Genomic DNA, 72,089 nt, shown 5'->3' with positions numbered 1-72,089 from the left:
ATCTCCTCATCTCTGAAATTAAATGATCTTAAGTTAATACTCAATTAACAATTAAAATCATAAGAATCAAAATTTAAATAAGAATAGTTTTTCAAAATAAAAGTAATCTCTTATGATTTATAAAGAGTAAGAACAAGCATTATATTATATTCAATTAAACACCATTATAGAAACTAATAAAATTAGATAACCAAAAGAAACCTTTATTGTAGATAATTTATCTATCAATAAACAAATTTACAAGTGGTATGATTCCACTGTAAAAGATCTTTTTACTGCTATTATAAATAATACTATATGCTTATAATATTACTAGATACACACTTTAGTTTGACTTATCAATAAAACTTTTATAACCAATGAATCTTGCTGTGTAGTAGCTTAATCTGACACTTAGCAGCACACAAAATGACAAAATATATTATAAAGTAAATATTTTTTATAATGAAATTTATTGAAGTTATCAGTATGATACAATATTATAATTTCACCATATGAGATCTTAGATAAACTTGAAAAATATGGGACCCATTTTCACAATGTTAGTACTTCTATATAACATAAAATATTTAACCTTTCAAAGACAAACCCAAATTTTTCTTCTTCTCTGTGTCTGCTACTACTAGGCGGTGCAAATAAACCCAAATTTTTCTTCTTCTTCTCTGCTACCTTTGTGTTAATTGTTTCAATTTAAAACCACATTCAGTTGAAATTAAACAATTACTAACCGAAAAAAAGGGGAAGGCGGTAGTCGGAAAAGAACCAGTAGGTGTCGATGGCGGAAGCTTTAAGGTTTCTACAGTGTTGCTGCGGTGACGAAGCTTTACTTCTTTTGTTTCTGTTACCTATATTTTTGCCCTTTTAATTTTTAACTCTTACAATTGTTTTGCCCTTTCAATTTCTTACCCTTTCTTTAATATTTTTCTTTTAATTTTTACCTTTTTTTTTACCAAATGAATTTGGGCCAGAGCCTGGGCAATTGCCCAGGGTAGCCGGGCCTTGAAACCGCCTATGCTTTGCAGCTACCACTTCATTCAGCTCATAAACCAAATGACCACTATAAACTTCACAACATTTATCTCTTTTCTCTTTTGTCTCCAAATCATCAAGTAAGTCTTCACCCGACTTAACACTTGGAATAGGAAATGAGTCAAGAGAAGATTTGGAAATAATGGATTCCCCTTGTTTGTCTATAAAATGTGATTCTGAAACATCATAGTAAAAGCAGATAATGAAACCAAAAACCGTAAAATTATGACCTTAATATGAAGAAATCCAAAGTCATAGCCATCTGACCGGCCTGCTTTAAGCTCATCCTCTCCAGGCGCAAAAACTCTGGGACAAGACTGTGAAGGAGCTGAGAGTGCTTTAGCTGTTACGGATGCTTTTCATGTTAGTAAAGTTGGATAGGCCCCGATTGCTTCAGGAGCATCTAGAATATCAACACCAAGTGATAAGCCCAGACCAACAATTATTTTCGTTGGAGCTACCGTGCATGCCCATAAACATAGGCGGTTTCAAGGCCCGGCTACCTTGGGCAATTGCCCAGGCTCTGGCCCAAATTCATTTGGTAAAAAAAAAAAAAAGGTAAAAATTAAAAGAAAAATATTAAAGAAAGGGCAAGAAATTGAAAGGGCAAAACAATTGTAAGAGTTAAAAATTAAAAGGGCAAAAATATAGGTAACAGAAACAAAAGAAGTAAAGCTTCGTCACCGCAGCAACACTGTAGAAACCTTAAAGCTTCCGCCATCGACACCTACTGGTTCTTTTCCGACTACCGCCTTCCCCTTTTTTTCGGTTAGTAATTGTTTAATTTCAACTGAATGTGGTTTTAAATTGAAACAATTAACACAAAGGTAGCAGAGAAGAAGAAGAAAAATTTGGGTTTATTTGCACCGCCTAGTAGTAGCAGACACAGAGAAGAAGAAAAATTTGGGTTTGTCTTTGAAAGGTTAAATATTTTATGTTATATAGAAGTACTAACATTGTGAAAATGGGTCCCATATTTTTCAAGTTTATCTAATATCTCATATGGTGAAATTATAATATTGTATCATACTGATCACTTCAATAAATTTCATTATAAAAAATATTTACTTTATAATATATTTTGTCATTTTGTGTGCTGCTAAGTGTCAGATTAAGCTACTACACAGCAAGATTCATTGGTTATAAAAGTTTTATTGATAAGTCAAACTAAAGTGTGTATCTAGTAATATTATAAGCATATAGTATTATTTATAATAGCAGTAAAAAGATCTTTTACAGTGGAATCATACCACTTGTAAATTTGTTTATTGATAGATAAATTATCTACAATAAAGGTTTCTTTTGGTTATCTAATTTTATTAGTTTCTATAATGGTGTTTAATTGAATATAATATAATGCTTGTTCTTACTCTTTATAAATCATAAGAGATTACTTTTATTTTGAAAAACTATTCTTATTTAAATTTTGATTCTTATGATTTTAATTGTTAATTGAGTATTAACTTAAGATCATTTAATTTCAGAGATGAGGAGATTTTTGGTTGATAGAGCAAGTATTGAGAATGTGAATGTTGTACAACAAGAAGCCGAATTAGAACCGCCACCTAATGTGGTTAATGAGTTTGACCCAAATGAGATTGTGCGTGATCCAGGTCATAGGAAACAAATTAATGAGTATGCTCCGGATATTCAAGATCAAGTGAGGAGGGCATATATATTGAAGGGTCCAATGCAACCACATTTGCCAAGCTTTCCTCGTACTCCATTTGGAAGTGTTTCTAGAGCATTTAGTAAATCATGGTATAAGAATTACACATGGTTAGAATACAGTGAGATCAAGGATGCAGCTTATTGTTTTTATTGCTTTCTCTTTAAGCAACCCGGGAGGGCCGAACACTTTGGTTTTGAAGTCTTCACTAAAAGCGGATATAGAGATTGGAAGCATGCATCTCAAGGCTTGAAAGATCATGTTGGTAGTCATAATAGTTTGCACAACTCATGTGTCAAGCACTACGATGATTATAATAATCAAAGACAAAGTGTGACAAGTAAGTTTGCTAAAGCAACCAAGGAATCAGAAGAATTGTATAAGATTCGTTTGACTTGTTCTTTAGATTGTTCAAGATATCTCATAGCACAAGGCATGGCTTTCCGTGGCCATGATGAATCCTCTACTTCGCTAAATAAGGGCAATTTTAGAGAGATGGTAGATTGGGTAAAATCTCAGAATGAACAAGTGAGGGATGCTTTTGACCGTGGTGGAAAAAATTGCACAATGACTTGCGGTGACATTCAAAAGGAGCTTGCAACGTGTTGTGCACATGAAGTTACCAAGGTGATTATGGAAGAGCTTGGTGATAGACAATTCTCCGTGCTTATTGACGAGTCACGTGATATATCCGTCAAAGAGCAAATGGCGGTGATGTTGAGGTTAGTAGTTGTATTTTCCAATTTCCAATTTTCATTACCTATTATTCTCTATGCCGCCAAGTAAACTGGTTGAATTTGTTTTAGGTTTTTGAATGACAAAGGGAATGTTGTGGAACGATTTATTGCTCTACATCATGTCACAGATACTTCATCTAAGTCATTAAAGGATGCTCTTTATGGTATTCTTGATAAGTACACATTATCTATTTCAAGGATACGAGGGCAAGGATATGATGGAGCTTCAAATATGAGAGGTGAATTTAATGGTTTGCAAAGAAAAATTCTAGATGAAAATCCTTATGCTTTCTATGTCCATTGTTATGCTCACCGTTTGCAATTGGTTGTTGTGTCTGTTACTAGTAGTTGCTCATCTATTCATGATTTCTTTGAGTACATCACCTTGATTGTGAATACAACAAGTGCATCTTGTAAGAGGAGGGATGCTTTGACAGAGGCACAACACAAAGATATTTTAAATAAACTTGAGAGTGGTGAGATATCTAGAGGAAGGGGCTTACACCAATCATCTAGTCTCACTAGACCCGGGGATACTAGATGGGGTTCACATCATACTACATTGCTTCGTTTGGATCAAATGTGGTCCTCCGTGTTAAAGGTGCTTAGTATGGTTGATGAAGATGGACGTGGACCATCTCAAGCAGCAGGTTTGATAGAAAAAATGGAGAGCTTTAAATTTGCTTTTATTTTGAGGTTAATGTTAAAGTTGTTTGGTATCACAAACGAGCTTTCAAATATATTGCAAAGAAAAGATCTTAATATTGTGAATGTCATGGAATTAGTTGATGTTGTCAAAGCTCGGTTGGGCACAATGAGAGAGAGTGGCTGGAATAATTTTTTTGCCGATGTCCAAGGATTTTGTGTTGCTAAAAGTATTCTGGTACCAAATATGGATGACGAAATACCAGTTCGGGGTCGTTCAAGAGCAGAAGGGAGGACTATCACTAATCTTCATCATTACCGTGCAGAGATTTTTTATGTTGCTATTGATAAAATATGTGTGGAGATGGATCACCGCTTTAGTGAAGGAAGTAACATTATACTTGATTGCTTCTCATGTCTTGACCCCAAGAACTCTTTCTCCAAGTTTGATGTTGATAAGCTTGCTCGTCTGGCTGATATTTATCATGCAGACTTTTCTGATGATGACCGAGGAACAATTAGGGATCAACTTGAAACTTATGTGCTTCGAGTGAGAAGAAATGCTTCTTTTTCCACTTGTGAAGATGTTCAAAGTTTGGCTATGAAGATGGTTCAAACTGAGAAACATTTGGTATTTCCATTGGTTTATAAACTTATTGAGCTAGCTTTGATATTGCCGGTGTCGACAGCATCCGTTGAAAGAGCTTTTTCAGCAATGAAGATTATCAAGTCTAAATTGCGCAATAAGATCAACGATGTGTGGTTCAATGACTTGATGGTATGTTACACCGAGCGGGAGATATTCAAGTCACTTGATGATATTGATATTATTCGAACATTTACCGCAAAGAAGTCTCGGAAAGGACACTTGCCTCGTAATTTTATTTAACCCGCTATTGTAAGATTATGTTTATCTCTTTTATTTTAAACTATATTTTTGTTGACAAAATGACGAGTCTCTTTTATTTTGATTGATTACTATTTACATATTATATACAATGTGAATTTGCTATCTTTAAATTTTTGCCCAGACTTTATAATTTTTCTGGCTCCGCCACTGCATCAAACCACGTGGCACAACAAAGCAGTGAAGATTGGATTATTCAGCAAACACCTGTCACAACCAAAGGAGTCTAAACTGGGCACAGAAAATGACCAAAAAGCCAGGAAAATGGATACGTATCAAGCTTCTAGGTATGGGTACATTAGTAATTTCATTGGCATTCTCTTTTATTATATACCTTGGATGCTTATGATGTTCGGCCTAGAATATGGATATATTAGTTTTTGGGCTTATATAATAAAAATAAAATACGGTGTGTTGTAGGGGTGTGAATAGCAATATTGGGAGTTCTGTAAGTAAAATTGGACTACACTAAAAGCCGTACAAACAGTAACAAAATCTGTTTTTAATTTAAAAGGGGCATGTTGCATGGTGCAAACAGTAACATAAAATCTATTTTTATTATTAAAATAGGAATGCAAACAAATTTATGGTCACTTTAAATAACCTAGGAAGCATTTAGAATATCTAATTAATAAAATAAATAAAAAATTAAATAAAATAAAGAGGTGAGAACAATTAAATTTGTAGCCTAAAGAATTATGGGATTAGAAGAAGAAGAAAGCAAAGTTTTGGACCTCTTCTTGGCATGGTAAAAGTGGTGGCGCACGAAATTAAAATTGAGAGAAAAAAAAGAAGAGAAATTGAACTTCAAAGTGTAGGAGAAATAGGTATGGTGAGTTTGTATTTTCCCATTGATGTTGTGTTATGTGAAGGTAGAGAATAATTTCTAAAAGTTCTCTCAGTTCTTAGATCTTACATTTCATAATACTTATTATAATAATTGTTAGTGTGTTAGTATCATGAATTTATATGGATTGAAGTATGAATTTGATTGAATATCAGGATAAAATTGTATGAACAGAACATTTTTATTTTTGATATATATATATATATATATATTATATATTATATTATTATATATATATATATATATATATATATCTCATTTTTCTAATTTTCTATCATTTTTTTGTTTCCTATACTATAATATACAATAGAATATGAAAAAGAAAAGATTATAAAATTTCATTCAAAATTGTCAACAAAGTGTTTAATGAGTCTATTTATAATTCCTACAAATAACCATGAATTAAGCACAAGTCCCAATAACTAATTTAATAATTAAAAGGCTTAAAAATAACAATAAAAGGTAGTAACCCATAACTTGTCCAAAAAATAGGCATAAAATACAATTAAAAACAAAAATAAATCTTAGTCTAAAAGTTGGCTAAAATTTATGAGTTTTGTAACACCCCATTTTTCGTAAAATACATTGAAAAATATTTTATTTTAAAATAAATAGAGTTTTAGAAGAATAATGAGATTTTTATAATTAAATAAATAAGGAAAAATAATTTTATTAATTAAAATAATGGTTTGAAGGAAAATAAAAAGGATATTTTATTTATTCATTTGATCGGGAGTAAAATAGAGTTTCTGTTTTTAAAATAATAGAAAATAAAAAATAGACTAAATAATAGGTTGAGAGTACCCTAGCTATAAATAGACATATTAGGTCAATTTTTACATTTACAACACATCTCTTCACTCTCCCTTCCTCTCAAATTTCACACTGGGACAGTAAAATGAAGGCTCTAATCCATTCTCCTTCTCTCTAACGCTTGGAAACTATAGCCTAGCAACTAGAGGAAAAGCTTGAGGAATCATAGGGAATCACTAGAGACATCACTATCACTGCTAGACTACACACATGAGCCCGCTTAGAGGTAAGGGATGAGTTTATCACAATTGGGGTTAGAATGAACATATGTAGGGATCCTTAGAGGATTAAATTGGGGTTTGTTTTGGGATGCTTATTGAATTATATTTCTTCCTTTGCGATTATAATTACGATATTGTTGTGTTTGATGGACCAATTGATGTCCTGATGTGAATCAGTTGATAAAATTGAGTGCTCTTGATGTTTTCGTGTATTTGGCCTATGATTTTGATTCCTTGATTTTGATATGATTATGTGAAATTATTTGAAGGGTTTTACTTCTCATGTTGTGAGAAACATTTTTGTATAAATTGTTTGTATTTTGGACAAAATTTACTAGATTAGCATGATAAATTGTTATATTGAGATCATGAAATTATGATTGAAATTGTGAGTAAGCGACAAATTGAACCTATGATAAATTGAGATACATGTGTATTAAAATATTGTATGTATTGAGTTATGAGTTATAAACTGTGCAATCACATAATTGTAAGACCCTTTAAGGGCGACGAATTTTTGCGCGACGAATACTGTGATGGGATCCATTGTGGGAACCCGACAAGTTGAATCACTTTGAGGCGTGACGAGTTAAAATGATTTTGAAAACAATTGAGTAGTTGTGTGTATTGCATAGTTCATAGGTAAAGTCTATGTTTGTGCCATGTATATATTAATATTGTGTGATGATGTGTATATGATTCATGAGATGCAATAACATGTTGCTTTGGGATTATACCATTGTGATTGAGATTGAGTGTATGTGATAAATTGAGTATGTATTAAATTGTAATATACATATGTATTAAGATGTTGTGCACATTGAGTTGTGAGCTATGAACTGTATGACCCTTTAAGGGCGACGAGTTAATGGTTGATGAGTATTGTGATGGTAACCACTGTGGGGACCCAACGAGTTTAATCACAAGCGTGATGAGATAAAGTTATTTTCAGAACAATTAAGGAGTCCTGTGTTTTGTACAGTTCATAGATAGAGTATGTGTGCTAAAATGTTTTTTGGGTTAGACCTGAATCAGGAAGGAGAGGCCCTGATGGACTCTTCGGAGTCTAGGCCTTGGGGGTAAATACACCCGGTTTGAGTGCTCCTTTAAGCCCGTGCCAATCTCACATGATTGGAGCATTCTCACAAAACAACATGACCCTGACTGGTCTCCCTATGATTTTACCCAGTGAAAGTGACCTGACTTACCAGTGTGTGGTCTATCTTGTCATGTACTCTTAGGCGCCTGACGAGGTTTTTCACTGACATGGTACCACATTGCATATAGGATTGAGTCTTAGTGTATTTGTGGCATAAGGCCTGTGTAATGACTATTGTGACTCGTTACATGATGGTGGATAATGAATTATGTGAGTGTGAGACATTGTGTTATACTTGAGGTGTATTGTTTTGAACACGTGATTAATGTAAAGGTGTGAAATATGATTGTGTGATTAAATCCTTCGGACAAGTGATGTTACATAATGAGTGGTAAGATGATGCAAATTGTGCTAAGTTGAGTTTGTTATACTTATATTAGATATATGTGATTTTGTTTATATCTACTTGTTTAGGAATGTGATAACTCACCCCTATGTATTGTTTGTGTTTGGATCTTGTGATGATATCGAATCTTGTGTTCGTGGGAGCAGATGATTAGGTGGATGACTTTAAAGAACCTCATGCTAGAGGACGCTGGGACACAATGCTTTGATAAAATGTGATATTGGGACATGGGTTTCTATATTAATTGCATGAAGTTTTGGACGACCTTGTTTTGAGCCGAGATAATTTTATTATTTATTTGGACAAGTTCTATTTTGATGTTAGAAAAGTGAATGTGAGCCTGTTACCATTTTGAAATGCTTTTATTTAAATGTGTTTTAAAACTTTTAATTAATTTCACATTCCTATTCCTTTTATTATTAGTACATATATGTATGGGGGTAGAGGGTGTCACAAGTTTCACTTTTTCTTTCCTTTTCTCGGTGAGAGAATTTAGTCTCTCCCCAAGCTCTTCTTGAAATTTCTTATTCCTTCCTCAAGTGATTAGTCCATCCATGTTCAGCCCACCCAAGCCAAAATCTTCCTCCTTGGATAGTCCTCTATCATTCCCTTCTTCTTAACAAGAATTCACCCTCAAATTGATGTCAAAGGTACTTACATCACAAACAGTCAAGTCAGTAACATTAAAAGTGTTGCTCACACCATAGTCTAGGGATAAATCAATTTTATATGCATTATAGTTGATGCGCTCTAAAAATTGAAAAGGAACATCTCCCCTTTCTTGAAGTTTAGATTTCCTTTTGGAAGTAAACCTATTCTTCCTTAAGTGAATCCAAACCCAATCACCTGGAATATCTAGCATTTTCTTTCTCCCCTTATTGGAATATCTAGCATATTGTTCAACCTTTTTCTCAATTTGTGCTTTCACCGTCTTATTCAAACTCTTAACAAAATTGGCTTTAAAAAGCCCATTCCTATTCATGATAGCAAAAGTGTTAGGCAAAGGTAATAAATTTAGAGGGGACAATGGACTAGAACCGTAAACTACCTCAAAAGGAGAATAAGAAGGTAGCAACCCATCAAAAGTCTAAAAATAGACCCAAAATACAATTAAAAATGAAAATAAATCTTATTCTAAAAGTTGGCTAAAACTTATGAGCTTCACTTCTTCTTTTCTTTCCTCCATGAGAGAATTTAGTCTCTCACCAAGCTCTTTTTGAAATCCCTTACTCCTTGCTCAAGTGATTGGTCCATCCATGTTGAGTCCACCCAAGCCAAACTCTTCCTCCTTGGATAGTCTTCTATCAATATATATATATATATATATATATATATATATATATATATATATATATATATATATATGATTCCTATAAATTTATTTTTATAAGAAAATTATTATTTTTCTAACTAGGTTGATCTCCTAATTATTTTTAAGAGAAGAATATGAAGAAATAATATGATGAGATGAAACTTTTAATATAATTATAAGAATACATGAAGTTTGTGGACGTATTGATTACGCTGTTACTGTTAAGATTATATGTGCCTTAGAGAATGAGATAAGCGTACCTTATTATCATGTTTCTCGTACCATATCCGTAACATATATTATATCTATTAAGGGTGAGAATGAACCTTGTGTTTATGGCTCGGCGGTAAATCCCCGAGTATGAACCTTAGAGCCCAAATGAACCTTGTGTTTGTGAGATTCATCATCTTTTTTCAATTGGTAACAGAGCTACATCTTGAAAGTTGCTCAAGATTAAAGTTTTTCTAAAATGGACTTTAAACAAATCACTCTCAAAGAGGGCGCATCTCTCAACCGACCTCCCTGTTTGAGGGAGAACATTTTTTGTTTTGGCAAAAGAATGGAAATATTTATTCAATCAATTGATCCTGGTGCATGGATTGCTATTGTTAAAGAACCTTTTATACCAACTAAAGAAGTGAATGGTGAGTTGGTGCCTGAAGAATGGGATGAGTTGAAAGATGATGAGAAAAAAAGAGTGTAAGATGATCAAAAGTTAAAAACATTTTGACTTCTGGTTTATCTTTTGATGAATTTTTTTGTACTACAAGGTGCATAAGTGCAAAGGAAATATGGAAAATGCTTGAAGTCACTCATGAAAAACACTATGGATGTAAGAAGGGCAAGAAAGCACACTCTAGTATCTAAATATGAAGTTTTTCGAATAAAGAATAGAGAAACCATTTAAAAACTTCAAACAAGAATCACCTTCTTGGTCTTGGAAAAACGTTTGAAGATGATGAGCTAAACATCAAAATCCTCAACTGTCTTACAAGAACTTGGGAACCAAAAATCACAACGATTAAGGAATCCAAGGACTTAGCATCAATGTCAATGGAAGCTCTCTTCGTAAAATTGTTTGCATATGAACATGAGTTAATTCAACAATCTCATGCAGAAGAAACAGAAAAGAAAAGAAAAGGAATTGCCCTCAAAGTTAGTTCTTCAAAGGAAGATCGCTAAGAAAGCTCTAGTGATGACGAAGATGCAGAGAGTTTAAGCTTCTTGGTGAAGAAGTTTGGAAAATTTCTCAAAAGATCCAAAGACAGAAAATTCTCTATACCTTCAAAGAAGATAGAAAGTAATAACAACACCTTTACATGCTTCGAATGTGGGAAGCAAGGTCACATCAAATTCGAATGTCCTATCTACCTTAGAAAACAACTTGTTGAAAAGAAAGGAAAGAAGGGCAGAAAACATAAAAAAGCCTACATAGCTTGGAAGATAATGCATCCACATCCTTCGAATCTTCTAGTGAAGAAGAAGTTGCAAATGTGTTCTTGATGGAAAATTCAATGGATGACTCATCAACAATTAAAGAAACTGAGGTAAATTCTGAATTTGAAGAAGTTTTGGAAGCATTTAATGAAATGCATGAAGAAGCGCAAAGGCTTGTTGTTTCGAACAATAAATTGAGAAGCGATCTAAAATTGAATATCACTAAATTGGCTTCAACACAAAGTGAGCTGGATAAATTGAGACAAGAAAATGAAAAACTTATTTCAAGCTATAAAGCCACTAGTTGTGTTTGTGCTTCTACTTTTCTTAATATGGATGATTACAAATCTTTGCAAATTGAATTCTAAAAGTTCAAAAAGGATCACTATGAAGAACGTATGAAGTTGCAAACTGAGCTTTCCTATCTTAAAGATCTATTTAGAAAAATGAACAAAGGAAAAATGATCTTAGTGATATGCAATTTTATAGTACATTCATCCACCGCAAATAAACGGGACCAGACCTCAACATTTACTTTCCCTCACCAGATGAAAAATTAAATGAACCATGATGTCAAAAAATGAAGGAGGAATATACATCTTCAATTGACACAAGATAATAATAGCCTCGTTTTCCAGCTCATCTAACTTGAGAAGATCAATGACTTTGCTACATATGGCATTGAAGAAAAAACACAGGCGAGTTATGGCATGCCTGACTTTCTTAGGCAAAATGTCTTGTATCGCCACAACTAACAGTTGTTGCATCAAGATATGGAAATCGTGAGACTTTAAGCCAACTAACTTTAGTTCCTTTAACTGCACAAGGCTCTTAATATTTGAAGAGTATTCCTGTGACACTTTGACACGACACAGACACTAACAAAAACTTATCTTTTCCTTTATGGACAAAGTATGACAAGATGGAGGAAAGTATATTTTCTTACCATCAGACCTTGGATGTAATTGGTCTCATATACCCATCTCAACTAGATCTTGGCGAGTATTCAAATCATCCTTTGTCTTGCCTTGAATGTTAAGAAGCGTGTCGATGACACTATCACAAACATTTTTCTCAACATGCATAACATCAGTACAATGTATGACATCTAGATTAGACCAGTATGGAAGATCAAACAATATCAACCTCCTCTTCCAGATGGAAGTTTTACTTTTTTCCCTCTTTTGGGTCTTTCCAAATACAGTATTGATGTTGTCAACCCACTCAACAGCTTGTTCACTAGTTAATAGTATTGACGCACTATCACGCTCTTGACTTCCATTAAAATCTTTTTTCAATCATCGATAAGGGTGATAAGCATTTAGAAAACGTCGATGCCGAGTGTATGTTATTTTTCTTCCATGTTTCACTTGTACGTAGCTTGTGTCTTTTTCATAGATAGGGCATGCACGATGGCCCTTAACACTGTATCTGCTCAAATTCCCGTATGCTGTAAAGTCATTAATGGTACAAAATAGCATTGGACGCAACTTGAATGTCTCATTTTGATACCCATCAAACACAACAACCCCCTCATCCCACAACTCTGTCATGTCTTCAATCAAGGGATTGAGATAAACATCAATGGCATTTCCTGGTTGTCTTGGGCTCGATATCATCATAGACAACATCATGTATTTTTGCTTCAGGCACAACCAATGAGCCAAGTTGTAAATTACTAGCAAAACAGGCCATGAACAGTGCTGAGTGCTTAAACTGCCATACAGATTCATTCCATCATTGGCAAGTCCAAGCCTAAGATTTCTTGCCTTTTTGCTGAATTCCGAATACAAACTATTAATCTTCTTCCACTGAGAGGAATTAGCTGGATGGCGGAGCATTCCATCGCAATTTCTCCCATCTGCATGCCATGTAAGGTTTTTTTGCATCATTTGCATTAGCTAACAGACGCTTCAACCTTGGAATGATCGGAAGATACCATAACACCTTCGCTAGGGGGTCTTTCTTGGGGCTTTCATCACTGCTACACTCGTCATCATCCTTCACTTACAATGATACCCCACACCTGGGATAGTTGTGCATTTCTTCAAACTCATTTCTGTACAGTATGCAATCATTAGGGCATGCATGAATCTTCTCGTACTTCATACCCATTGGGCACAGTATCTTCTTCCCCTGATAGTAACTTTTTAGCAACATGTTTTCCTTTGGAAGCGTATCTTGCACCACCTGAAGAAGTAAAGTGAAGCTTTTGTCACTCCACCCATATATGACCTTGACATTAACCAGACTTAACACCACTGACAACAACGACAAAGACTTCTTGCACCCCGAATACAAAAGGCTTCTTCGAATAACTTTGCAATGTTTCATACATAGGGGCATGTGCTTGCTGAAAATATTCTTGTCCAAGATCACAAATCATTTCCTCTAAGCATTTGTACATCAACCGGTTCAGGTTGGGACTCCCTCTGCATGTCTGTCAATTCACTATATCATATCCATGTCGTATAATTCTTCTTAATACCATCACACAGTAGATGTTCTCGTATGTCACCGAGTAGTTGTCGTCTCCCGTTCAAACAGTTTATACAAGGACAAAAATATTTTCCATCCTCATCTAGTTGACTTCTTTTGAAGGCGAATTCCAAGAACTATTCCACGTGTTCCTCATACGCAGGGCTCATGCGACTTGCATTCATCCAACTTTGATCCATTTAATTAATAACTCTATGATACTCACAAAGTTTTTCGATGCATGAAAATCTCACTTTTTCATTAAAGGTGTGGCCCAATCCCATTCAGGAAGAAGTTTTTTTTATTTTTTATAGTACATTTATACGTTAAGGTTAAGTCTCTTTTCTTAAATTTGATGAAATTTTGGTAGCATTTTGCATTGATCTACAAATGCACAACATGAAAGCGGTGACATTAATTCCACAACAATCAAGTATGCACTTAGCGAACAAAGAGAAATGCATTGTACCGAAATTTCATCAAATTTAAGAATATAAACTTAACCTTTATGCGTGAATGTACTATAAAATATGACTCTTCCCAAACTATCCAAACGGACAATTCAAGATTCAATACAACAATTAATGCAAACTATCCATAATAATCATTGTATTAATTCTCAAATGGGAATCTAAGATTCACTCATGATGAACATTAATTATATACAAAGTAATATTCATTAATGACATAAAACAAGGTAAAAAAGGACTCATAAGAAAAAATAGCCTAACAAAAGTATGAAAGACATTCGTACTTGTGATAATGCTCACTAACAGTCTCCAACAATGAATATCGTGACTTTACTTTAGGCATTGTATTATGTTATGTCTAATGGGAACAATCATATTAACATACTATATTTGATTTGATTCTATCTTGGTATTCAAGTCTCTGAATTGTTGGGCATAAGCATCTAAATCTAATGATAAAATATTTTACCAAGTTCATTTGGGAAACAACATTCTATTCTGAATCCTGACAAATACATGTTGGAGCAAGTTTATTGGTGGCATGACAAATACAGGCCTAGGAAGCATGCATAAGTTATGTTATGATTTAGGTAGTGTGCATGAAAAATATTCCAAATTAGACCAACAGCTATATACAACATGTCTTTCAAAATCACAAGTCATAAGAACCTTCACAAAGGTCTACAATAGTGAAAGCACAGGTCAAACATGGAGTAGCAACCCAATAGGCAAATAGTAGTAGAAACTTGACTCTCTTGTCTCCAAACAAAGATTGCTTACAATGATTAATTCAAGGATTGTGATATTATAGGAGTTTAGATGAGACACAATTATTGATGATAATTGATCAGCCAGAGTAGACAGTTAGAAGAGAAACTTTATTGAAGTTGCTATAATGATTTTAAATAAAGACAATTAGCTTGCTTCATACACATTCTAGTTTTAGGCTTTTATATAGGAGGTTGGGTTAGCATTAGATTTCTTTTCATCATTTTTCATAATTAAATAACTATAAAATAAAACATGAAAAACCGGGGTCAGAATGTCTTGCTCATTTTACTAACCATTATTACTTAAACACAACAAGAGAAGCAACTCTAGAAACTCAATTTTTACCAAGTTTAAGGTATGGAACAACAAAAATAAAGAGATAGAATGTAGTAAATAGAAAACTAACTCATAGGTGTATAGGCAAAGCCTGCAAGGCCCAACAATAATTCCAAACTATTTTTGAGCATTACCTTCTTCTCTGTATGTGTGAAGAACTAATTTCATCATTCAAACTAACTTCAATGTAAGACAATGTTTCATAAAAAAAAATACAACAATGACAACATCCCAACGAGTTATCACTTAAGTAAAAGAAGAACAAACCTTGGAGGACAGTCATGAGTGATGGTGGTTGATAGAACACAGTGATGATGGTGTCATAGAACAAGCGTCACAAACACTTATTGACGCCAGTGAACAATGAGGACGAAACCAAGAGACAATGGTGAAAGTGATGACGTGAAAGTGGTGCAAGTCGCAGGTGACGACAGTGAGAGTGGTGACAGTCGCGAGCCACAATTGTGAGAGTCGTTAGATGCTTTGGTGAAAGGGGGGGGTTGGAGAATGCGTGCGACGCAAAAAGAGTTTAGGGTTTTTAATTAAGTTAAAACACAACACCGTTTTTTTATAAAAAAAAACGATATTAACGAGTTCATGTTATTTATGAATATGCCACCATGTTTTTGTTAACATCGATTTTTTTAAAACCAATGTTAAGCTAGCGAAATTAAAAACAATATTTCTAGTAGTGATGGCACATGGCTTGACTCACATCGGCCAACTTGAGGATAATAAGCTGATGACAAATCCAACAATAGCATAAGTTGAAGAAGACCTAGCAATAATCGGCTTACAATAAATACATAAGAAATTTATGACAACCCTCAGAAGGGGACCCAATGCAAACACTTGTAATAAGCCACGTGGCTAATAGCGCTACAACAACATCACTATAAATAGACATCTTGTAACCACATGAAAGGAGGATGATGACACTCATGCATTTGAACACACTCGATTCCTAAGATCTTGCTCAAATTCTCTCTTCTTCCCTTATTTCACTCCACCCTCACTACTGCAAAAAGACCATATAATGACGGTTCTAAACCACTTTCAAAGACGATTTTGAACCTTCTTTGAAGCCAATGTCATTGAAAACCAAGAGTTTCGACAACGGCTCCATAAATAACCATCTTAGAAAAGAGTACCTTTCTAAGACGGTTTTTATCTAAAAACCATCTTAGAAAGGTACTCTTCTAAGATGATGTTAACTAAAAACCGTCTTAGGAGGTTGTCCTTCTAAGACGGTTTTTATCTAAGAACCTTCTTAGAAGGGTATCATTCTAAGACGATTCTTAGACAAACCATCTTAGAAGGTTGTCCTTCTAAGACGGTTCTTAGCTAAAAATAATCTTAGAATATATACTTTATAAAACGGTTTTTTAAATAATCATCTTAGAATGTTTTATTTTTTAAAAAAAATACTTTACAAAAACAGAAAAAAGGCAAACAAACTAATTAGTATCTTACCTAGAAAATAATTTGTATTTACATATAATGATACAAAGTCCCAAATAATAATAATAACAATAATCAAACAAAATAATTTGTATTTACATATGATGATACAAAGTCCCAAATAATAATAATAACAATAATTAAATTATTTAAAGAAACATAACAATATAAAACTATTTAAAGAAACATGGACAACCTAGAAAAAAAACTCATGCACCTGACTCGCCTAAAGGAAATGGAGGCAAAGTTCATGTCTCCATATGTGATAATCCTAACCTTCGGATACAAATAATCACCATTTAGAAACATTAAAATAAAATTAAAAGAAATATAACAAATTGGAGGAGAATCATATTTAGAATATTTTCTTTTAGCTTTTAAATATTATTATTATGTTCAGCAAAAAAAAAATTATTGTTATGGTATAATATTTTTAACACGACATAAGAGAATTGTTTTTTGAAATATAGAGATTCAAGAAATTCAATAGATATTGTATTATTTAGTTTTTGAAAATGATAATTTGATATACTTTTTATGAGTGTATCAACAAAAATTAGTTTATCTGTCAAATAGAATATTTAAATGTTTAACTATTTTGTATGTTAAGAGCAACAATAATATTTTTATTGTCCGTGTAAGATCAAATGAGGATATAACAACAACAAAAAAAAGATTAAAAATTGCCTCATTCCCCCAAAATGACTATTGTTCCATTCTCGATAAACCAATCCTCTATTTCATTAGGGGGAAGAAATAAAATTCCTCTTATTGTTGAAGTGCAACATAGCATGAAACTAATAGGAAAACTATGCGAGATTTGTTGTTCCAAATATATTACCAAAATGTGGGGCCTACAGAATATTTAAAACTTAAAAGTAGCTTTTTGAACACTGTCCTCTGGATAGTGACTTTGAAGAGTATCATTAAATGAGAAATAGAGTTTAGTTTAGGCTAACACATGTATAATAATTGACACTAACAAATTGAGCAATAGCAGAATTTAAAAAGCTTAAGTTTGAGAGTACATACAAAATTTATGGTACGGCTGGTCTAGTGGACTACAAGTTTAGTCATGTTTCCAATGATGTATGATGTTAAGCCCAAGTTGAAGAGCATGCAAGCTATATTAAACAACATCTCTCTTGTGTAAATCCCCATAGCCAGTGGTAGTAACAGTGACAATGGACCAATATATTGCAGTGACATATTTGTCCCAAAGACTTTCTTCTTTGAAATTTGGGTACACTGCACCAATCCATGTTCTTTTGGAATCTAGATACCTATCAGCAATGAGATAGTTAAAGCATCCCACACAATGCACCGAAAACAAGTTCACCTGAAATTTTTATGAAAAGTGGCAATTTAGTTCTACAAAGTACCTTGAGATTGTTATAGGAAGATAAACAAAGCAAAAATAAGATATGAGCTCTAGTGGCTTACAATAATGAGCTTTGTGCACCTAGTCCAAAAATAATTGAAGTGAATGACCTTTTCAAGTCTGAAAGCAAAGAAAAGGAGCTAGTGAGCACTGTCATATTATTGTAATTAGAAGCCTATGATGAAAACTATAACCATAAAGTTGAATATGACATGATGGTAGACCTTGCAAACAGAGAACTTGATATAACCTCATGTTTTTGTTTTCTTGACTTCTGCTCATGCTGGTTTCTTGCCAAAAAACTTTCTACCACTACCTGATACATATCAATCAATTGGAAAATAGAAAGATGTCAGAATCATGTACACTTGTTATTGAATACTAAATTTTCATCTAATGCATGCTACTAGAAACATAAAATCCCATTAAGGGGTCTATGGCATGTGAAACATATTAGTCTGTTACATATCAGATTTTAGGCCTATGCATACTTCTTCGATTAGAATAGGAAAAGGGAATAAATTTGTGAAATTGAATACATTACCTGCACAGGGTCAATGCCTCATAGTTGTTACAGTTGATTTTTATTTTGGTTTTGAATCGTAATTACAAGTTATGAAAATAATTAAAGGAAAATAGTAAGTAATAGTTCAGTGCATTGACACTATGAAAAACAACATAAGTCACTTTAATTGAACACTGGTGCTTGATGATTACTTCCATAAATTGGGCCAGGATGGTCATACAAAGTAGGAGCACCAAGTGTTGCATATCTAGTGGCTGCTGAAATATAAGCATGTATGTGCCATATCCTCCTTGTGCTGGCGACATTCTGCCAATTAGCTTAAAGTCATCATCCTAAAAAAAGGAATATACAATCACTAAAGTCTAAAAGGATAAGGACAAATATAAATATTTAGATACTCTTTAATCATTTAGCAATGCACATGTGTAGGGAAATGAAATCCACTAGTAAGATTTAATTGATTTGATAAAATAATGCTAGTAGCAGGTACAATTTAACTTTTCCAAGTGAAACCAAAAGCCCATATGACTACACAAATAAATTTAAAGAAAATTAACATATAACTCTCATACAAATTAGAGCACACAGGCTAATATAGATGGCCAACCTGCACTAGCAAAAGTGATGAAAAGAGTTCCAAGGCATATATGAATAGGCAAAAAGATATCAACAACTATCAACAACAAGTGAAGACAAGACAACAACAATGATACATAGGCAATGGTGTAAGGACAAAATTCTGTGTGGAATCAAACATTTAACATTCACCTCCTAAAACAAACTAAAATTTGTACACATATATCAATAGAGGTTAAATGAAGACCCTTATCCTAAAACAAATTGTCAAGGAAAACATGTGGCAAAAGAAAAAAAATGGTGAATAAAACAACTAAACAAAACAAATTTCTTTTTGAGCTATGACAAGTCTATGTATAAGGGATATTTTCATTTCCAACTTTTTTGGCTCAACAGAATAAAAAAATTCTTGTTTAAAAGAATATATGGAAATAAATACATTTGAGCCAAGGAAGCATTTGTAATGGAAAACAACATCTGAAGAGTGACAGAGATAGATAACTATGATATACTTAATTACCTGGAATTCACCAATACCAGGATATCTCCAACCATGCTTTACAGAACAAGATGGGTATCTTAGTTCTCCACACGAAACCATTCCAACTTCAATCATAGAGATTAACCCATCCTCAAAATATTCATCAAACTCTACCCGGAAACTTCTCATGAAATCAAAGTAAACCTACAAAGTACAATATGCTTAATTTTATAGTGTGTTTATTCTTTTACTTACCATCCCTTTCCTTGTAACCTGCTCTGCTTCTATACATGCAGGAATAGTGAACTAGATACTAATATAGTAATAAATAACCACAGACACTAGTTCAAGCCATCAGCGTCACTAGTTACCACGACAATTGGAAGAAACTTAACAATAGAAAGAAAATCAATATTTTGATTGAATACTTTGATTAAAAACCTGCTTATCATCAGCATTATCCATTGAACCACTTTCTTCAACACACCAACATCCACGTCATGCTGCACAACCAAATCAACGTTTCATTAATAATAAGGTTGTGTGAAAGAAATTACAATTACAATTATTGTTAATGGAAGTTAGGTTGAATTGAAATTAGGGCTTACGGGAAGGGAGAGTCTCACGTTGGCCGCTGTAACATCCCTTTTTTTCGTAAACTAATTTAAAAAGGATTGTTATTTGTAAATAAATAGAGTTTTAAAAAAATGATGAGGTTTTTATAATTAAATAAATAAGGAGAAATAACTTTATGTATTAAAATAATGATTTGAGAGAAAATAAAAAGTATATTTGATTTATTCATTTGATAGGGAATAAAATAAAGTTTTTTTTATAAAATAATAAAAATAAATAAATAGAGTAAAAAATAAGTTGTAAGTATCCTAGCTATAAATAGAGACGTGTTAGGTCAGTTTTCATAACGATGCCTCTCCTTTCTCTCAATTTTGCTTTCCCTTCTCTTCCTCCCAAAATTCTCTCTTTTCCCACATACCATCAAACCTATCCCAGAAAAATGAAAATCTCGGACTCATTTACCATTGGATCATCCTGAAATTTGAGCACCAGGTTTGGAACTCATTTCCAAACATTCTCACCGTTGGGATTACGAAAAAGATGTCGGAGCTGATAGAGATACCCTTTGCATTGTAACTTTTTCTTTCCCGCAGAAACCCAAAATTGTCTCAGTAAAACTATGATTCGGAACTCGTTAACCGTTGGATTGTCGTGAAATTTTGATATATGGTTTACTATTCAATTCTGCAAACCTTTACCGTTGGGATTTGGGAGATAATATTCTTGGAGAGAGAAAATAGAATCGCACAAAGATAGTATAAATGGAGGCTTCAATCTCTTCTCCTTCTCTCTAACGTTTGAGAACCCTATCAGAGCAATCATAGTAAAAACTTGAGGAATCTCAAGAAATTGCTAGAGATCCTTAAAATGAACATATGTAGGGATCCTTAGAGGATTAAATTGGAGTTTATTTTGGGATGCTTCTTGAATTATAATTTTTCCTTTACGATTATAAATACAATACCATTATGTTTTATGTACCAATTGATGTTTTGATGAGAATTGATTGATAAACTTGAGTGCTCTTGATGTTTTTATATTTTGACCTATGATTTTGATATAATTGTGTGAAATTATTTGAGGGGTTTTACTCCCCACGTTATGATAAACCTTTTGTATAAATTGTTATATTGAGATTTATGAAATGGTGATTCAAATTGTAAATATGCGATAAATTGAACCTATGATGAATGATAAAATACATGTGTATTGAGATGTGTGTATTGAGTTGTGAGCTATGAACAGTACAATCATACAATTGTAAGATCCTTTAAGGGCGATGAACATTGTGATGGGATCCACTATGGGAACCTAACGAGTTAAAATTATTTTGAAAACAATTGAGTAGTTGTGTGTATTGCATAGTTCATAGGTAAAGTGTATATGATTCATGGGGTGTGGTAACATGATACTTTGTAATTATACCATTGTGATTGAGACTGAATATATGCGATAAATTGAGTATGTGTTGACTCGTAATATATATGTACATTGAGATGTTGTGTGCATTGAGTTGTGAGCTATGAATTGTACAATCACACGACTATAAGACTCTTTAAGGGTGACGAGTTAATGCTAAGACTTTTTAAGGGCGACGAGTTAATGCGCAATGAGTATTATAATGGGAACCACTATGGGAACCCGACGAGTTTAATCACAAGTGTAACGAGATAAAACTATTTTGAGAACAATTGAGGAGTCATATGTTTTGTACAGTTCATAAATAGAGTCTGTGAGCTAAAATATTTTCTGGGTTGGACCTGAATCAAGAGGGAGAGACCCTGACAGACTCTTCGGAGTGTAGGCCTTGGGGGTAAATACACCCAGTTTGAGTGCTCCTTTAAGCCTGTGCTGATCCCACATGATTGGAGCATTCTCGCAAAACAGCGTGACCCTGACTGGTCTCCCTATGATTTTACCTAGTGAGAGTGACCTGACTTACTAGTGTGTGGTTTGTCTTGTCATGTACTCCTAGGTGCCCGACGAGATTTTTCACTGACATGGTACCACATTGCATATAGTATTGAGTCTTAGTGTATATGTTGCATAACGCTTGTGTATCGATCGATATTGATTGACTTGGTGATATTATGTTTTGATCCTTGAGTACGTGAATGTTGTGAAAATGAATGAGATGTGTTGTGTTGTGTTGTGATGTGATGTTGGGCGACCAAATGGTGAAATGACGTGAGCTATGTTTAAGTAAGTTTTATTTTGTTTATATGATATTTATACCTACATGCTATATTGTTTCTCTCCATTAGTTAGGAATGTGATAACTCACTCCCTGTGTGTTGTTTGTGTTTGGATCCTGTAATGATCTTGAACTTTGTGTTTGGGGGAGCAGATGACTAGGTGAATTGCTTTAAGGAACCTTGTGTTGAAGGACGTCGGGACATAATGCTCTGATAGGATGTGACATTGGGATATAGGTTTCTATATTAATTGTATGAAGTCTTAGACAACCTTGTTCGAGCTGAGATGACTTTATTATTTATTTGGACAAGTTTGAATATGATGTAAAAAGAAGTGAATGTGAGCCTTTTACCCTGTAGAAAGGATTTTTTTTCAATGTGTTTTAAAAACTTTTAATTAATTATGATTTTCTTTCCCTTTTATTAGTACATATATGTATGGGGTAGAAGGTGTCACATTGGCATCATGAATCCAGAGTTCCATGGGCCCAGCATGATGCAATCCTACCTCCCAAAGGCATTGGATAGAAGACACAAAGAAAATTGTGCCAGCGATGCAAGAGAAGACCCTAGGATTCTCATGAGCATTAGGGTAGATTTCAGGCCCATGGGCTAAGTATGAGCCCACTTATCTTTGTACATATTAGATTAAGGTTTCATTATTTTTGGGCCTTGTATTTAGGGCTCCATAATGTAGGTATGGTACCCTAGAAATGTAGGATTTTTCAGCCATTGTATTTTAGGACACCTAGACTAGTTTTTGTATTAAGGGTATTTTTGTAATTTCACATGCATTACGTGAATATTTGATGTGTGTGTTGGGAAATAAATTTAATTGAATTGGGAGAAGCCCAATCCAATTAAATTTTAGAGGAGGAGGTGAGCATTTGCTTGCTACACCCCATTGTCACATCATATAGTCGCATTTTGTGTATGTCCTTCATGCTTTACATGCCTCATGACACCTAAACACACTTAGTGGAGAATCTTGGACTTAATCTTGGATTAGTGAGCTTAACCATAGCTAAAATTCACTAATCATAATTAGTGAAATTTTGGCTCCACAAATTCAATTTCAAATTCAAGTGAAATTTGAATAGAAATTCAAATTTTCCTTCAATTTTGTGTCAAACTTAGGCTATAAATAGAGGTCATGTGTGTGCATTTTTTTCAACGTTGATCATTTGAGAATTACACTTCAAAGTTCAGACTTCATTTGAGGTACAAAATTTCATGCTCCTTCTTCCTCCCCTCATCTTCTCCTCCTTCAAGCTCTTATCCATGACTTCCTATGGTGGTGAGCTTTTTCTTGACTCATCTTCTCCTTGAAGTGGTGTCTCCAATCATCTTTCTTCCTTCTCCATTCCACTACCATTCACCTTCAAGAAGCAAAGGACTCCATTGATGAAGAAGATCCAAGGCCTAGAAGCTCCACATGGAGCTACATCATGTGGTATCAAGAGCATCTTCATTTAGCTGATGTTCTTTTGCTTCCTCTATCTTTTTGTTTGGTCAATTCACTTTAATTCTTTGTTCTTCATCTTATTTTCCATGTATATCCTCCATTGTCTTGTGGTTTGGTGCTGTTTAGAGTAGATTCAAAAAACTAAACCCATTAAATCTTAGATCTACACTTGTTCTTGCATTTCAATGGTTCAAATTTTGTAGATCTACTCTTGAATCATGTTTTTGTGTTGAGTTTAGGTTCTATCTTTTTTCAGTCATAATCTTCTTGTGCTGAACCTTTAGATTTAATTTTTCTTCCAAAATATTGATTAGAAAAAAAAACACAAAAATCTAAGTGTAAATCACTTAATCCATGTTGTCTCAGAGTCATGTTCAGTCATAATAATTGTCACATTTTGTTCTAAGTTTGTGTTGAATTTTGATTTTTTTGATTGAATTCTAGATACATTTGTTCATGTATTCTTGTTATTATTAGCCTATCTTTTGAATTTTGAGTTTAATTCATGCATGTTATTTAGTTCATAACATGTTATAAATCAATTCCTAGAAGTAGTCTTGTTGTTGAACTTTGTTTTGTTTTCTAAGTTTCCTATATGATGCTTATGAAGAAATTGAGTTGTGGTGCTGAGTTGTGGCTGGATTTGTAAATCAAAATAAGTCTTAAGCTCTCTTTAATTGTGTTATTCAAGAAATTTGAACATAAACAAACACAAATTGTAATTATCCAAGCCTTAAGCAACAAAAACACTACTTTTGATTTCTAGGTTGAAATCACTGGTGATGACAGCTTGAACATATGAACTTGTAAAAATTACTAAGAATTGGTCATTGCGAATTTTGAGCTGAAATTTTTACTGAATTTTCTAGACATCTAGAAAAAAATTAGAAAAAAATAACCAAGTGATTTGGATAAAAGGAAAAAATACTTAAAATCACACAAGTTGGAAGGAAAATCAGTGTCCAGAAAAAAAAGTAAAAAGAAAGTGTGCTTGTTGTTTTGGCTCGAAATTTGTTCTATAATTGGTGCCTATTTTATAACAATATTAGTTCTGAAATTTCAATTGAAAATTAGTGTGAAAAAAAGTGCCAAAACTAGAGATTTCTTGAGTTTTATTGTTTTATTTTTTTTACTCTACTCTAGAGCCATTCTAGGTTTCTCTTTGAGTCCTAGCTTGCTTTTGTGTGTTTTTCATTGCTTTAATTGTTGAATAATCCTTGGAAATTTGACTTGTTAAAACTCTATTGTTTTAGCTTTAATTCCATTTTTTGGTCTTTGTTTATTGCTTGTCTCTTTGTTTCCTTGTTTGTGAGTTGTCATATAGGGAATTGGAAAGGAGGATTGGTGTCATCCCTTGAAGAATTTGAGTCTAGAAGCAAGGGGCCAACCACCTTAAGAGCTATTGGACTAAGAAGCACTCCAAATTGAGTGAATTACCAAAGAGAGAACAACCATAAAAATTGAGGACCGTTTTTGTAATTTTGTAATTCGCAATTTACTAACCTTCATTGCTTTCAAGTTTTGTAACAAAAAGGACTTTCATTGGAAGTGTGTTGGGAGCCTCCAATAGGTTACCAAACTTCCATTTATGTGTAATAGATTTAGGCAACTTTCCCTTAGGATAGTGAGTGTTTTGTTGAGAACCTTAAATGTGGTCATCCATACACTCCTAGGATCCGCCTAGTTTACATTTCTTGCACATTAATTTCTTGCTTACTTTCATAGCTTATTTTCTTTACTAGTCACGCCTAGTTTATCTTGTTATTGCATAATACTTTCTTCTTGCTTATCACACTTATCTTGAGTTCTTTTGAAACCCTAGCTTTTTCCTTTTTGCAAACCCCCAACAAGAAAGAACCACAACTTAGGAACCAACATGAGTCATTATTCATCTAGTGTTAATGGTGAGGGTACTAGTCATAAGGACCCTCTATTTAGAATCTTAGATGAGTTGAGTTCCCTCAAGTTATGGAAAGAAAAACTAGAAAGAAAAGAAAAAGGAAAGGAGAGGGTAGAAATAAATCAAGATGAGAGGGAAAAAATAAGGGAAGAAGAAAGAAGGAAAATACTAAAAGAGTTGAGAAAAGAAAAACATGCTACCTATAATAGTCATGACTCTTGTAAGAGCCTAAGTGAAGAAATTCGTGAATATTATGAAGGAAGACATAGGTCACATATTAGACCTCACTCCCATAGGAGAGAAAAGGAAAGAAAGCCTCAAGAGGCTAACATTAACCTCCCATACTTCCATAGGAAGGATAATATAGAGGCTTACTTAGATAGGGAAATAAGGGTAGAGCAATAACTTAAAAGAAAGTCTACTTAAAAATATTATGGCTCTCACTCTTATCCAAAGAAAGACCAAGGTCTAGGCATCTTAGGGGCAACACCTTCTAAGCCCAAAGATGATAAGAGGAAGACAATAGAAAAGCAACCTCGTAAGGCTAGTATGCAAGAGAAGACTAGCTCTATAAAGTGCTTTGAATGTCTTGGAAGAGGACACATTACTTCTCAATGCTCCACCAAGAAAACCATGATTATGACGGGCCAAGACATTTATAGTAGCCAAGATGAGACTACTACTTCACCTTCCTCTAGTGAAAGTGCAGAAGCAAAAAGGCAAGAATCTAGTGAATAAATTTACCCCCAAGAAGAAGGACAACCATTAATGGTTAAGGAGGAGTGTAAGGAGGTAAGTGTCTCCTCCAAGAGGTTAGCTAAAAAGGAAATTGATTTTGCAATAAAGACAAACATTAAAGAAACTTCCCCTCTTAGACAACCTCCACATTTTCTCCTTTGTAAAAAGACACTTGTTAGCATTGCCACACCTCTTAGGATTAAGGTTATTCCTCAAGTAAATGAGTTGTTGGATGAGGGTTTGGTTTGAAAGAGCTTAAATCTTTGTGCTTTGTTGGTGCCCAAAATAGGTGGTATGATGAATATGTTGAGTGGTGCAACCCTCTTTTGTAAAATCACTCATGTACCCAACATCTTCATGATTTGTTTACATAGGGACTCATTAGGTAGGCTTGTTCTTATTTTTAGTTTCAATACAAACTTAGGTGCTCATATGGGACACCTTAGGTTTGTCGTACTTTTTGGTAGGAATAATCAACATGAAAATACATAAAAGGTATGCTTTATTGCATTATTTTCCTTAATTTTTTAAATAGTGATCAAGGGGTTCTCACAAACCCTAAGAGAATAAAGATCATTTCTGAGTGGCCCACTCCACCAAGTATAAGGAAAATTTGGGGCTTCCATGACTTAACAAACTTTTACAAAAGGTTTGTCCCGTATTTTTCTATACTTGTAGCACCACTCATTGAGTTAATGAGGAACCATGATCCCTTATGGGAAAATGCCCATGAAATGGGTTTTCAGACCTTACCTTACTCCAACATACCAAACACCACTAATATATATGTTTTTATTCTTTTTACAGGTGTTGAGGGAAGAAGCCTAGAGTTTCAAGAACCTCTGGATTTGAGGTCAAATCCTTTTCAAAGGGGAAAGGAATGATGCAATCCTACCTCCCAAGGGCATTGGATAGAAGACACAAAGAAGATTGGGCTAGAGATGCAAGAGAAGGCCTTAGGGTTCTCATAAGCCTTAGGATAGATTTTGGGCTCATGGGCTAAGTATGAGCCCACTTATCTTTGTACACATTACATTAATGTTTCATTATTTTTGGATCTTGTATTTAGGGCTCCATAATGTAGGTAGGATACCCTAGAAATGTAGGATTTTTCATCTATTGTATTTTAGGGCACCTAAACTAGTTTTTGTATTAGGGGTAGTTTGTAATTTTATATGCATTACGTGAATATTTGATGTGTGTGTTGGGAAATAAATTTAATTGAATTGGGAGAAGCCCAATCCAATTAAATTTTAGAGGGGGAGGTGAGCATTTGCTTGCTACACCCCATTACCACATCATATAGTCACACTTTGTGCATGTCTTTCATGCTTTACATGCCTCATGACACGAACACTTAGTGGAGAATCTTGGAATTAATCTTGGATTAGTGGGCTTAACCATAGCTAAAATTCACTATTCATAATTAGTGAAATTTTGACTCCACAAATTCAATTTTAAATTCAAGTGAAATTTGAATAGAAATTCAAATTTTCCTCCAATTTTGTGTGAAACTTAGGCTATAAATAGAAGCCATGTGTGTGCATTTTTCAAATTTGATCATTTGAGAATTACACTTCAAAGTTCAGACCTTATTTGCAGTAAAAAAGTTCGTGCTCCTTCTCCCTCCTCTCATCTTCTCCTTCTTAAAGCTCTTATTCATGGGTTTCTATGGTTGTGACCTTCTTCTTGACTCATCTTCTTCTTGACTCATCTTCTCCTTGAAGTGGCGTCTCCAATCATCTTTCTTCCTTCTCCATTCCGCCGCCATTCATCTTCAAGAAGCAAAGGACTACATTGATGAAGAAGATCCAAGGCCTAGAAGCTCCACATGGAGCTACATCATAGCGAGAACGAACGAAGCCAAAACGGGAAGCCCGTCAGCCGAAGCCTGTTTCTGGACGAAACCGATTGGGGCCTCGGCTTGGAAAATGGGAAGATCCATGTAATCCCAGTGTTTCACATCTTCGAGAAGCTTGAAGGGAATAACCTTGTGATTGATTTCGAGGTCGAATTGGTACTCCACGGAATGCCCTACCGTGGCGTCTCTCGGATCGAACCCCGTAAGCTTAACATCATTTTCCGCCGTAAACCCAAATCCCTTCACAATTGTATCCTTCAAATCCTACAATAAAACATAGACGCCAAACATCAGATACAAAACCTAGGATAATGATTTTTAAAAAGGGGAATGAATAAATTAATGGAACATACGAAAATTGCTTTGGGGTAAGGGATGTCGGAAGTAAGGAAGGAATGTAGGAGGAGGAGGAACGCGATTCCGAAGTCGAGAAGGGGTTTCATGGTGTGACGTGAAAAGAAGAAGGTGGAATTGGTTTCACGATGATGGACTTGGATAATGGAATAATTGTGTTCGTTTCTGTTTTGGGTTGATAATGATATAGTGGTTTGATTTTGGGATGGAAGGTTCTAGGGTGATGACGTCAGGCACCGGTCTTGGAAGTTGCTCTTTCTCAGGGAACTTGCCGGTTTGGAAATCATCGAAGGAATAGAGAGTGGCGTTTGTTAGGGGTTGTTGGATGTTTGGTGGAGAATGGAAGAAATGGCGTTGTTTAGATCTCCATGGCGATGGAGGCGCGAAGAGAGAGAGCGAGGAGGAGAATTTAGGGTTTTAATTTCCAAAACTAAGGGAGAGAGAGATTAAAAAGATGAAAATAAGGACGGAGATAGCCGATTAGCATTCCCTAAGACATTATTCTTACATTCTACGCCGGTTCTACAAGAACCGATGTCGTAATGCATTTTCAAAGACGGTTTTGAATGTTTTATTAAAACCGTCTTTAAAATTTTTCAATTATTTATAAAAATGCCACTGCTTTACTTATAACATCGATTTTTATACAACCGTCATAAAACTTACGTCGTAGAATATCGTTTTTGTGGTAGTACCTGCACTAAACAATCACAACTTTGTGTCCTACACCACAACAAAAATAATATCTAATTATAACTTGCTAATGTACCTAATTCAACTAAAGAATAAGTGAGTGTAACAAATCCCTATATATATATATATTAAAAATTAATTTAAATCTAATTAGTTATATATATATATATATATATATATATATATATATATTAAAAATTAATTTAAATCTAATTAGTTAACACACGTGATTGTAATAACAATATAAAAGTTGTATGTATACATATGAAGATAAAAAAAAAACGTAAAAAGAGGACAATAAACATGTAAAAAGAAAAAACATAAAAGTAATAAAAAAATAATATAAATTTAGAATCTATCAAAAAAGAAGACCGATCATAAAAAAAATGAAGGGCTTTATTTAATACATTTTTTTCTTACATTCTATTATGTTAAAATAGAGGTTCTGTAAGTAAAGAGCTCAGATAAATGTTATAATCTGTCAAATGGTTTTTAATTTGTAAAAATGCTCAACCAATGTTTTGAAACTAAACTTTTGGAAAGTTGATCATGGTGGATTTTAAATTTATGAACATATGTTTGAGTTTTAGAAATTGACTTTTGGTCACACTATGTTTTGACCTAAATTAAATTTATTTCATATGCAAGTGGAGTCAAATAGATTTTCAACTAATAATCATTCACTTATAAACAATACTAAGAAATGATTACCGATTTTCTCGCTTTATAAATGGCTAAACCAAAACATCCTCACCTCCCCAATTGACTCGCGCTCAATTTAAACAACTAACAAATGGTCACAAAAGATTATTCAAATTTAATTTTTTTTCTCTCCTTTTTTGTTTTCTCCATTTGTTTCTAACTCACAAGCCACCAATACCCATTCATGCATTTGTGATTTGACCCAATCTTAAAACCTTTCTTTCTCCATCTAATCTCATCCACATGCACCCCTACAACTTCTCTCACACCACCAAATCTCTCTTTAAATAACCCTCCCATGCAAACTTAGTTCTCATTCTTACCTTGTTGCAGTTTTTCTCTATTATAATATAGAGAATAACTGCAATTACTCTAAGAATCCTAGCCTCTTGTGCAAGAACAAACAACCTAGAAAACACAAAAAAAAAACAAAAAAAAAACCCTAAAAATGGCACGTCAACTTGTGCTTGCACTGATTTCTGTTGCCATAATTGGCATGGCCATGGCTAATGAGGCCCCATCTGCATCCCCAAAATCATCTCCATCACCAAAGGCTTCATCTTCACCAAAATCAGCCGAGTCTCCTCTATCGTCTCCTCCTGCCCCTACCCCATCAGATGAGAGTGATATCTCAGCCGCACCTGCCCCGGCAAGCGACCCCATCGAGCTCTATGCTCCGGAACCTGAACCTTTCGAGGACCCCTTCACCACCCCGGAGGAGACTGACCCGGCCGATGTGACCAGCGGTGCATCCGCTCTTCAATTCTCCGGCGCCGTCACCGCTGCCGCCATTGCTGGCATCTTTGCCTTCTAAACTAGTCTTGTATAGTTGGTGTTGTACTTCAACTTTGTGGGATAAACATTGTAACATGTGTGTTGGGCACGGTTCAATTAATATGTTCATTCATTAGGTTATATTGAATGATTTGGATAGTGCAGATGGTTTGGTTCCCAAGAATAAAAAAGCTCATATACACATTGAATGTGACACGAACAGCCATTTTAGAGATAATTTCAAAATTTTCAATCAGTGTTTTCATTTTCTTTTCCTTTAAAGTTAAAGCTTTGTGTTTATTACAGAACTAACCGTTTTACTTTTTGTTTTTTTTTTTTTTTTTTTTTTTTTTGGAAGGCCCGTTTTACTTTTTGTGTGTGATAAAACCTGCGTTCAAGTTTTATTATCCTTGAATGATATTACTACGTGATTTAATTTTCACTAAACAATAATTTAGCTACAAAGAATCATCCTTTAAGTTTTATTTGTGAAATCGCTATGGACAGTCTCTTCTCAGCATATTCTGTAATAATTTTCGATCGTATTGAATTCAAAATTTTTTTAAGGACCATAGACACGAATCCAGAACCTCTCCAACTTACCTTCTCAGCATATTCTCCCCAATTAAGCGGTTACGTCATACAATTAAGTGGAAAAACAAGACTGAAAAAAAAAAAGATTTATGCAGCACTGTAATTTTTGGCTTGTATTAGTCTCCTACTTTTTAGTACTACGTTAAACTTTCACTAATAATTTTATATACTTTATCAATACTACTTAACTTTTAGAAAATTGTTAGAATATCAATTTAATTTATTTTTAGGTGTAATTGTAAAAATAACAAAAAGTTAAAGAAAAAAAATGAAACACTGAACATTTTAACTGTCCTACTTTAGATTATAATATAATTAGCATTTTAGTCCATATACTGTGTATGATAAATTTTATTTTATATAATTAAAATTCCTAAAAGATAAATATTTTTAATATATAAGATGGGATTACAGAAATTTTGATATTTTATCTTGTTAATTTAAATAAAATTAAAGTGTTTTACTAAAAGAATTTAAAAGTTCAATTAGATAAATATTCAAATAATTTATAGAGTGACTTGCGAGAGTTAAAATTATTTTAAAATGATTTTAAATTCGTGTCATACACATGTTTGGTTAAATTATATCATTTATATATTTTTATTCAGTATTTATATAAAAAATATTTGTATATTAAATAAATTATGTTAAAATTGAAAAATATAATTAATTATCATCTTGATTGAGCACAGGTTGTCTTCAAAAATATTAAGCCTATTAAAATTTATTTTGATTCGTTCTTTCTCTAAGTTATAATTGTAATGTAATACCTATATAAAATGTATAATTTAAAAATATAATAAATATACATTTATAATTATTTAAATTTGAGTATTCATTTTTGTTATTGCCAATACTATGCTTATAAATTTTGTGTTTATAATTAAATAATTTTGAAATGTTTCTATTATAAAAATTAAATTAAATTTCAATAGAATATTTTAATAATTTTGAATATACGAGTTTTCAATTTTTGTTCATCCTTTGCCGTAAAACTATCTTGAGGTTTTGAATTTGTTAACCTCATTGTCACGTAAATTAAACATTCTCTTTTAATTCAATGAAATTTGTCTATTATTATTGTTAGTAATTTATGATTATAAATAAGTGTAACAATAATTATTAATGTAGTTGATGTAATTTGATATAAAAAAATAAGTCTATATATTCAATATATAAATTAATTTTATTCTTAAATATTACTTTAAAATTAGCCAAATATGTATAAACTCATTATTTTAAATTATAATTGTTCATAAAATATATTTTAATAATAAAATTCAAAAAATATACTAATATATATATATATATATATATATATATATATATATATGCATATAATAATTTAATTCTTAATTCATACGCTTATTATTAATATAAATAAAATATTATGAATTATTTTAAAAGGTTTATGTAAAATTAGTATACAATAATATATAGTTTAAATTATATTTGTTAGGTTAATTAAAAAATATGCATTTGTTTTAACCATATACATCTGTATAGTACCTGAACTTTTTTATTTTTGTTACTAGTATTCCTTAATTTTTGTTTTGTCCTTACTTTTAAAAAACTAAATGTAAGAATAAAAAAAAAATTGAGATACTAAAAAGAATATAAAGTTTAAGAATTAAAAACAACATTTCTAAAAATTTTAGGTACTAAATAAATAGTAAACATATTTTAAATTTAACAATATATTTATAAAATTGTAATTTTTTTATTATTTTTCAAAAAATTTATTTTAAGATTAATAATTTTAAAATTTTAATAGAATTTAAAATAATTATTAATATAATATTCAATGTTATTATTAAAATGTTTATATATTTATATATCTATAAAATAATTAAGATTTTATTAAAATAAAGTAATAAACATTAAATATATATTCATTTGTAAACTAATAATTAAAAATTTAAAACTAATAGTTTATTATTATTATTATTATTTGAATAAAATTAAATTAAAAAAGAAAATATACTCGTATATATACAGAATAAATTCTTTTTTAATTTGTATCTTAATTTTTAAATTTAAAAATGTATAATAAATAGAATATTAAAATTCAATCTTAAAATTATCAAAACTATATATAAATATCACTAAGGTTAAAAATTTAATTCTTCATTAAGGTCAACAATTGAATTATTTCATTAAATATTATTAGAATCATTAAATTCAGTTGCATCTCACAACTATTATAAAGTTGAGCTATCAGTCTAACAGGTAGAAAAATTTATAGATACATAAATGATGTTTAATATGTTATATATTATTATATATAATAAAAATTATTATTATTCATAAAATATATTTCAGAGTAACTAATTTAGAAATTGTGCATAAGTGGTAATATAATATGTAATGTTAATGCTTAATATAATAATTATATAAATTAATATTTAATCATTAAAATCATATAATAAATAACATGTTATTACTTAATATCAAAATTTATCAAAATTGTATATTAAATAGCATTAAATACCGTTGAGTCAAAAGACAAGTCAAGATCATTAATAATTTTGATTTGATACAAATAAATGCCAAGTTTAAAAGTTGTGTTTGAAATATTAACATATGTAAGTGTTGTGTCTAACCCTGATGGAACAAGCAATGATAGACAAATGTGACTCCGGTGAAGCATTAAAGATTGAGTTAATGTTATGATTTTTTTATCCTCTATGTAGAGAATATTCAAATATCCTTCCTAGAATTTATCAAAGTGAAGAAAGTAAGACAATAATCGAATTTAAAACTCTCACCTTGCCTAAAAAGGTGTGCCATTACTGTAACATTATAATTTCTATAATGCTTGATTAAGTGTTTTAATTAAATGTTTAGAGGAATTGAATTGAATTTAAGTGTTTGTAATTAATTAATTAATTAATTTTTGAGATATAGTTGTTATATTTATGCTTATGTTATGTTGAGTTTTATTGTGTTTGAACTTAAGTGAATGGGCATTAAGTCATGAGAAGGGGGTGGGTGGGTTTAGTGAAGTGTGAGGTGTAAAGAGAAAAAAATGAGAGAGGGATAAACTTGTCACAAACCTTTTGTAGATCTAAACCAAAATACAAACCCTCTCATTTAATCCTTTTTTCCCTCTCCAAGACAACCCACCATTAGAGAGTATGAGACCTTGAATTTTCTTGACTCAAGGGACCTTGTAGCAGTGCTCTTTTGAGTTTTGAGGCTAGTTTAGTGGTAACTCTCTTCCTTCCCCTCTCATATTCTATTTTCGTTTTTCCCTAGAGCACCCATGGGGTTTCATCAAAAAGGATTTTTTGGGTTTAGATCTAACTTTGGGTTGGTTTTGGATATGGATAATGCCCTTATAGTGTGAAGTGCTAGTGGAGTTGAAGAGACTCTCCACCTAGCACCACTAGAAAATATGGATTCAACGTCCCTCGTTTAACATCGGTTTTAGGAAAATCAATTTTTAAAAAAAGTACAATGGCATTTTAGTAAATAAAGTGTTATTGTTAATATCGGTTATAAAATAAACGATGTTGTGCATGTCCCTTAGCATCAGTTGTTTAAGAACTAATGTTGTCAATGCTAACTTAACACGATTTTGTATAAAATTGATGTTGTTATTTATCCTTTAACATTGTTTTTTTTAAATCAATGTTGTCAATATTTTGTTTCTAATATCCAATTTGATGCAATCCTATCTCCCAAGGGCATTGGATAGAAGACTCTAAGAAGATTGGGCCGAAGATGCAAGAGAAGGCCCTAGGGTTCTCATGAACCTTAGGGTAGATTTCGGGCCCATGAACTAAGTATGAGCCCACTTATCTTTGTACATATTAGGTTAAGATTTCATTATTTTTGAGCCTTGTATTTAGGGTTCCATAATGTAGGTAGGGTACCCTAGAAATGTTGGATTTTTCAACCCTTGTATTTTAGGGCACTTAGACTAGTTTTTGTATTAGGGGTAGTTTTGTAATTTCACATGTATTAAGTGAATATTTGATGTGTGTGTTGGAAAATAAATTTAATTGAATTGGGAGAAGCCCAATCCAATTAAATTTTAGAGGGGGAGGTGAGCATTTGCTTGCTACATCCCATTACCACATCATATAGTCATACTTTATGTATGTCCTTCATGTTTTACATGCTTCATGACAACATGTCTGATGTGCCATTATTTTCTCCTATTTCTTAACCCTTTTTACACCATTTTAATTATTGATTAGTCTTAATTGTCAAATTAATTAGGCAGTTTTATTATTTGGGCCCATTAAGCTAATTTGATGTTTTTAATCTAATTTCAGGAATTAATGAAACATTGAGCTTGAATCCAGAATTGGGCTTTGACTTGAAGAGGACAGACTATTTTATTCTACAAAATTTTATCTTATCTAGACTTTATCTTATCTAGATATTATTTAGATTTGATCTCATCTAGATATTATTTCATCTATATCTTATCTTATCTTATATAGATTTGATTTTATTTTATTTATGGGCTTGGATTTAAAATAGATTTGTAAGCTTTGGGACTAGAAAACTATATAACAGCACCAAGGTTCTAGTTTAGGTCCTTTTCTTCCCTCTCTCTTGTCTCCTCTTCCCTTTTTTCTTTTTTAGTTTTAGGCTTCTCTTCTTCTTTTAGACACTTTTTTCGTGCATGCTATTAATTCATGCATGCTTAGTGTCTGATTAATTGTCTCTGTGCTTAATTTACGTTCATGCTTAATGATCGTTCATGATTAATTGGTGTATGTGTTGCTTAATCACATAATGAATGCCTTATGTTAAATTTCGCTTAGTAATTTAATTTAGGGTTGGATTAAGTGGTTGAACTGATAAAGGATAAACTCTCGTAACCTAGGATAAGAGACTTGCTTGTGAATCAAGGGGAAACAACGTGTTTTAATTATGATATTTTCTAATTCACATCTATTCGCTGTTTAATTTACAAAAGCAAACAACCCCCCCCCCCCAATTCGTTACTATTTTCCTACTATCTGTTATGAACATTTGGTTTATCATTGCTCGTTGGGAAACGACCTAGGATCACTTCCTAGTTACTGCATTTTGATGTTTATTTGATTCGGGTACAGCCTCGATGAATGTCCTTCATGTTTTACATGCCTCATGACACCTAAGCACACTTAGTGGAGAATTTTGGACTTGATCTTGGATTAGTGAGCAGAACCATAGCTAAAATTCACTAATTATAATTAGTGAAACTTTGGCTCCACAAATTCAATTTCAAATTCAAGTGAAATTTGAATAGAAATTCAAATTTCCCTCCAATTTTGTGTGACACTTAGGCTATAAATAGAATCCATGTGTGTGCATTTTTTCAACTTTGATCATTTGAAAATTACACTTCAAAGTTTAGACCTCATCTGAGGCACAAAATTTTGTGCTCCTTCCCTCTCTCTCCTTCCACTCATCTTCTCCTTCCTTCAAGCTCTTATCCATGGCTTCCTATGGTGGTGATCAAGCGTCTTCTTAACTCATCTTCTCCTTGAAGTGGTGTCTCCAATCATCTTTCTTCCTTCTTCATTTTGCTGCCATTAAACTTTAAAAAGCAAAAAACTCCATTAACGAAGAAGATCCAAGGCCTACAAGCTCCACATAGAGCTATATCACAATTTTTCTAATACACAATTTTATCTCAATTTCTATTGCCCAAAGCTCTTGTACCCTCGAACCCTCCCTCACACTCGTGTTCCCTTAGCCACAACCCTCAAGGAACCACTCCTCCTTCCTTTGCCGAGTGCCATTGTCTCCACCGAAACCTATGCCTTCTCCCTCATCGCCATTGGTCACTGCCTTTCCTACGATAAGCTCATCCATTCACTACAAGAAATAAAGTTATTCACAACGAATTTTTCGCAACAAAAAATAAGTTTTTGGCAATGATAGACATTTCACAACAACATTTGATTGTTGTGAATTCAATTTTTTTTGCCAACAACACCAGTATCGTAGGGAAAATTATACTTATCGTAACAAAAAATCTTGTCATAGTCAATACATATAGTTTATACAAACAAAATTTAAAGTCACTAAAAAATGTACTATTTTAGTTGGGAAAAGTTATTTTGTAGCAACGACATTCAAGGTCGCTGGAAAATATAATATTTTATACTAGCAACATCATTGGCAATAGCTACATTTATATCAACGACTTTGAAATTAGTTGGGAAAAGCTAATTTTGTAGTGACAATTAAGGTCACTGGAAAATATAATACTTTATACCAACAATATCACAGTCATTGGCAAAAGTTACATTTATAGCAGCGACTTTGAAATTAGTTGAGAAATGCTAATTTTGTAGCAACGACATTTAAGGTTGCTAGAAAATATAATATTTCATACCAGCAACATTGAGGTAGTTGACAAAAGTTACATGTATAATAGTGACATTTAAAGTCACTCCAAAATGTACTTTTTTATATACTGACGACTTTGAAATTCATTGGGAAAAATTAATTTCATAACAGTGACATCTAATGTTGCTGAAAAATATATTATTTTATACCAACAACACTGCATTTGTTGACAAATGTTACATTTATGGCATCGTCACCTAAAGTTGTTGAAAAATGTACATTTTTTTAATCTTACCAACATTAAATTTGGTGAAAAAAAATACATTTTATGACATGTTTATTGTCGTTGAGAAAAGAATGATTAGTTGTCATTGTAGAACCGACCTAGAATGCGAGGTTCAGGAATGCGACCAAACTTTCTCTTACTCCTTATTTTTATCTTTTTTTAACCTCTCTCCTTGAATTTTAGAAAACCCTAATTCTCCTCCTCACTCTCTCTCTCTCTGTTCAAAATCGAAGAGGTTGAGACTTGCATTGAGAGAAGCCTTTTTTCCCCTTAGGTTTTTTAAATCATCAGTGGCGGAGTGATCAGTGGCCTCGACAAGGGCGTCACCACCTGCAGCATAGGCGTCGTGCTCAAAGCTTGTGGCCTTCACGTCACTTCCATCAAAATCGGTTCTCTCTTTCTCTCAATTTCTTCTCTCTTCTTCCTTTTTCCCTACACCGACTTGTAGTAACTTTCAACTTTCATGCAGATCTGTACTTGAACATCGACACTGGCACCATGTCTCCCTTCAAGCACGGTGAGGTTTTCGTTCTCGACAACGGCGGAGAGGTTCATTTCCTTCTTCCTGTATTTTTTTAGTTATACCTCTTCATGCTTTAATTTTAACGTTACCCAGGTGGCGCCTTTACCCCTTGCTTTTTATTTATCCTTCAACAATGCCCGTTCCTTGTTACTTCTTGCCAGAAGAGGATTTGGATTGGAGCGAGTGTTTTTCACTATCGATCTGGTTTCCTTGGATTTGGATTGAACTCTAATAATGTGGTGTGCGGTGAGAGATTCCGGTGGCCATTACTGCCCTAAGAAGACCGATGATTTATGCGGCGATGTTTGTGGCCAGGTAATTATTATCATTCCATACAAGAAAAAAAGTTCCATCTTTTTAATGTGTTCGTGATTTTTGTGAGAGGATTTGCTTTCTTTGATTAATCGCCGTGGCTTGGATTTGCCCCCTTTGATTAATCTCGTCTTTGGTTTGGGGGGTTATTAAAATGATAAAATGAAGATGCTGTCTGGTCGTGGTCATTCTGTACCCTAGTCGACCCTTTTTTTTCTGTGCGTTTTAATGTGTGCGTGATTTTTGTGATCTAAATTTGGCTATCTAAGAAAGCATGGATTTTTAAGCCTATTTTTAGCAAATATGCTGGACTATTTCTTGGGGATTTAATTTATGGTTCAAGATGCAGCTTTTTAGTCTATTATTGATTAGAATTGCCCCCTTGGTGTTACGTTCAATGATTATTGAAAAAAAAACATCAATAGATAAGGAAAATTTGGCATATGGATTATGGTTTGATTTATTTACAAGATGGAATGAAGTTGCATTGTCAAGTTATAATAAAACATATTGATTTTTGAATGATTTTTGAGGTAAACAATTTATTAAGGATTTGTTTAATGCAGTTCTTAGGATTTGTTCAAGTATAGATTTTATATCTGCTGAAGTTATCAAAAGAAAAATGTTTTTTTGAGTATGATATTTTTATTTGCATACGTGTAGTTACAGTAAATGAAATGTTATATTTTATAAAAAAAATTAGAGGATGGGGTTGGAAATAGGAGGTTGGAGGCATGGATGACCCCAATTTTAAACTAAAAAAAATATTTGATGACATGGATGACCCCAATTTTACTTTAAATATAATATTTAAACATGATGATTAAGATTATCTCACTCTCACATAATACATTCCTCATATATACAGACAGCCAAAAGATTTAGTGCCAATTGCTACCGGCCACGAGTATGAGGAGATTCAGGCTGATCTTGAGGTTTCTTTTTTTTTTTTCTGCCTTTTCAATTAAATAATTATAATAATAATATCAATCCTATCCATTTTAATAAGCATTATTAATATATCATATATGATTCGTGACAGCCGTGGCTTGTGGCATGAAGGAGATGTGTGAAGATGATAAAGGATACAACTTTTGGCAAAGATTCTGCTCTTCTAGGTTGGGTTCATTATGGTGAGTATTTAATGTGCAGTAAAATAACATGTGGCTGATCTGTGACCAAATTAGATTATGACATTAAGGCTTGGGTTCATTATGGTGAGTATGTAATTGTTGAAAATGAAGTGACTACATTGCTAAGAAATTTGAATTACACAATACAATAGAGAAGTGCTGAGTTATTTTTTTTTTTTTTATTTCTCAGCCACTGCTTATATATTTATATATAAAATAGAAAGAGAGACTGCCTTTGGATAAGGATTAGATACTCAGTTTCCCTCACACTCAACATGACAACACATAAAACTTAATACACACTCAACCTCACACACACACACACACTCAAAATAGCCTTTTACCTACATAGTTGTCTACACAATACAGCTCTCTACAATATATATGTTTAACACTTCCCCTCAAGCTGGAGCATTTAATTTGCTCCAAGCTTGGAACATGACCTGAAGCATCTCAAGTTGCACCACCAAACTGGAAAGGATTGCCTATTGATGGTGTTGATGCTCCCAAATACAAAATTTGATTGAACTGGGGTAGGTTGCTGACTTGTGTGGAGGTAGAGGCTGCTGCTGTCGGAGTAAATGAAAATTGAGGAGTTGATGCACTGGAGAACTGGTAGAAGTAACAAACATAGTGGATGATGATGATGTACTAAATGTGGAACCAAATGTAGACTTAGTGGGCTGCCAACTAAAGTAGAACTTGGACCATATTGGAGTTAACAGAGTAGACCACCGAAGAGGAAGCAGGGGTGCCAAGTTCAAAAGATGTGGCAGGACTTGAAGAAGGAAACAACAAATCCCCAGAAACAAAAGTTGCACTTGCTGTAGGGCTGGACTTCAAAGTGATTAGTACTGATTAGGAGACAACACACTCCTTCTCACGAGATGAAAGGTGGAGTCAACACTTCAAGCTTGGGATGAACAATACAAGTAGAAAAATAGACAAAGAAACATGCCGGAAACACATTGGCAGCAGATTGAAAATGACTGAAAAACATTCAAAGACAATTGGAATATGTTGAACCATTAAGAAGAAGCCACAACACAATGCTTAACCACTTAACAGAAGCAAACACACTTAACCACCTAAAAGGTAGAAGCAAACCAAAGCTTAACCATCAAGAGCAGAAGCTAAACATGGTGTTTAACCACTCAAGACAGAAGGAAAACACAATTTTTGAATGCTTAACCACTATAAAGGCAGAAGCAACACAACAATGTTTAACCATCCATGGTAGAAGCTTGACATCAATGCTTAACCACCATGGACAGAAACTTAATGACCCTTTTTTTTTCAATAGTAGAGGTTCTTGACCAGATTGAACCCCAGGGACAACAATTGCTTCAAGGATAGAGACAAGGAAGAAGTTGCTGGACAACAGGATCAACAAATGACCTAAAGTAGGGTTCGTGACCAGTTTGAACCCCTAGGACAACAATTACTTCAAGGACAAAGACAAGCAAGAAGTTGCTGGACAACAGGATCAACAAATGACCTAAAGTAGGATTCTTGACCAGATCGAACCCTGGGGATAGCTATATTAATCAACAGACCACACAACAGATAAATAGAAGGACATGAGATAATGGAGCTACACAACAAAGGGTTAAGAGAGACAAACTAAAAGAAGCCTTAAACAGGACCAGAACATGCCACAATTCTGAAGACAAAGAGGAAGGGCCAAAAGAGGAGGTTTGAGCAGACAACAATGGTGACTGACAATGGTAGACGACGAGAAGCAGCAAAAACAGCAGAAGAGGATCACACCTGCCCAGTAGAGACAGTGGCTGACAACAGAGAAGGAAAACACAGGACCGGAAGTAGCCATTTTTGGTCAAAAGATGAAGCCCTAAAGGAGAAGGAGAAGGGATCACAAGGGCTGGAACTATTAAGCTGTCAATACCGAAAACAAGGAATGAAATGTGCCCAGAAGGAGACTACAAAGTTGTTAAAACTGGGTACACAGGGAAGGAAGAAGCCATTTCTGACCAAAGAGACAAAACCCTAATAGAGAAAAAGGAGGGAACACGAGGCTGACACGTTCCAGGTGGTCAAAATTAAAAAACAAGGGCTGGACCGTACCCAGGACTGGCCGACGAAGTGACTGGAGGTGGTCCGACGATGTTCCGACGGCTGGAAGGCGGCGCGTGGCCTTCACTCACCCGAAATGATGCATTGCTGTGGTGGCGCGTGGCGGCACGTGGTGGTGGTGCTGCTCACGCGACTTGTAGGGGTGGGTCACGCTCCTCGAGGTGCACACAACCCTGGTTTCACCGGAAAATTTGACGGCGGTTGGAGGCGGCGGCGGCGGCGGACAGTGGCCGATGGACGACAGCCGACGGCCAAAGCAGGTCAAAACGGGATTGTTCCCGCGCTAATACCATGTTGAAAATGAAGTGACTACATTACTGAGAAATTTGAGTTACACAATAGAATAGAGAAGTGCTGAGCTATCTTTTTTTATTTCTCAGCCACTGCTTGTATATTTATATATAAAATAGAAAGAGAGAGAGGAGATAAGTTGCCTTTGGATAAGGATTAGATACTCAGCTTCCCTCACACTCAACATGACAACACATAAAACTTAATACACACTTAACCTCACACACACACACACACACACACACACTCAAAAAAGCCTTTTACCTATACAGCTGTCTACAGAATACAACTCTCTACAATATATATGTATAACAATAATGTGCAGTAAAATAAGCTCTAGCCTTCTATTAGGCTGTGGCTTCTATAATTGATTCATGTTATTATCTATTTTGTATCTCTGTTTTAGACCCTTTGCAAAGGAAATCCAAAGTTTAATTTCCATAAATACATAATTCGTACCCTTGAAGATGATTTCAAGAAAGTTGTTGTTATAAGGTATATGCTTCTGAAGAATAATTCTCTAGTAATTATTTATGCTTATATACTTATCACACGCCTTCATTCATCAATTGCAAACTTTCTTTGTTGTTTAGCCTATTGTGTAAGTTTTTTATTCTTTGTAGTTACGATTACAATTTCATGGTCGCAGCTGGTATCTTTAGATCTTTGTGGTCAACTTTATGTTGATGAATGTCCATGGTAAGCTACTAGACTTTGAAGTTATGACCTTTTTTTTACTACTCATGTTATCTATAATTTCTACTTAAAGTTATTGTTAAATTATTTATTTTTTTATGAATTGAATACTATAGTTATAACTTGATTATATACTTTATTAGACCAGAGAAATTGCAAGTATATATTTTCATTTAATGCGATTTAGTGGATATCAGTGTTATCAAATAGCGGCCATGGCGGCGCCATGGCGAAAAAGTGTGGCGGAAATTTGAAAAAACGCCACCGAATAGCGGTGGCATGGCGGGTTGGATATGGCGTCGCCATGGCGGAATAGCGGAAAAGGCGAAATAACGGTTTTTTTTTTGGTTTTTTGCGCGGTAGGTGTTGGGCTGACCCGACCCAACCCTACCCGAAATTGAAGTACGAAAGCGCAGCGGGAGGATGCACAACACAAAACACAGCAGCATGACCCGCATGCACCACCCTGCAACCAGCAGCGACCAGCGGCGACGACCCTGTACCCAGCAGCGACTAGCATCGACGACCCCGCACCTGCAGGACCCCGCGAAGGCGACACACATCAGCACACGACCACCACCCTGCGAAAGCGATGCACATCGGCACACGACCACCACCCTGCGAAGGCGACGCAGTACGCACACAACCCCGCATGAACAACAAACGTCGCTTGCATTGAAGCATATGTGCCAATGGCATATATGAAATAATTAATAGTCAATTAATATGTTGAATGCATGGGTATTGACATGAATTTACCATATTTCCATTTGGTTATTATCAATGCATTCAATATATGAATCTCATATATGCTATATGCATGTGGTTCAACTGTGGTTAATTTTTTTTTAAAAAAATAAAATACATTCTAAGACGGTTTTTTGAATAAACTGTCTTAGAATCCTCAAATATATATATATATATATATATATATATATATATATATATATATATATATATATATATATATATATTTTAAATACATTCTAAGACGGTTCTCACGATTCTTTGAAAATCGTCTTAGAATGTAGACATTTTAAGATGATTTTTTGATTAAATAGTCTTAGAATCCTCAAATATATTTTAATTTTATTTTTTTTTTTAAAATATACATTCTAAGACGGTTCTTTTAAAACCATCTTAGAATGTCTAACCTTTTAAAATGATTTTTCATATAACCGTCTTAGAAAGTTTATCCTTCTAAGACAGTTTTTAGTTAAGAATCGTCTTAAAAGGTTACCTTTTTCTAAGATAGTTTTTAATGGAACCGTTGCAGAAAGTAAAGACTTTCTATGACGTTGGCCATAACGATGGTTAACAATCGTTGTAGAAAGTGTCTTTTAACCGACGTAGAATAGTCTTTTTCTAGTAGTGACTCCACTACAATTGGAGTTAGTAAGTTAGAAAAAGAAGTGATTTCCATTTATAACTTCAAAGAAACATCTCTCTACCTACCAACATCAGCTTCATTAGGTTCATTAATAACATAATGTACATCTTTGCATTGAATACTCATGTAGTGCTCTACTGAATTATTCTCTGCTGATTTATAAGGATCTACAAAATTTTCAGCCAACATTGTTGTGTACCTAACAATGCATAAAAGATAAGGTCAACAAAGTCAAGTGGCTGCTAGTTTCCACGAAAGATAAGTGGGAAAAAAATAAAAGGAAATCTACCTCTCGGTTTGCCCTAATAGAAACTCAAGCTGTTTGTCAAGTACCTTTTTCTTCTTCTTGTCGAGTTCCATTTGATGTTTGTAAAGAACTTGGCACAATAATAGATGATGAAATGAAGGTCATCAAATGAAAATTACAAAAACTATACTAGTAAACAAATGAATTTAGCAAAAATATATTACCAGTTTTTCTATTTTTGTCCAGAATTTCTTAACATCCTTAAAAATATTAAGTGCAACCTTTCTTAATGGCTGCTCCTCTTCCTGTACAAGATACAACTTTCATCACACAACATTACAGTGGGGAATAAAACAAGCATACAATCACTAAATTATGCTTTCAGTAACTTATAATAATACAATCAAAACATTGGTAACTGTGGCAGGTTATCAGTGCTTTCATTTGTAGAAGAGAGATCAACACCTTCTTCTTCTTTTCACCTCTTGTAGCCTAATCTAACATGCCTTTGCTGGCTCTTTGCATATACAAGGATAAGGATACATACAATGACACTCCACCATACCTTCACATAGCAAGGACCCTTTTAGCATGATGATACGTTAGTTTATTGATTTCGAAACTATAAAAATATGCAGGCAACAACTTTTCATTTAATAGGGAACAATTTCAATTTCGCTAATAAATTAGTTTTAATTTCTTAAGCCTAGCATGAGTGTGTAGGAGGCGTATCAAGAGCTTGGGAGCTAAAATGAGCTAATCTTAATCATACAAACATGGATTATCGAGGCCTATTACATAGGGTTGAGTCATTGCCATCACCTTAGGTTTCTAAAGAACAATTATGACATAAAGCTAAAATTTTATTTTCCCAAAAGCTCTGCTCATAATAAGTTGGCTAGTTTGTTTATTACCATAGTCCCGAAAAAAACCATGTCTCCTTGCTTTAACACAATAAAACATTCCTTGACGGACTTTGGCATCCTTTCCAGTGGTACTATTGATAGAGTGAATATCTGACATGACGCATCAAAACAAAAGTCTATGATATATTATATACTCAATAGATAAGAGATAAAGTTGTTATTTGTGTATGTTGAAGAATCTACGAAGCTAATATAGAAAGATTAAACATCACTAAAGGCTGAACAATCATAAACAATGAGTCTTAGGAAGTCAAAGTAAACACCAAACCACCTTCAAAGTCTTAGAAAGTTGATAAAATCAATGACCAATAAGAACCACCTCAAATGTTACAACATAAAGGTTAAGAAGAATAACATACAATAGTATTTGTAGTCTTGTAACTCGTAGCTCTTACTTCAAAATCCTTTTTCAATCCTCCACAATGATGCTAAGAAGAATAACATACAATAGTATTTATAGTACACGACTACAAGACTACAATTTTTTCTAAAAATTGATTTGTTTACTGATAACATCAATTTTTCTAAAAATTGATTTGTTCAAAAACCGATGTTGTTTTTTGTTACAATAACATCGATCTTTAAACAACCGATGTTAACGTTGATAAATTAACGTCAGTAATTTCAACATCGGTTAATAACCAATGTTAAAAGTTATTAATAACCGATGTAAAAAATCTATTTCTAGTAGTGAATTCTTCATAGCACTGAAACATGATGGATTTTCCATCTCCTATGAAGTCTTGTTAGGGTCTTGCATTTTCAGTTTAGGGTTCCTCCCTCTTTTCTATTCTCAACACGATTTACATATCCTAATATAGTTTTGTGCCTATAACATTCACATTCTCTTTCTTGCAGATCGAAATCGTTGACGCAACACTCTTTCTTGCGGATATGGAAGTGTTCACATGACTCTCTCTTGCGGATTTGATAGTTTTCATGTAACTTTGTCTTCTCCATTTAGGTTTCATGCCAATTCCTCACTCTGTTTTGTTTTCATCATGTTGTGTTGGAAAGATCATATTTGTTCTCAACTCCTACTTTTCACCATATTCAATATGATTTACAAACATGTCTTTTATCTTTCTCATCGTTTTCTCGACAATTCTGTTTTGGAACTATTTTCTTCGGCTAGATTGAATCACTTAAGAATTGATATCATTTTGGTGTGTGGGTGTGAATTTGGCATTTCAATACTCTGGTTCTTTATTATTATTTTTTTGTGTGTCTTTGCATTGTAGTCCATTTTACATTGAATATGTCTAATTCTGTTATTTTGTTTTGGTTTAGTAGTGAAAGAGAAAAAAATGGGTGATATTTAAGGGAGAGGAGCATCTTACCTATATTCCAGGTATATATATTACATTGGCCATCATTCAACTATTAAATGTGTATGTCTATTATTACATTTTGATTCAAGGATGGATCCGATTATTTTATACGTTGAATTTATTCAGAAAAATATTAATTTTTTTTATCTTTTTTTTCATTCTTAAATTAATAGATAATTATTGTTTGATTATTTTATTTGAATGGATATATTGGCTGAATGGGCAATGTAAAAAGGCTCTAACTCCAGAGGTAAATTGCAATACATCTATGTATTTCCTCTTGCTAGTATCATAAAGTTATCCAAAGACAAAGGATGTTTATTTTTATTTTCAGTTCATGGCTAGGCTAAATAACATGATGTTGCTTACAATGGTTTTCCTTTAAAGATTTGTTTATCCTGAAGGTTTGATTTGCAATGAATAAGTTTTGCTTATCTATGGTCAAAACTCTAACTCTTCTTTCAACAAGAACCAAAACCTTTCTCACTAGGCATGGATTGTTATATGAATCTAAAGAGGCCATAGTGTTTTTACCGCGAATCATGTCTATAAACAAATTGTTGACCTCTAAATCCTTCTGACATGATTTACATTTTGAATGTTGATTATGGCCTCTGCAAATTTAATCATTTGGCAAGAAATTGGATGCAAATAGATAAGATTGCTTAGGATTCATTGCAAGATCATCCAGAACTTCATTTACAAATTTTGGAACCATGGGTGCAAGTAATTTTTTGATATTTTTATTTACTGATTTTCTATGTGTTTCCCATTCATAACCCTTAAGCAATTAACTCAAGGTTTTTACATTCCAATTGCATGCCCTCTTTAGACACAACCTTTTGCATCCTTTCACCCAACAACTTAAGCTTTTAGGTTAGTTGATTTGTGCACCTCACCTTACTTGACTTGCTCACCACTATGGCTCCTAGTGAGTAATCGTGTTATCTCTAGGGTGTGGTACTCCAAGATTAGAAACATTGGAAGCATAGGTTGAGTTTGAAGCCCACGCTATTTCTTTTGAATTAGAGTTGCAGGAAGAGGAGGTATAGTAACCAACTAACAATATTTGCTCGCTATCACTAATTAGTGATTATTGTTCAATTAACTATTTTCATTTCTAATGTTAGATTAAGCTATTAGAAGTCGGAATAATGAATCAAGAAGCTGAGGAATTTTTTAAGAAGACTATTGAAATTGATTGTCTTATAGATGTGCTCAGAGAAGCTAATCCTCGTGAAGTAAGACTCATCTTAAGTTTTTAACCACATTTTGTAGCAGATGTAACTCGTATAAATGTGATTCGAACTCACCTTTTATGTATCAATTGATTGGTTTTGGATAACATTTTTCAATGGCATCAATGTTGTTTTCCTTTTGTGAACAACTTGAGAAACTTGTTGAAAACATCCTCGCTTTTAATCCAAGCTTTTGGGTGCGACTTACAGCGAGAACTAATACTTGCAAGTATGAGGATGATAAGGTACACAAAATTGGAGGGAAATTTGAATTTCTATGCAAATTTCACTTGAATTTGAATTTGTGGAGCCAAAGTTTCACCAATTATGATTAGTGTATTTTAACTATGGTTCAGCCTACTAATCCAAGATCAAGTCCAAGATTCTCTTAGGGGTCATGAGACATGTAAAGCTTGAAGGACATACACAAAGTGTGACTATATGATGTGACAATCGGGTGTAGCAAGCATATACTCACCTCCCCCTCTAAAATTTAATTGGATTGGGCTTCCCCCAATTCAATTAAATTTATTTCCCAATACATACATCAAATATTCACTTAATGCATGTGAAATTACAAAGCAACCCATAATACAAAAATTAGTCTAGGTATCCTAAAATATAAAGGCTGAAAAATCCTATATTTCTAGGGTACCCTACCTACATTATGAAACCCTAAATACAAGGCCCAAAAAAAAATGAAACCTTAATATAATATGTACAAAGATAAGTGGGCTCATACTTAGTCCATGGGCCCAAAATCTACCCTAAGGCCGATGAGAACCCTAGAGCCTTCTCTTGCATCTCTGGTCTAATCTTCTTGGAGTCATCTATCCAATGCCTTTGGAGGGTAGGATTGCATCATTCCCTCCCCCTTGAAGAGGATTTGACCTCAAATCAAGATGTTCTTGAAACTCTGGGCTTTTTCCCTCAACACCTGTAAAAAGAATAAAAACATATGTATTAATGGTGTTTGGTATGTTGGAGTAAGGTAAGATCTGAAAACCCATTTCCTGGGCATCTTCCCATGAGGGAACATGGTTCCTCACCAAATCAATGAGTGGTGCTACAAGTATAGAAAAATATGGAATAAATCTTTTGTAAAAGTTTGTTAAGTCATGGAAGCCCCAAATTTTCCTTATACTTGGTGGAGTGGGCCACTTAGGAATGACCTTTATTCTCTTAGGGTTTGTGGGAGCCCCTTGATTACTATTTAAAAAATTAAGGAAAGTAATGCAATAAAACATACCTTTTTCTATATTTTCATGTTGATTATTCCTACCAAAAAGTACAACAAACCTAAGGTTTCCCATATGAGCACCTAAGTTTGTATTGAAACTAAAAATAAGAACAAACCTACCAATTGAGTCCCTATGTATGTGAATCATGAAGATGTTGGATGCATAGGTGATTTTACAAACGAGGGTTGCACCACTCAACACATTTATCATACCACCTATTATAGGGATTCGATGCCTCATAATACCTATTTTGGACACCAACAAAGCACAAGGAGTTAAGCTCTTACGAACCAAACCCTCATCCAACAACTCCTTTACTTGAGGAATAACCACAAGCTTAAGAGGTATGGCAGTGCTAAGGGATGTTTCCCTTGATAGGAGAAGGAGAAAGATTGTTTAAGAAGGAGTGTTTTTTTTATATCACCTTTTGTTGCAAAATGATTTTCCTTCTTAACAATCTTCTTGGAGGAATCTTTTGCCTTTTTTTCCTTCCCCTTGGCCTTTGAAGACAAGGCCTTACTATCCTTCTTTTTCTTTTGTTTTTCTAGTTTTTCTTCCTCATCCCTTTTATCTTTCATAGTTAGTTGATCTTTGGCCACCTGTGAATGTGTTTGAGGATGCAACACAAATTTAGTGCCAAGATGGGTGAGGGTAATCTCATTAGTTAGGCCATTGTAAATGATCTTCCTATCAAATTGCCATGGCCTTCCTAAAAGAATATGCCCTACCTCCATGGGAACTATATCACAATTAACTTCATCCTTATATATGTCCCAATGGAGAAAGGTACATTTACTTGTTGGTTAATTATCATTTCCCCTTGCTCATTGAGGCATTGAAGTTTATAAGGTTTTGGGTGGGGAATGATAGTGAGGTTCAACTTAGAAACTAATCTTGTGCTACAAGAATTGCAACAAGATCCATTATCCACAATGAGAGAACAAATTTTATCTAAAATTTTGCATCTTGTATGAAAGATGTTATCTCTTTGGGATTGAGATAGATCACAAGATTGACCTCTAAGGAGCCTTCTAACCATTAGGAGGTCACCTTCTTCATGGGGGTAGACTTCCTCACTAGACTCTTCACCCCTTACTTTATCTTCACTTCCACTAGAGGAAGGGGAAGAAATAGTCTCCTCTTGACTACTATAAATGTCTTGACCCCTTGTAATCATGATTTTCTTTGTGGGGGCATTGGGAGGCAATGTGACCTCTCCCAAGACATTTGAAGCATTTAATGTTGCTACTCCTTTCTTAGGGACTAGTCTTAGGGGTAGATTTCTCTATGCTCTTACCCTTATCTTCCTTGGGTTTTGAAGGTGCAGCCCCCAAAATTCCTTGGGCTTGGTCCTTCCTTAGATAAGAGTGAAAACCATAAGATTTTGAAGAAGACTTTCTTTTAAGTTGTTGCTCCACTCTTATATAAAGTTGGACTAGCTCATCTAGGTCCCTATATGGAAAGATTTCAACCTTGTCCCTCACTTCCATATTAAGCTCACTAAGGAACCTAGCTATGCTTGTTCTTTCCTCCTCCCTAAGTCCAGCTCTTAAAAGGAGTAGTTTCATTTGTTGTCTATATTCTTCAACACTCATACTCCCTTGTCTAAGCCTTTGGAGCTTGTCCATAAGATTCCTTTCATAGTAGGAGGGAATGTGTCTCTTCCTAGGGCATTCTTAAGATCATTCCAATACTCTATTGGAGGATCTCCATGCATTCTTCGTTCCTTAACAAAGGAAGTCCACCAATAGAAGGCATACCCTTGAAAGCTAAAGGTAGCCAATGAAACTTTTCTCTCTTCGCTAATATGATGGCAAACAAAGAGTTGTTCAACCTTCATTTCCCAATCTAAGTAGGCCTTAACATTATCTTTTCCATGGAAATATGGGAGGCTAATGTTAACCTCTTGAGGCATTCTATCATTTTCTCTTCTTTGGGAATGATATTTAGTATGTGAACTATGGCTCCCTCTATAATAGTCGCTAAGTTCTTCACTTAAACTCTTGCAAGAGTCATGATTACTATAGGAGACATATTTTTCTCTTTTCATTTTTTTTCATTATTTTTCTTCTTTCTTCCTCTCTTATTTTTTCTCTCTCATCTTGATTTATTTCTACCCTCTCTTTTCCTTTTTCTTTTCTTTCTAGTTTTTCTTTTCATAACTTGAGGGAACTCAACTCATCTAAGATTCTAGATAGAGGATCCTTATGACTAGTACCCTCACCATTAACACTAGATGAATGATGACTCATAAAAGGTAGAAGATAGGGTTCCTAAGTTGTGGTTCTTTCTTGTTGGGGGTTCATAAAAGGTAAAAGATAGGGTTTAAAAGAACTCAAGATAAGTGTGATAAGCAAGAAGAAAGTATTATGTAATTACAAGATATACTAGGCGTGACTAGTAAAGAAAATAAGCTATGAAAGTAAGCAAGAAATTAAAGTGCAAGAGATGTAAACTAGACGGATCCTAGGAGTGTTTGGATGACCACATTTAAGGTTCCCAACAAAACACTCACTATCCTAAGGGAAAATTGCCTAAAATTATTACACACAAATGGAAGTTTGGTAACCTATTGGAGGCTCCCAACACACTTCCAATGAAAGACCTTTTTGTTAAAAAACTTGAAAGCAATGAAGGTAAGTAAATTGCCAATTACAAAATGGTCCTCAATTTTGGTGGTTCTTCTCTCTTTGGTGATTCACACAATTTGGAGTGCTTCTTAGTCCAATAGCTCTTAAGGTGGTTGGCCCCTTACTTCTTGACTCAAATTCTTCAAGGGATGACACCAATCCTCATTTCCCATTCCCTATATGGCAACTCACAAACAAGGAAACAAAGAGACAAAAAATAACCAAAGACCAAAAAAATGAAATGAAAGCTAAACCAATAGAGTTTTAACAAGACAAATTTTAAGGATTATTCAACAATTAAAGCAATGAAAAGCACACAAAAGCAAGCTAGGACTCAAAGAGAAACCTAGAATGGCTCTAGAGTAGAGTAAAAAAAACTAAAAAAATAAGACTCAAGAAACCTCTAGTTTTGATACTTGTTTCACACTAATTTTCAATTGAAATTTCAGAACTAAGATTGGTATAAAATAGGCACCAATTATAGAACAAATTTTGAGTCAAAACAACAACCACATTTCCCTTTCACTTTTTTTTTCTTGGATACTGATTTTCCTACCAACTTGTATGATTTTTCGTATTTTTTAATTTTATCCAAATCACTTGGTTATTTTTTTCAAATTTTGTTCCAGATGTCTAGAAATTTTAGTATGAATTTTAGCTCAAAATTTGCAGTGACCAATTCGCGGTAAGTTTTACAAGTTAGTTATGTTCAAGTTGCAAGCACCAACAATTTCAACCTAGGAATCAAGAGTAGTGTTTATGTTGCTTAAGGCTTGGATAGTTACAATTTTTGTTTGCTTATGCTCAATTATCTTGAGTAACACAATTCAAGAGAGCTTAAGACTTATTTTGATTCACAAATCCAGCCACAACTCAGCACCACAACTCAATTTCTTCATAGGTATCATCTAGGAAACATAGAAATAAAACAAAGTTCAACAATAAGACTACTTCTAAGAATTGATTTAGAACATGTTATGAAGTAAATGACACGCATGAATTAGACTCAAAATTCAAAAGATAGACTAAGAATGACAAGAATACACGAACAAATGTATCTAGAATTCAATCAACAAAATCAAAAGTCAACACAAACTTAGAATATAATGTGACAATTATTATGACTAAACATGACTCTAAGACAACATGGATTAAGTGATTTACACTTAGATTTTTGTGTTTTTTTTCTAATCAATATTTTGGAAGAAAATTTAGATCTAAAGGTTCAGCACAAGAAGATTATGACTAAAAAATGATAGAACCTAAAATCAACACAAAAACATGATTCAAGAGTAGATTTATAAAATTTGAACCATAGAAATGCAAGAACAAGTGTAGATGTAAGATTTAATCGGTTTGTTTTTTTGTTTTTGAATCTACTCTAAAAAGCACCAAACCACAAGACAATGGAGGATATACATGGAGAATAATATGAAGAAAAAGGAATTAAAGTGAATTGACCAAACAAAAACATAGAGGAAGCAAAAGAACATCACCTAGATGAAGATGCTCTTGATACCACATGACGTAACTCCATGTGGAGCTTGTAGGCCTTGGATCTTCTTCATCAATGGAGTCCTTTGCTTCTTGAAGATCAATGACAGCGGAATGGAGAAGAAGAAAGATGATTGGAGATGCCACTTCAAGGAGAAGATGAGTCAAGAACACGTTGACCACCATAGGAAGCCATGGATAAGAGCTTGAAGGTAGAAGAAGATGACTGGAGAGAGAAGGAGAGAAGGAACACAAATTTTTGTGCCTCAAATGAGGTCTAAACTTTGAAGTATAATTCTCAAATTATCAAAGTTGGAAAAATGCACACACATGACCTCTATTTATAGCCTAACCTTGTGTTTGGATCAGGAATTTCAAAATTTCAAGGAATTTGAAATGCCTAGAATTTGAATTGTTTTGATTTTAATTTCCTTTATTTTTCAAATGTTTTATTTGGATAAATCAATTCAAATTTCTTCCATTTTAAATTATTTATTTGGATAGGGCAATTCAATTTCCTCCATATGTAAAATTTCAATTTTAATATTAAACTTTATAGAAAATAAACACAATCTAATTTTGAAATATTAATTATAAAATATTTTTAATTTTTAATAATTTATAAATAAAAAATATTGATAATTTTAACTAGGGTTGTTTTGCCTGATCACAACCAGTGATGTTTTTAAACCGACATCAACCAAGGCTATTTTTCGGTCGAAATCAAATAATTTTTTTTTGTCAAAGTATGTCAGGAATATTTGTCAGCTAACGTCAGTCGAGACTATTTTTTTGGCTAACATTGGTTGATCTATTTTTAAGCTGATGTTGGCTAGATTTTGCTACCAACGTTGGCTAGGGTTTGTTTGGATGACACCGGCTAGGGTCTTTTCGAACAACATTGACCAAGGCTATTTTTAGCCAACGTCGGCCTAAAAAATCCTAGCACTGACAAAAAAGCTACCAAATATCGGTTAAAAAATAGCTTGGTCGATGCCAACCAATAGAACCTACCCGATGTCGACTGAAAAATAGCACTGACCAATGTTAGACAAAAAACCCTACCCAACATCGGCTATAAAATAGCCTTGGCGATGTTGGCTAAAAATTAGCTCTCATTGATGTCGACCGAAAAAACTCTAGTGGATCTCGACTGTAAGAACCTAGTTGATGTCAACTAAAAATAGTCATGCCTGATGACGGTCAAAAATACCTAGCTAGTGTTAGCAGAAAAAACCCTAGCCAACATCAACCAAAAAAATCTAGTTAATGTGGTTAAGAAATAGCTCTGGCTGATGTTAGCCAGAAAACCCTAGTCGATGTTAGCAAAAAAATCCTAACCGATGCCGGCTAAGAAAATCTAGTTGACATCAGTCAAAACACCCTAGCTAACATCAGCTAAAAAATAACCTTAGTCGATATTGGCTAAAAAATAACTTTGGCTGATGTTGCTGAAAAAACCTAACTGACATCGACTGAAAAACCCTAACAGATGTATACTCAAAAGTTAGTCATGATCGATGTCAATAGAAAAAATCTAGCCAACGTCGACCAAAAAAATCATTGGTCAACATCAACTAAAAAAACTTGGATGACAACGACCAAAAAAATCCTTGGCCGACGTTAGTAAAAATTTCCCATGACTGACATCAGTGAGAAAATAACCCTAACCAACATCATCTAAAAAAAATTTTAGCTGATATTGACAAAAAAATAGCTTTGGTTGACATCATACAAAAAAATTCTGACCGAAAAAACCTTGGCCAACATCAGTGAAAAACAACTTATGTCGATATCGGCTGTAAAAACTTTGCTCACCCGTAGTTGTAAGTGTTGAGCGAGAAAGAGTCGCGAGCAAGAACGTGAGTTGGAGTGAGCATCTCCGAAAAAAAAAATCAAATTCTATATTTTTTGAGAGAATTTGAAATCCCTCTGTTTTAGTCAATTAAAATGATTCATAAAAATACCAAAAATTAAATCTCCTTTCAAATACTCTATCCAACCAAGTTATTTTATCATGAATCATTTTAAATTCCTTGAAAAAATGAGTTCCCCTGTTAAATTGCTCCATCCAAACATGCTATAAGTGTCACACAAAATTGGAGGGAAATATGAATTTCTATTCAAGTTTCACTTGAATTTGAAATTGAATTTGTGGAGCCAATTTTGGAGCCAAAATTTCACTAGTTATGATTAGTGAATTTTAGTTATGGTTCAGCCCACTAATCCAAGATCAAGTCCAAGATTCTCCACTAAGTGTGCTTAGGTGTCATGAGGCATGTAAAGCATGAAAGACATGCATAAAGTGTGACTATATGATGTGGCAATGAGGTGTAGCAAGCAAATGCTCACCTCCCCCTCTAAAAATTAATTGGATTGGGCTTCTCCCAATTCAATTAAATTTATTTCCCAACACACACCATAAATATTCACTTAATGCATGTGAAATTACAAAACTATCCCTAATACCAAAACTAGTCTAGGTGCCCTAAAATACAATAGCTGAAAAATCTTACATTTCTAGGGTACCCTACCTACATTATGGAGCCCTAAATACAAGGCCCAAAAATAATGAAATATTAATCTAATATGTAAAAAGATAAGTGGGGTCATACTTAGCCCATTGACCCAAAATCTACCCTAAGACTCATAAGAACCCTAGGGCCTTCTCTTGCATCTCTGGGCCAATCTTCTTGGCGTCTTCTATCCAATTCCCTTGAAGGGTAGGATTGCATCACATGACCTCCTAGGGATCCTCAGGCACTAACATTAATGGAAAAGGTGAGTTTTGTTTGTCATTGATTTTAGCAAGACTGGTATATTTAATTCGAAGGATTTTTTATTATAATTTTATACTATTTGTGTCATGTCTGCCATCTGTTAACATTAAGCTTAATTTGCATACTATTGTTTTTTCAGTCGTGACTAAGTGCATTCATGCTAAAACTCAACATTTGATATATGCATTGCCTCTTGAGAGTATTTCATTCACCTTCAAGTTTTGTTAAAAATGAATTAGATTAGAGTTGAGAGACCAAATGATTAATGGAAATAATAAACAAGGTGATGTGCAAATAATATTGCCTACATATTATTCTCTTCCACTCCTATGTAATGCAAGCTTGACTGAAATAAGCACCATATAGACATTTGTGAAGTCAAAGGTAAACAAGTGTCTGAAATACTTCAAGAAGAAACACTACTAAAAAAACATGTTTTAACATCGTCAAATTTAAGTCGGTTTTTAAAAACCGATGTAAAAAAATAAGCGGTGACATTTTTTAAATTAAATCCAACTTTTTTAAAAGCAGTTATATAGAAACCGTCGTTGATAAAAGGTGTTTATGGTTACAATGACGTTTTTTTACTGGTGGCTGTCTATGATTTCAAATTAAATAATAAATTAATTTTTTTTCGGGCCTACAATTCCACCTTTTCGTGCTTCTCACCTCCGTCCATTGAACTTCTCTTTTTAGGGAAAAACCAAAAGCCCCAAACTCATTTGGTGGTTGGAGACGCGGCTGCAGGAGAGGATCCGCGTCCAGTATTTGGTAGTTGTGATATGAATTTGAGAAGCCTAGTGTTTGCAGAGTCTGAAAAGCTGAGATTGGATCACATATATTATCTGATTCTAGGGTTAAATTTTAATTCACTCTACTGTCTGACTCTCTCGCTCACGCCTAGCACGTTTTTTTTTTCTCTTGCTCACTCTACTCCGTTCCTTTCCCAATCGCCACTCAACCATCACCATTGCGACTCACGAGGAGACTCAGCCTCCACGACCGACGTTCCCTCGACATCCTTCAACAAAGTTTTCGGCATTTGTTTGAGGTGCATTTCTGTTTATGCGTTCAGACTTCATAACTTCCTTTTCTGCTTTTATGTTTTTTTTTTGTTTCACGAAAGAACATAGCAGATTTATTCTTGCTTTTATTTCATGCACTGTTGTTACTTCTCTTCTTTATTGTTTATTTTATTATTTACTGATTCCTTTTAATCGTTGCCCATGGCTTACTCTGGAGAATATGAATAAGATAACGCGTTAGAGATGTTAATGTTAGATCTGAAGTACCTAATCTTCTCAAAGGCATTCTTTTCCTTACCACATCGCTCACCCAATTTTTTCCAATAAATTTTAAGTTATTTCAGATTTGAAAATTTCAGGGGATGTGGTATTTTGAAAATTCCTCCACTCTTTCATTTCCATGCAAAAACAAAGAGACAACCTTCAAATTCCCATGCTCTCTTTTATTTATTTATTAATTAATTCAATTGGGTGCACATAAATTTCATTTTCATTCTTTTTTTGCTTACATTTCAATATATTACCATATATAATACTTCTTATTTTGTGTAACTATCATTTTAATAATTTTTAAATCACATATTGATTCAAAATAAAAAATACATTTTCTTATGTGAAAATAATATTAAATTTATACGATTGAAAAATTAGATTTGTGAAATTTTTAATTTTTGAAGGATGTAAGAAATATTTTTTTAAAGTCCAAATAAATATTGTTACATTTAAAACCACCATATTGTTACAACGCATGATATTGATAATTTGTTATTCTCTGTTTTTTTTTTTTTTTTTGAAATGGTATGTTGTTAGTGAAAATATACTTCAATGCTAAGTTCACAATCTAATTGCACCAGTCAAACATTTTTTCACCGCCTAATTCATCTATAGCTACACCGCTTAAGAAAGTTGCATGGCAGCACCGCATTTTACATAGTGGTTAAGCTTTAATATTTTATTAATTACTTTGTTCAACTTACTAGTTCTCCTTTTATTAATATTTTGTTTTGCTTAAGAACAAGTGATGTAATGTAATAGAGCTTTGAGTCAATTATGATGTTTGTCTATTTGATATTTTGATATGAATTTGTTTAGTTTCTTTTTATTATATTTTTATTTGTTAAAGTAAAAAAAAACTAGGGGACTACATGTTTTCATGTTGTTATAGTCCTTTACACAAATCGATAAGCTTAACAATTGAGGTTCTTTGCTTGTTTAATGCATGAGTAGTATGTATTGTGTGTTTTTTGCTTTGTTATAATCCCATATGCAGTTTTTCTTTTTAGAGAACAACAAATCAGGGCTCGAATCCTTTTCTTTTTAACCTTCTAATGTCAAATTCTTATGATACTATTGCCTCATTTGCAGCTTTTTGTTATGTGCTACTTGGTCATTTCATTGCTTGCTTCCTTGACATACTCTAAAGAAAAATCTTTAGATATATAATGCATAAAGAGCATTATTGACAATCAACGTTTGTGATGAGCTATCAAAATGTTGCTCAAAGCCTTCAGAGTATTTACACTGACTCAATGTGTAAATAATTCCTCTGCAGATCGGCAAGTCCAATCAAATGTTGCTTGTCTTGCGCTTTCCATTCACAATCTGCAAGTATGACCATCTAAGGATTTTTTTTTTTTTTACATTTGTGCAATTAACAGTTAAATAAAAATCAACTACTATATGCTCATCACGTTAGGCAAAAAAACTAACAACTAAAGCTCCAATAATTTGGCAAAAGTGATTCAGTGGGTATCATGATTAAGCAAAATCACATGTTTCAAATTGGAGAGTACAAAATGCATGCTGCATGCAAAGTATGCTGGGGACTTGTAGTGTGGTTAGGGTTGCCAAGGTGAGGATGGAGAGGGATGAAAATATAAATTGAGAAACTTTAATTCTTGACTTGATTCTCTTCCATGTTAAATTGAAAGAAAATAAAAATTATATTATCCTATTCACACCTGTGTGCACAGTGAATTCTGAAGTGTTGTTCTTTTTCTATTTTTTTTCATAGGCTGGAGCAATGAGGCTTGGGAGGGATGTTTTGGTTCTAACACAGACAACTAATTCCAGATCACTAGCTTTTCTTTGACAATCATTGAATGAAGGCAAGATGTAAGTTACACCATAACTATGGGTTTTCTTTTCATTTGACTTGATGGTGGTGGACATGAAAAATGATGAGCATGTAATTAGACCCTATGTTGATTGGGGTTATTTTACTACTCCAAAAGTTGATTCCATTCTTTTTAAATTTTATTGTTCGTTTAATTATCTTTTTTGCCTGCATAATATTTAAATTCTTGAGTTTTCTAATTTGTGCCTCACGTATTCACATTTTGTTTATGAGAATTATAAATCACTTGATGAGTATTCTTTCTCGGGCATCATAGAGGATTTTAGACCCGCAACGGGTCAAGCAGCACTGGCCTTGGAACCTGCTGTTAAACTCTATAAGTTTGTTCATGATATCTTATCTCCTGAGGCTCAAACTGCATTTTGCTTTCCTTTACAGAGTTATTATTTCTCATTTTTGGTGATCCTGATTCTTTCATTGATGATGGGCATCATTCTCAACTTCACCATGTTTCCACCATGCTTTTTTAGTCCCCTTTTTTTAATTTCCTTAATTTTTGTTGAATTCCCTTTTACTGATTTATTATTACTCTATTGCAGGCTAACTTACTTGCACGAGGAAATTAAGCCAAAAGTTGTACATCGAGATATTAAATCAAGCAATATTCTAATTGATGATGACTTCAATGCCAAAATATTTGACTTTGGGCTGGCAAAGTTATTGGGTGTTGGAAAAAGTCATATCACAACTCGAGTAATGGGTACTCTTGGGTAAGCTGTTTGTCTAATGCCTACAGATTAGGGATTTTATGACGCAATGTACTTTTTCTTATTATTTCTCACTTTGTAAGACACTATGACTAATGCTGTTATGCATTTTTTTATATATTTTATAATGTAGTGAGTAATTGTATAGTAATCTCGTAGGTTTACTTATCTAGGTAATCTAATCATGAATTGCACACTGAGCATACCAGATCAATCTGACAATTGCTTATTTGGTGCCAAGGGCTACACTCTCTTCTTAAGGTCAAGTGCTTACTTTGAACCCAGGTATGCTGATACCACCTTGTTCACTGTTCTATATTTTCCAATTATCCTTTATATTGTTAATCTTTGTTTTTTCTTTTTGCAGGCTTAACAAATTTGGAGATTTTAATTCAGTTTTTCCAATTATCCTTTATATTGTGAATCTGTGTAAGCTTCTGATGTAGTTGCAGGTTTCTTGTAGGACCTTAGATGCTTATACCTGAAAACATAGGTCAGTGTCTCAATTAGCTATAGTCACTTTATTTTCTATATATGTATAAATAGATAAAGGAGTCTGCTATATATGACATATACTCATTTATATTTTAGAAGTAACAAGTTAATAAGTTATAACTACAATTATCTTAAAATATATTTAAAATTTAATTTGATGGGCAGATGTACGTTAACAAATTTGTTAACAAGTGTTCATTTTTTTAAAAGGAGTATATATATACTAACATGTTGTAACTTCAATTTTGTTAGGATACACTTAAAGTATAGCTTGTTAATTAAGACATTCCTTCTTAAAAATAAGTATGTTTACACCATATATATATATATATATATATATAAGGGAGAGAAAAATATAAAGTAAAACGAGTAGTTTAACAGATAAGAATAAAGAAAACATGAATTATAAAACTATAGACTATATTGTAAAATATATGTACTGTATTTTTTATTTTAATTCAGTTTTTCTAATTATTTTTATTTTAATTTAATTAATTTGTTTATCATAATGCTTTCTGAAGGGGAAAAGATTCTGATTGTTATGAAAATTTGAGATTTTAGGAATCAAATAGAGAGACATGCAGTAATTTGAGATTCTGATTGTTCATTTTTAATTTAATTAAGTTGCCCTCTATTATTTTTCAGTCAGAATCGTGATTGAATTTTATATGCTTTTGTGTTTATTGATGTTTCTTCTTTCCATTTTAAATTTGAATAGAAGTGCAAGAATAATGGTGTGATTGTATTTTTTTATAATAATAGGGGAGAAGGATAATCAGACTTCCCTTTTTTATTTCTAGACTTTTTGAGTGTCTAAGATACAGTGATTAGTTTAGCGACTGCAGGTATAATATTGTTATTGCCATTGATGAAGAAATACAAAAAAAAAATAATGATTCAACATCGGTTATTAGGACAACCGATGTTGAATTATGAATATCCTACATCGGTTATCTGGAAAACCGATGTAGAATGACTGACATTCTACATCAGTTAACTAGACAACCGATGTTAAATTATGGAATTCTACATCAGTCCACACCAAGGGACCGTAGTAGAATAGAAGCCAATCTACATCGGTCCAACCAAGCAACCGTTGTAGAATTAACGTCATTCTACATCAATCTCTGCGACCGTCATAGAACTCCAACCCCCTTTTTACACCGTCTTCTACAACATCGGTCCATAATCGATGTAGAATGATCAATTTAACTGATGTAGAATGCGCCTGCTGTAGTAGTGAAAGGTTTTGATTTTATTTAATTGTTAACTCTTCATTCTTTTCCATTTTTCACTTTCTTTTTATTAATATTGTATTTATTTATATTTTCAATTTATTTCAGAGAATAAAGAGTTTTGAGAAAAAATGAAATGGAGGCCACAAAGGTATTGATCAATTATCATGTTTTACTTGCCTTTAATCTTGGTATGCCTTGGATTACACAAATGTAATTATGTCCAATTTTTGTGTGTTCTCAACTTCTCATATTGCCTTGCAAAATAGCATTTCCAAAGTAGCATCACTTAGAAAATTTTATTGTATGGTATTGATTGTTTTCATTTTCTAATCCTTAACATTTTCCCTTCAATGAAATCAAGCACTTATTGGCAGGCCGAAAAGATGATTACACATAGGGAAGCGATCTTTTCCTGCCCCAAAGGAACTTGGTTTGTCATAGAGTAGGAGGAAAAGCTTGCTGCAAAAGCATCCAAGGTATAATATTGTTTCATCTTGCTAAAATGACTTCTCAAATTATTTAAATCAGTCTATCATGTTTTTCCTTTTAGCTCTGCTATGACTTACTGAGTGAAGGTTTTTGCAATTTTCCAAACTCATGTTTGAAGCTTTAATGCAACTTCTCAATTTATATTGTGGATGATGTTGAAACTAGATTTTATAATGATAGCATCAATGGTGAAGCTAAAAGCATTCGAGAGATATGTATTTGTCATGATGGTATGACATCTTACATGATTTTACAACCATGATTAGACAAAGTTACTTAGCGATGCAAGAAATAATTTAAACTCAACATTGATGGTGTTTTTCTACTCTTGATTAAAGGACTAATTTTCTAGGACTTGTTCTACTACATCATAATTAAGAGTTTTTATTTAGAACTTTCCCTCTCCCTGTTTTCTATAGTATTAAGCCTATCATCTAAAACTATTACAAAATGGGTTTCTCTCACTTTATACCGTGAATAATTATGCTCAAATTCTTAGTTCAAATATATAGAAAAGCTTTTGAACCTGGAATGAAGAATGTTGTGATCTCATAATGCTTGCAATGGCAACTCATGAGTCCCTTTTTTTAATATTAAGATATGTGATTTTGAAAATATATTAATATATTTTTACCTTTTGACCATATATAATCTTAAGCTTGTATTAGCTTAACGTGAAAAATAAAATAGATTGAATGGTGTAACAATTAATTTCTTGCATGGCTTAACATGAAATATCAAATATATTGATTGGCGTAATAAAGTTAATTTATTGTATAGCTTAACATGACTTCTTATGCTAGATTTGTGTGTATTATTTGGAATTATTGTATTTCCTTTATGTTTTTGTGTCAAGGTTAATTTCTTCAATTGTCTCATTTTTATTAATCAGAGTCGTTTCCCCCTCTTTAGGTGCACACTACAATGGGAAGCCAAATATCTATTCTTATGAGGGAGCAACTGTAAACGATCTAAACTGTAAGTACTAACTACTAATCCTTTTTGTTGTAGTGATTTTGATACTAGAATGGGCTTAACTTGTTAAAGTGACTCTAGCATGTAAGATGATAAAAAAAATAGAAATTGCTAGGTGACATTCAGCTTAGATAATAGGAATAAGTTACTTATCCTTATATTTATCCTTACCTAGAAAAATAGAAATAATTTAGGTATCTTTTTTATTTATATTTATCTATAAAAATAGGAATAAATTTTGAGTTGAGTTAATTCAAATTTAAAAGTTTTGTTGATTGACTGTCTTGTTTATGACCAATGTATTCATTTTGTTCATATAGCAAGTTAGAGAAGTTAGAAGTTAGACCCTCCATTACTTGAAGAGACAAACCAAGTATATATACTCTCTCTCTTCACACTCAACATAAGTGTGTCTATATTGCAAAAACTTGAGTCTTGTTTTTGTTAATCTTAGAGGAGGCAGAGCCTATAATGTAATCTATTGGGGAAGTATTTTGTTAATCTCTTAGGAGGCAGAGCACATAACGCATGATAAAATATGAGTATGTTCTTACACCCAAAGGAAAATAAATCTATTTTTTTTCTTTGCTAGGTATAAAGCTACTACTTATGGGGTCGGTGGATGATCAAATTGACTTCATAATGGGTGATTTCTTCCTCTTGACACCAAAGTTAAAGGTACTTCATAAGCTATCACAAGTTGCACTCCTTCAAACAGATAGTAGAAAAAGATAGTAAGTTTTCGTGGGAAATTCTTCTCTTTAGATTCAATGTTTTTAAATATTAATTTGATTCAACTTTCTAAATCATTTTTGCACTCTACTGCAGGGTTTAATTATAAGATTGAGGAAAAATAAAAAAGTACCTAGACGGGTGTAAGGTGGTGCATGCAATGAGATACTAATTGAGTGACAATATTTTATTTCTATTTTCTCTAAAACCTTGTGCTTTGGCAGATTGCTTGAACTTTTGCTTTCTCCTTTGTTTATGGAAGCATTAAGCTCAAGTACCTCAAGGTATTTTAATGAATCCCTTGTACATTTAAAATGGATCTACTGTTGATTATATAGTATTTGTTTTAAGTAAAATAATCAATAGGAGATATAATAAATAAGAACATATGTAATATTGGAAAAAAATAACTTTGTGGCGGTTTCAAAACCGCCAAAAAATGCAAAATGTGAAAATACAAAAAGAAAAATTACTTTGTGTTGGTTTTAAACTGTCACAAACTTTCTGGCGAATTTATTGGCATTCAACTTAAAACCGTCACAAATCATTTCTGATGACGGTAGTTTTGATGGTCAATCCAGGTCATTGGAAATGCAATTTGTGGTGACTTTTAACTGTCAAAAGTTGACTTTTTAACTGCTACAAAATGTAGTTTTTTTGAAGTGGAGTGGTAGCGACATCAAATGTCGCTACAAATTTTTTTGCAATAGATGTTATTGTAACAGACACTATTAGAAAATATGTTTTTTACATCGGCTATTTATGACTTTCTACATCGATTTTTAACCGATGTTGAAAGTACCGATGTTAAAAGTATTATCGTTAACATCGGTTTTTTAAAACAGATGTTAACGTAAAACTGACAATATCGGTTATTTAAATAACCGATGTTATATAATAAGAATTACACCAAAAAATGTATGAATGTTGACAGTTCACATCAGTTTTGGATAAAAATCGATGTTAACTTATACGTTAACATCGGTTTTGGACAAAAACCGATGTTAACTTCCAAACGTTAACATCGGTTCTATTAAAAAACTGATGTTAACTTATATGTTAACATTGGTTTAACATTTTTTATGTTAACCTAGGTTTTTAACAAAAATTGATATTAACGTATAAGTTAACATCGATTTTTTAAGAGAACCGATGTTAACATTTTGGATATTAATATCGGTTTTTTGAAAAACTGATGTTAATATACACAAGAAACATCGATTTTTTGAAAAATCGATGTTAACTTATACGTTAACATCGATTTTCCGTAAAAATCGATGTTATTTGTCTATATTAACATCGGTTTTCTTAAAAAACCAATGTTGTTATTAGGATTTTTTTTAAATATACTTTTTTGTTTTTACAAAAAACCCAAAATTTAACGTGTAAATTTCAAATTAGACCACACAACACAACATATATCATTTGCATTCTGCTTTCATATAGTTTTTAGCGGAAAGCTAGCTAGTAAACTATCAATTGTAAAAAATCCATTAATGACTATGAATAAATAATTTATTAATAACTATCAATAAAGAATATTATTCAATGTGAAAATGAAACAACAATTTTAAAAAATGTAAAGCAAGCTAGTAAACTAACTAAGTAACCTAAAATTACATAGTTCCGTAACATCCTAAGTTTGATTTCTAAGTTTTAGATAATATTGTGCCCACTGGATGCGAAACTCCTTCAATCTCTCTGCTTCCAATGGTCTAACATCATTAAAATACTGCACGATCAAATAAAACATAAGTTAATAATGTATTACCAATGATAAGAAAATCAACTTTGTTTGAAATAAACAATTACCATTTCCCAATTATTCCTGAAACTTCATAAGATTATAGTGGACATCCAGTGCATCACGTAATAGCCACACTCAATGTTTCCTTTTTGTCTATTACACTACATACATAATGAAATTTAGATATTAAATGTTAACTACAATTAGTGTACACACACATAAAATATATATAAGTAGAAGTTTTTTTTTAATCACTTACCTTAACAACAATCCACCTAGTAGCAGCCTTGGATTTAGGTTGTGGAGTATCATCAAGTCCTTTCAAAGCACTGTTGAATAAAACGAACATTAAAATATTGATGTTGTTGAGTAATGGTAATGCAAATGTATTGAAAAACAACTCTGACATGTTAATTATTCCTTTAAGGTAGTTGTCTAGCCTGTTATGCAAGGAACAAAACCAGACAACAAGATTTTCATTAGGCAAAATGACCACCATTTGCCAATGTGCACTGCAGTGGAGACCAATATGGGTTATTGTAGTATTATACATTATTTAAATTCAGTTGTTCAGTTTGACTTACCCATTCAGGTAGGCTCCAAGGTAGACATCGCATTTTGAACTTTGCATCCAACTCTTCATGTAACTGTTTGATTCAAATTGCGATTGCCCAGATCTCTGGATGGACTGTGGCTAGAGGAATCCATACACATCAGAATTCCCCGCTCGCATACTTGTCTCAGTCAGATGCCTATTGTTGTTAACACAAAGTTAATTATGTATGAATTTAAAACAATAACTTAAGTAATTAACAATAATCTAAATTGACTTACAGAATCCATAACTCTATAACAAATATGCTGAGACATTGACCACCGTGTGCAATTTCAGACAGATCTTCGTGCTTTATGTACAATGGGAAGTCTTGATTAAACACCCCAAACATGGTAGCATCCCACATAACCTGGAAAGGCTTCAAAAAAAGTTGTGGGATGGTCTCATCAAATATAGGGGATCATCGACCTCATGATCCGGCCTATCAGCAAGTTTTGCGGGTCCCACAGCTCCCTGTTTATCCAACAGAGTGAATTAACATTAGGCAATTACAATGAACAATTGATTTGAAAAAATAAGCATTTAATGAAAGCAAAATACATGTTCTAATAAACGCTTCACCAGATGTGTTGGCCAAGCTAGGAAGGTGTTAAGTGTCTGTCCCACTAAGTTAACCTCGTCAGTGGGTACAGGAACAGGAGCTGCTACATCTTTAACCTCCTCAACACCGACCTTCACTTGATTATGCAACAAAGGGATGTTGTGAACAGTTGTGGATCCCTCATAAACTTTTCCCAGGGCAACCAGGTGGGGAGGATTTTCTTCGATGTACAACCTGCATTTGTCTGAGTCACCCGTCTCTGGATTGTTCCCGGAGGGATCAACACAACTCTCCTTTGTGCTGGCACGAGCAGCTGAGGGACCAACCTTAGGCTCCGGATGCAATGCAAGTCCCTGTGCTTGCATCTGTGATTGAAATTGGGACTACATCTGGCTGAAGGATGCCATTAGCTGCCGAGTCACTTTTTCTGTGATCGACTCCTCCAGCTGGTCCTTGATTTGTTGAGTTAGCTACTCTAGTTCTTCGGGAGCCATAGAAGAAGAAGTGCGGGAGATTCGTGGAGCCGATCTAAAGTATTGCTTGATGGTCACACCGGCTCCAGCCCAATGGCAACAGTAAGGACATCCTGACATCCATGGGGGACAAAGGAACCCTGTGACGCCTGCTCCTCCAACGAATCTTGTACAGAACATATTTATTTGTTTAGTCAATCACAAAATAAACATATATAATTACAATTGTTAATTGAAAGTGACTTACAATTTTCTCAACAATTTCCTTTGCTGCGTCAGACGTCATCTGGTCAGCTTTCTTCGTGCGGGCCATCTTTCACTTTACGTGTCGTCTGATGGGAGATGAAGGGTCAATCACGGCCTCAGTGTTTCCAGATTGAGCAGCTTCCTCCAGTTTTTTCTTTGTCTTCTCAGCCATCAGCTTCTGTTCTAAATATTCATAACCCCCACGAGACAACACGTGGGGGGTAGTGTTTTGCTTCTGGATGGCCTGTGCCTTTTTTTGCACATCCTGCAAAAATTGAACATTAATGATGTATCATGAATACAATGTATTATAATAATTGAATTTTAACTTGAAAACAATTAAAATGACAAAATACAAACCTCCCACGAGGGGTCTCTGCGGGTCTGACAAAATTGGGCTCATTTCTCCTTGCTAATGTCGTATTTTTCGCAAACAGTGTCATCCATATTGTCCTTGTCGATCGCAAGTGCCCATTTCCTAGTCAAATCATATTTAAACTGTCTCCACCGCTCCCCGATAGTCTGAAGTATTTTCTTCTTTGTCTTACCGTCAGATGCTTTAGGGATATCAAATTCAGCCTGACAAATAATAAATTAGGTTTTATTGTTAGCAAATTATAAATTTTGGATAATAAAGAAAATGAAAGATGAAAACTAAAATACCTGAATATCCTCCATATCAAATCCTTCTGAGCAACAGGGACTTGTTTCCAAGTTTCGTATGTGACGTCGACCTTATCAGAAAGCAGTTGTGCTAGCTAGTATAGGTATGGCTATGCATTTTGTAGAAAACAGAACCAAGTTCATTTTTAACCTTAAGACAAAATGTATATTCTATAAAGTTAATTTTTGGCCCCAACTATAATCTAAGTATGGGGGGGCTCTTTTTCATTGTTTTTTCCTATTCAATGTATTGGTGAGAATAGGAAATTATCTCAAAAACTTTGTTGGGTTAGAAGGAATTTCCTTAAATTATTCCAATATTTAAAAATAATGTTTAAAATTCCGATTTTCTATATATGTTTGTTTAGAAAAATCCTAAGCTGCTAAATGAAAAAAATCATTTGTGATGTGCTGAAATTTGTGTGTGTGTGTGTGTGAATATATACTTCAAAGATAATTGAAACTTCAAGATAATATGCCTTATTACTAGTCATTAAATGGATTAACAGATAAATCAACTTAAATGAAGGAGGAAGCAAATGCCTATTCTATTCAAACTATAAGTGTAATGACTCAATTATGAGTTGCACCTAAGGTTATCATTTTATTATACGTCTCTCTAGCACTTTTTTGCTTTTATCTATTAATATGATAAAGGTTTTCTAGATCAATTTTATTTATTTATTTAACTTGCATATTTTCCCTTCTTCTGCCAAGCATTGATCAAATTCCCAAATCCAATTAAGAACAAGATTTCAGATGGGGAAAGCACCTGAATTTCGGAGTGCTTGTACAAGAGTGAAAGACATGTGAAACGTTTGATTGGATTAGAAAGTTTAGAGAGAAAAAAAAACATTGTAGTGCCCTGCTATACTTCTGCAAGCTATTTTGAGTTTTATGCATGGATAACCATGTTGGTATGCTATGTTTCCTAGATGTTCATCATGTGCTTGCTTCAGTTACAACGTTATATTCATATTTATCCTTTTCAAGCATGCTAACAAGTGTTATTGTGTTAGTTTAGTGTGGTATTTGGAGATTTCTTAGTTGAGAGGTTTTCATTCAATAGCATATATATTTTTCATAAAGCTAACAAGTCTGATTAGGGAATCATTTTTCATTTTAGAATATACTTCCTAAAATCCAGATTTCATTAGCATGATTATCCTGTAAAATTTCTTTCTTATACTTTGTGCCACCTTAAATGCTCAAAAAACAAGTTAATACTAAGAATAATTAATTATAGAACAACGAGTAGTAAATGAAAAACAAGAAATAGAGGTGCACGCATACAATACAGGGGTGCAGATAGAAACAAAGGTCCAGCCATACAATACAGGGGTGCAAACAGAAGGAAGATCCAAGAGGGCCATCACAAAGCCCTCTTATCTCAATCATTACATATTAGAACAACAATAGAGAAAGAAGAGACTCACCTGGAATAGAAGATTGCCAAATTAGGACCTGTTTCACCTAGAGGTACAAGCATAACCATAATCCGTTAGACAATATCTGTAGCAAATATTTGTTGCACAAAATGACAAATTCCATTAGTGAGGAATTAGTATAAATAAGGCAATTCTAATGAACAATGATATAAAAATATACAAGCTTTCTCACCTTATCTAGAGGCCCTCTCCCTCGAAGCCAGCTTTCTTTTCTTGTTCCCTATCAAATGAAGTAAACCAAGTTTTGGCAATTTTAAATGTCTCCTTGTTCCCTGAATCATTGAGATCATATATTTATCTCCATGATAATAGGTGTTTCAAAAACTATTAAAAATTTAAACTATTTGATGATGGGGTGGGTAGGGTACAAAGTTAATTTACCATCTATGTTTGGACTATAAGTCAATTTAAGTTGAAAATACTTGTCGTAACCTACCCTTCGGCAGGAGGGCGACGCGAGGGCTCACGGGTGCGTCTTCTAGGGGAGGAAGATGCACGGAGTCGCCACCAACGTTTATTCGGGAAAACATCGGAAAAACCGGAAAAGGATGTGGTCTATGAACTTTAAGTGTGAAAGGTTCGGGAGTTGTATTTACGCACGGGGAAGGTATTAGCACTCCACATGCCCGTCACATGGGACAACAGCCTTTAATCAAGTGTGCAAATATGACTTCAAATTATTTTATTTTCCCTTTCTTACGTTTTTATGTCTTTTTACGCTTTTTGTATTTTTTATCTTTTTGTGGTCGACAAGGGTGTTTCCCTTGCTCCTACGTATTCCTCAATTGTGATAAGGAAATCAGACCAACGTAGTTCTTTCAAAAGGGACGAATCAAGTGATTCTTTTTACTTGGAAGGTGGTCATTTAAGGCGTTGGACCTTAAAATAATCCATTTTACTTGGTGAGAAAGCTAAGGCGTTGGACCTTTAACCATCTCACGAGGTCGACAAAAGCGAGGCTTTTGCTCCTACGTATCCTCTATCGAAGAGGAAATTAGACCTACGTAGTTCTCACAAAAGGCAGTAAAGTGATGTGTTGATTTTATGCTTTTGAATGGTCCATGTTAACCGATAAAAGCAAAGATGACCGTTTAAGGCGCTGGACCTTAAAACGGTTTTCAGTGATTTTTGCGGACAAAGCTTGATTTGTGAGTTGATTTTAGCCTTAGTTTCACTTTGGTTATTAGTCAATTCATTCAAGGAAACTTCCAAAGAAAAACGTCCGATCGATTTTTTGATTATTTTATTTAAAGATATTTTGATTATTTTATTATTATTTTGCCTTTTTTTGGTTTAACCGAGGTTACAGTGTGAACGATCGGTTAGATTTTGTTTTAACAGTGATTAAACGAGATTACAACACAAATAATCGGATGAAATTCATTTCATCATTTATTAGGCGAGAAAACGGCTTAAACGATCGGTTAAAGCTCGTTAAAAACGAAAGAAAAAGAAACTGAAATTGAATGAAATAAAGATGAAAGCCAAAAAAACAAGAAATGAATTAAAAGTCTCAGATTTGGAAACTTACCCGTTGAAGAACAAAGAACAAATGAAGAACGGTGAAGAACGGAGGAAAACCTTCACGTATTTGCTTACGGAAACATCTCGAAAGCGTTACGGAAGCATCTCGGCTTGAATTTTCTTCACGGAAACAACTTTTTTCACCAAAACAATTGAAATGCATAGCCAGAGAGATCAAGGACCCTTAGAACAACCCCCTTTTGCCTTTTTATAGGAAAAAGGGGGAGGAGGTTGCCGCCAAGCTCGCCCAGGCAAGCTGGATTGCTTCCTCCAGAGGCAATCCAGCTTCGAAAAACAGTCTGAAAGGCCCAATTCAAAATTTCAAAATTACTATTTGCACCCCCCATTTTGATAAGTTCACCCCCTTCTTTCGTAATTTACAGAAAAGTTACGGAAGCCTATAGGACTTGATTTTCTTCTTTTTTCTCTTCCATCTCACCCATATTAAATGAAATATGCTTATTTAGGGTTATGAGAATTTTACGGAAGCATTACGAGTGTCCTAGAAGCCCCAAAAGCCCATTTTTTAACAAAACGGGGGAGGTGGTTACTACCTAGCTCGCCCAGGCGAACTAGGTTGCTTCCACCTTAAGCAAGAAAATGCCCATAAACCTCTAGAAGGGCCCAGATTTGAAAAATGCTATTTGCACCCCCCATTTGACTAAAT

General features: G+C 33.5%; 4 protein-coding genes, 1 long non-coding RNA gene and 1 pseudogene across 32 annotated transcripts; 3 read left to right on the top strand and 3 right to left on the bottom strand.

Moving 5' to 3' along the window:
* The window catches only part of LOC102661659 (zinc finger MYM-type protein 5-like), a 496-nt pseudogene extending 486 nt beyond the window's left edge, over positions 1–10 (bottom strand).
* A 2,505-nt stretch (positions 11–2,515) lies between these two features.
* On the top strand, positions 2,516–5,067 carry LOC106798857 (zinc finger MYM-type protein 1-like). Its single transcript, XM_041015419.1, has 2 exons — positions 2,516–3,420; positions 3,505–5,067. The coding sequence occupies exons 1-2, from the start codon at positions 2,516–2,518 to the stop codon at positions 4,967–4,969; spliced, it is 2,370 nt and encodes a 789-aa protein (XP_040871353.1). The 3' UTR covers positions 4,970–5,067.
* A 12,700-nt stretch (positions 5,068–17,767) lies between these two features.
* LOC100784043 (potassium channel AKT1) lies at positions 17,768–19,978 on the bottom strand. The gene is made up of 5 exons (XM_006579914.4): positions 19,642–19,978; positions 18,737–18,877; positions 18,244–18,335; positions 18,082–18,139; positions 17,768–17,977 (listed from the first exon to the last, which is right to left on the bottom strand). The coding sequence occupies exons 1-5, from the start codon at positions 19,789–19,791 to the stop codon at positions 17,768–17,770; spliced, it is 651 nt and encodes a 216-aa protein (XP_006579977.1). The 5' UTR covers positions 19,792–19,978.
* On the bottom strand, positions 19,850–28,919 carry LOC113001691 (uncharacterized). Its single transcript, XM_041015287.1, has 6 exons — positions 28,691–28,919; positions 28,327–28,601; positions 22,830–22,867; positions 20,211–20,230; positions 20,044–20,105; positions 19,850–19,886 (listed from the first exon to the last, which is right to left on the bottom strand). Exons 1-6 carry the CDS (start codon positions 28,778–28,780, stop codon positions 19,850–19,852), a joined length of 522 nt encoding a protein of 173 aa, XP_040871221.1. The 5' UTR covers positions 28,781–28,919.
* A 1,615-nt stretch (positions 28,920–30,534) lies between these two features.
* LOC102661271 (classical arabinogalactan protein 6-like) lies at positions 30,535–30,900 on the top strand. Its single transcript, XM_006580753.1, has one exon. The coding sequence runs from the start codon at positions 30,535–30,537 to the stop codon at positions 30,898–30,900; it is 366 nt and encodes a 121-aa protein (XP_006580816.1).
* A 7,281-nt stretch (positions 30,901–38,181) lies between these two features.
* On the top strand, positions 38,182–64,520 carry LOC102665029 (uncharacterized). 28 transcript variants are annotated; one of them, XR_005891488.1, is made up of 21 exons: positions 38,196–38,429; positions 38,510–38,589; positions 38,657–38,878; positions 39,744–39,810; positions 39,918–40,008; positions 43,017–43,092; positions 46,511–46,616; positions 46,943–47,003; positions 47,938–48,029; positions 48,114–48,224; positions 57,063–57,417; positions 58,944–58,999; positions 59,406–59,506; positions 60,068–60,238; positions 60,409–60,520; positions 60,603–60,728; positions 62,074–62,116; positions 62,330–62,444; positions 63,370–63,435; positions 64,025–64,166; positions 64,261–64,520. It is a non-coding gene; the product is annotated as an uncharacterized lncRNA (long non-coding RNA). The 28 variants fall into 28 exon arrangements; XR_005891491.1 differs by lacking the exons at positions 47,938–48,029; positions 48,114–48,224 and adding an exon at positions 61,576–61,976 and having other exon boundaries at positions 38,193–38,429; XR_001388416.3 differs by lacking the exons at positions 47,938–48,029; positions 48,114–48,224 and having other exon boundaries at positions 38,182–38,429; positions 60,603–61,976; positions 62,343–62,444.
* Positions 64,521–72,089: the final 7,569 nt, after the last annotated feature.

Source organism: Glycine max, chromosome 5 (assembly GCF_000004515.6).
Source record: "Glycine max cultivar Williams 82 chromosome 5, Glycine_max_v4.0, whole genome shotgun sequence".
Classification (NCBI taxonomy): Eukaryota; Viridiplantae; Streptophyta; class Magnoliopsida; order Fabales; family Fabaceae; genus Glycine; species Glycine max.
Note: the sequence above shows the minus strand (reverse complement) of the source record. Positions and strands in the feature narration are given on the sequence as shown.

Bases quoted from the DNA above. Each gene is read 5' to 3' on its own strand.
- LOC106798857 (XM_041015419.1), top strand. From the start codon at position 2,516: ATGAGGAGATTTTTGGTTGATAGAGCAAGTATTGAGAATGTGAATGTT. The intron at 3,421-3,504 runs GTTAGTAGTTGT...AATTTGTTTTAG, and splicing joins CAAATGGCGGTGATGTTGAG to GTTTTTGAATGACAAAGGGA.
- LOC100784043 (XM_006579914.4), bottom strand. From the start codon at position 19,791: ATGAGAAGTTTCCGGGTAGAGTTTGATGAATATTTTGAGGATGGGTTA. The intron at 18,878-19,641 runs GTAATTAAGTAT...TCCTTTTTTTAG, and splicing joins CTGGTATTGGTGAATTCCAG to GATGATGACTTTAAGCTAAT. The intron at 18,140-18,243 runs GTCTACCATCAT...CTTTGCTTTCAG, and splicing joins TCAAGTTCTCTGTTTGCAAG to ACTTGAAAAGGTCATTCACT.
- LOC113001691 (XM_041015287.1), bottom strand. From the start codon at position 28,780: ATGAAACCCCTTCTCGACTTCGGAATCGCGTTCCTCCTCCTCCTACAT. The intron at 20,231-22,829 runs TGACACCTTCTA...TTACAGCGGCCA, and splicing joins CTGGATTCATGATGCCAATG to ACGTGAGACTCTCCCTTCCC. The intron at 20,106-20,210 runs GTAAGCCCTAAT...TTGGTTGTGCAG, and splicing joins ACGTGAGACTCTCCCTTCCC to CATGACGTGGATGTTGGTGT.
- LOC102661271 (XM_006580753.1), top strand. From the start codon at position 30,535: ATGGCACGTCAACTTGTGCTTGCACTGATTTCTGTTGCCATAATTGGC.